Genomic DNA, 62816 nt, shown 5'->3' with positions numbered 1-62816 from the left:
ACATTTACACAGAACGAAAACCACGGACCCTTACAGTGTATATGTTTCAATAGTGAAAAACTCATAATGAACATGCAACGAGCATACCATACACAACATACCTGGAATACTTATATGTTTTGTACAAGACAATGTCTAAATCATACACAAAAATGTGGATAAAAATCTAAAGTAAATGTTAATATGTTAATATATCATTGAACAACACAGAAACTACTTAGAAGCTCTAACCGTGGCGTGGAGGGCCGCGTCCTCTTCAAGTTTTACCGGAAGTGATGTCGTTCTCTGGGGAGGGTGTTGTTAGATTGCCTTCAGTGATATTTTAAATTCATTACAAGATTGAGAAATTTGGTGTGGTTTTTTTTTTTATTTCAAGATTAACGAACATCTACATTTTCTACAAAAATTCAAAATGTATCGATTTCGTATTTGCTCTTTACGACATAAGTCAATTCGAAAGAGTAATCTACCTTTTCCTGTATCCGTGTACCATGATATCACCTGACGTTGACCTATATTCACGAAGGGCATGCTGTTGTTGGCATCCAGTGACGGTAAGATTCCAATGTCAAACCATATTTCCCTGCGCTATTCGGTGCTCAAAATGATGCAAATATGAATAATTGTCGTTATATATAATGATGCAAATGAAAGGAGAAGATAACGAACAGTGATCAATCTCATAACTCCTATAAGCAATACAAAATAGATAGTTGGGCAAACACGGACTGCTGGACACACCAGAGGTGAGATCAGGTGCCTAGGAAGAGAAAGCATCCCCTGTCGACCGGTCACACCCGCCGTGAGCCCTATATCTTGATCAAGTAAACGGAGTTATCCGTAGTCAAATTCACTGTGCCAAGAACGGTCTATCAATCGGTATGAAACACGTCAGACAGCATTTGACCCAATGATAGGTTGTATAGTCGAACTAGATCGTTATAACGACTATAGAATTTGCGAAATGCTTACTTCAATCGAGACTGTTGAAACCCCTTTACCATCAACTTGTTTGTCAGTAGCTTACCTCGTTTAAAAACTGACTATACACAGAACAAGCTCTTGCGTATCGAATCAGTTGAGAGATATAAACACCATATGCAGGTGATAATGGAATATTGCTACATAAATATGGGAAGTTGACGATGGAGAAGCTGAAATCATCCCGTTTGTCATACAGTTGAGTTGTCAGTTTGATTCAATGCGGCGGATGCTGTGATTTGAAGGACAATTAGTGTAATTGTATTTATGAATTGTAGGGCTACGCATATATATTCATTCAATTTTACCTTTGTATTTACATTTGCATCCAATTTGCATTGTTTTAATCTAAATTAAACGAATATCATATCTGTACGTAGCGTGTAGTTACCTGAAACTATTCTTGTGTGCATATGTACACTTTGTTCTTTTTTTTCGCTTGCTCCAGACTTACTGCTTGCACCTTTTATATTGTTTCATATGTGAAGCTAGAATAAAATTTTACTTGATTAGCAACTATCTTAAAACTAAAGCTGTATTTTTTTCATTGAATAAGAACACTGATCCTCGTAAATTATTCTTTCAACATTGTCAGTTGGAGTATGTGCCAGTGCACAGACATCTTGGATTGTTTGTTTCAAGCGATATGGGTTGGTCTCATTATATAAATACAATAACAAATACGGCTTACAAAAACTAGGACTTCTTAAAAAACTAAAATTTACATTAGGAAGAGACATTCTTTTAAAAATGTATACTACTTTCATAAGACCAGCTTTAGATTATGCGTCTGTTGTTTGGGATGGATGTACTTCATCCGATAATGATATGATAGAAAAAGTCCAATTATGTGCAGCGCGAATTTTTACTGGCCTTCCTATACTAGCGTCTAGGGATTCTTTGTATTTAGAGACTGGTTTAGAACCTCTGTCTTTTAGAAGAGCAACCGCTAAACTAGTTACTATGTACAAAATTCATAATAATGAGGTTCCGCAGTATCTAAAAGAAACAATACCTAATAAAACAAACAAAAAGTCTACGTACAATCTCCGTAATGGAGACAACTATACAGTACCAAAATGTAGACTTGAACTTTATAAAAAATCAATCGTTCCAGATGCTGTATCAATGTGGAATTCTCTTAGTATTGAATCGAGACAGGCTTCTTCAATTAAACAATTCCGTAAAAGTATTAGCTCTAATAATATCAATAATTCTAAACCACCTATATACTTTTCCTATGGTTCTCGTTTCCTGAATTTAATTCATACCAAACTAAGACATGCATGTGTTCTGAATTATGATCTGTATAGACGCAATATTGTTGATTCCCCGTTGTGTTCATGTGGCATGTGTGAAGATGCATACCACTTTTTCTTTACTTGTAATAAGTATTCAAATGCTAGATATAAATTAATGGATAGATTGCTAAGGTTAAATGATTTGGTAATAATTGATACACATGTACTACTTTGGGATGATAATGTTTTATCTATTGAACTAAACAAATTTATTTTTTCAAATGTTCAGACGTACATTCAAGAAACCAAAAGATTCAATTAATGCTATATTGTACTACTACTTATAGAATATTCCTATATGTACCATTATTGTATTAACTATTTACTGTATATTAATGACAATTGAGTGCTATTCTATTTTTTATAAGGAGAAAAACTCGTAAGTTGCAAGAACTTGTTTCTAATCCTTTTGTATATAGTATATACAATAAAATATGTTAAAAACAAAAACATCTTAAAATTAATTTAAAACATACTTTGTTTTTCGACAAACTACCCTGAAATAGCAAAAATGAGAGTAAAGTGGCGGATTTGATATGTCATTTTTTTTTTAAATGACAACTTAAGATACATGTAATAAGATATGAAGTAAATCCGTTGTTTATCGATGCTTGATTATGATCTTACAGAAGAAACAAGTTTTGATAATTGTTGAATAAATAGAATATGCCTGCTCGTTTCTTCCATCTGTGATTTTAGTCTTTAATCAGCCTTTGGGAAATTTCCAGAACGACGAGCTTAGGCAACATCACAAATGCTTAGGTTTACAACCAATCGCAAATTCTCGGACCTTTCCCGGAAGCCGAGAAGTTGCGATTTTATTACAACATGATCAGCATTAAAATTGTGTAGGTGTTCAGTGTTAGTTATACTTATGATAGTTTTGACTAGGCCCAAATTTATCATGTTATGAATATGTATTAATAATTATATTATTTATGTACATCTCATTCAACGAAGGACACCCCATCCCGAGACCATCGATAAATTTGTATAGACGATATTTATCTGATATTTTTGATGTTCCGAATTTTTTCCGTGATTATAGAAATCAATGTAAAACGACTTTTTGTAATAATTTATCAACAGTTACTGAGATGTACAAACACATAGAAAAACACAAAAAAGTTTTTATTTTGGTTGAACATGTTTTTGTAATGATACAGATTAATAAGTCCGAAAACTGTCCAATATGTCAAGTATCGAATGGTCCGGGACTGTTCTGGAAGGTTTGCGCCTTATAACTTTAAAAATAAAACATTTTACCGAAATTAGGTTGTACACTATTAGACAATGTCCAAGAAAGGCCACTGTCTACAATATAGCAGTTTTTTCTGTTTGTCATTCCTATAGTGCATTGTGTCTTCAATACGCCGGTCTCGAGATACACCCGAGTTATTTCCCTTTGGAGACCTCTCGTGAGGCGCGAAACAATTTGTTTACACGCGGGAGTGGGACTAATATTCATCACTGCGTAAGTGAATGTACTCTGTGAGTTTTTCATACACTGTTAGATCACCTGAATTCGACAGATACACAAACTAAGTAAGTTATAAGTATTTAGGGAGTAATTAGATACATATAATTCTTATCATATCACGTTATTTCGTTGGTCATAAGTACCATATCAAAGATATGACTGCAAATATGACATTGTTTTTATGTTTCCACTTTAGTAAAACATTCTTTCGATATTATTTTGTATTTCTTATATTTACATATTTAAAGAGAAACCGCTTTTATTACATTTCATCGTCTTCCTCGTTGACTGTAGGTCCACTCTGTCCACTTAGTCATTCAAAGTTACACAAAATGCACCTCCTGCACAGAAGAGTTCGTATCTCGAAACTGGCGTATTATTGCATTTGACGAGAAGAAATCACGTGTATTCATAACTTTGTCCTTAAATTGTCGCATTGGATAAAAACTACCATTATAAGCACATTCGCAATACTGCGTTTCAAATTTTGAAATTATGAACGACCGTTCATTTTGTCTTTAGTCAACTATTCGGCATTCGTAAAATCTACATCTAATTTTCAATTCGGAGGGAGATCATTTATGCTACATAAGGAACATTTAATTTGGAGCTCCAAGTAACTTTCCAATAATCAAGTTTTATTTACTGTATATGATATCAATAGATATAAAATAACTAATGCATGTAATTATTTTTTTAAAAAAGATCTTAAAAATTCATTTCAATTAAAGATATCCTTCATTCAATTCATGTGCGTAACAATTCAAACACGCATTTAAAAAGTCCTTCCTTTATGCAACAATGTTTAATTGTGATTTCCCGCGCTTGCGGTTCACAAGTTAAGTAAATATTCTGAAATTCGACACTTGTTGAAATGTGGGTTAACATTGGTTTTTATGATGTCAGGAGATCAGAGCTATTTCCATAATTTTTATTAAATGCAGCTAAACGTTCAGCGTATTGCACACATTTTCCTACAGAAATGCTAAAATTTAGGCATTGTCATATATATTACAATTTTGATATGCCTTTAATAATTTTACACAATATATGTATGGAAGGTGAAAATAACGAACATTGATCAATCTCATAAGCATCCCCTGTCGACCGGTCACACCTACCGTGAGCCCTATATCTTAATCAGGTAAATGGAATTAGCCGTAGTCAAAATCAGTGTGCCACGAACGGTCTAACAATCGGTATGAAACACACCAGACAGCATTTGACCCAATGATAGGTTGTATTGGCAAACAAGATTTTTATAACGACCATAGAACTTGCGAAATGCTGACTTTAAACGAGACTGTTGAAATTCCTGTACCATCAACTTGTTTGTCAGTAACTTGCCCCGATTTAAAAACTGACCATACGCAGAACAAGCTCTTGCGTATCGAATCAGTTGAGAGATATATATACTACTCAAATTTTGATAAGGATCACTAGGTTATATGTGTGTAATTTACCACTAACATAACAAAAGACATAAATTTGACTCAGAAACGTGTTTACTCAGGTTATGAATGAAAATTCATGAACGGCATGAACTTTTATCAATACGAAATGCTTGAAATCTGAAAACAACACCAAAAGGCATTTCATTACAAAAAGTTAACAGCAAACCAGAGAAAGAATTACACAGTTTTTGTGGATAGTCCATCATTACACTTAGTCGATGAAGTGTCAATACCGGGTATGGCCTCCCCTTGCATCAATGACGGCTTGACAACGTCGAGCCATGCTGTCAATAAGCACCCAGATGTTTCCAATGGGAAGGTTGTTCCACTCTTCCACGAGGGCGTTTCCGAGCTCTGCCAAAGTCGTGAGTTGTGCTCTACGGCGTGAAAGGGCAACCTGCAGCATGTTCCATACATGCTCAATCGGGTTCAAGTCCGGCGAGCGTGCTGGCCAGTCCATACGGACAATTGTCTCCTGCTGAAGGTACTGCTCCACCACCCTGGCGCGATGAGGACGGGCGTTATCATCCATCCGGATGAACTCAGGGCCAACAGCACCAGTGTAGGGTCTGACGTAAACATCGAGGATCTCATCCCGGTACCGCACCCCCGTCATTGTTCCTCTCTCCAGGACATGAAGATCTGTTCTTCCATCCCTGCTGATTCCACCCCAGACCATGATGGAACCACCACCATAACGGTCATGTTCACTGATGTTGGCATCATGGAAACGTTCACGTTGTCGTCGCCACACTCGGTGCCTCCTGTCTGTAAAGTCCAAACAATACCTGGACTCATTGGTGAACAGAACTTGAACCCAATCGTTCTGTGTCCAAGTGACATGATCTTCAGCCCAGTCCAATCGCTCCCGCCGGTGTCGAACAGTCAGAGGGATTCAAACACATGCCCTTCTCGAATTGAGACCTGCATTGTGAAGCCGATTCCGTATCGTCTGAATGGACACATTCACCTCGGAGGCGTTCAGAATGTCGTTACGTAGGCTGGTTGCTGTCCAAAAGGGATGGCGTCGTGCCTGAAGAGCCACAAAATGGTCTTGGCGTTGGGTTGTCGACCTCTGACGACCACCCCATGTCGGTGTGCAGCTGTACCAAAAGTTTGCTGTCGGTTCCAGGCCCTGTTTACAACGCTCTGACTGACGTTTAGTGCATTTGCAACGTCACGTTGTGAATAGCCAACATCAAGCATTCCAATACATCTGCCCAGTTGTTATGTCGTCAGGCGACGCCTTACACGTTGAGAAGGCATTGTGTTGATAAACGTAGTGTAAACACTCAAGTGAGTTTGAAATTTTAGAAAGAATCAGACACCGATGCCTGATTGAAAATCGTGCAATGGAAGCAAAAGCATAGACTGTGATGAGAAACGCATTTCCCATGGCATGAAATGCACGTGAAAGTTTGTTGAAGACGTTTTTGATTTCACTTATTGCCAGTTATGCAGTTATTAATTTTTTAAACAGAAAAATATCTATGATCCTTATCAAATTTTGAGTAGTACCTTATGCAGATGATAATGGAATATTGCTACATAAATATGGGAAGTTGACGATAGAGAAGTTGAAATCATCCCGTTTGTCATAAAGTTGAGTTGTTAGTTTGCCGTTGATACTCAGTATCTACTTTCAATAAAATATCCAAGTACGAAGCAGATGTGGACGACTCTGTGGTGTCTTTTATTTCGAGCTCGCAGGGATATATCGAATCGACATGTGAATATGAATATGTATGCAATAAACACACATTCAGTGATTTATGATACCCATGGTGTACCGGTACGATTCCTAACCTTAGAAAATAATTAAAACCCGGTACGAAATACCGTGGTTTTGCCGAATATTGTAATAAGATATTTCATATTATGTCACTTTTGTAGCATCATTGCTAAATTATGATGTCATAATAAGAGTTAATCTTAATTGTTATAAAACAAAACGTTTTATCAGGTGTGCCTCAAAATTGGATTTTTGTGGGTAAAATCCTTGTTCACGATATACATGTATTTACACTTACCTGCCCCTTTAACTACTATAGTATTTCAATTTCCCTCTACTTTCCCATACAATTCGTCAAGCTAATTTCAGAATATAGTACAGTATTACCTCTCGTTATTTTTTTTAAAAAAAATTCTCGAGACGAAATTAAATTATCAACCTCTTAATTTGCGGGCGGGTGAGGTAGGTGAGTGCAACTATCTCATGAACAAGGATTTTACCCCCAAAAAATCCAAGTTCTATTCGATAGTTTCACTTACTTGCCTCCTTAACTATTCGCAAAAGAATTTGCAGCCCGACCTGGAGGTGGGAGAGGAAAACCAAAATTCTATGATACAAAATCATATTTACCTATCTATGCTTCCCTTTCTTTGATGAATCCAATATTGCTGCTTTGGCAAATACAGACTGATGATCTGGTAAATTTTTCAATTAAAATGACGTAACTGTTGATTCTGACGTCTAGTGTTTGCAAATCTCACCAGCTAGTTAACACACCACAAAACAAGGCCCAAGAAGTTGATAATCGTCTGGTATCATGAACTCTGACAATTTTCAGCCTTTCTGATTCTGCGTTCTCCTAAGCTAAAGGAACCACTCGTTTGATGATTCTTTGTGGTTATTTTGTTGACATGTTACAAAAAAACTATTAGATTTTCGAATAAATCTTCAGGGCACGACAAGGACAGAGTTTCAAGTCTTCTGAATCTGTAGCATGCAAGGTGAAGGTAACGAACAGTGATCAATCTCATAACTCCTATAAGCAATACAAATAGATAGTTGGGCAAACACGGACCCCTGGACACACCAAGGTGGGATCAGGTGCCTAGGAGGAGTAAGCATCCCCTGTTGACCGGTCACACCTGCCGTGAGCCCTATATACTGATCAGGTAAACGGAGTTGTCAGCAGTCAAAATCAGTGTGCCAAGAATGGCTTAACAATCGGTATGAAACACGTCAGACAGCAATTGACCCAGTGATAGGTTGTATTGACAAACTACATGTACAGGTGATAATGGAATATTGCTACTTAAATATGGGAAGTTGACGATGGAGAAGCTGAAATCATCCCGTTTGTCATACAGTTGAGTTGTCAGTTTGCAGTTGATGTCTACTTTCAATAAATTATCTAAGTATGAAGCAGAAGTGGACGACTCTGTGGTGTCCTTTATTTCGAGCTCACAGGGATATATCAAATCGACATAGGAATGAAAGTTATCATTGTTAATAGACAAAACGTCATCGATATATCGAATTGAAGGCCACAGCGAGAGATTTTTTCTTCTCACGTAGAAGTTTTTAAATAAATTCTGCTTCATATGAATATAGAAACAGGTCAGCTAACAAAGGAGCACAATTCGTGCCCATGGGAATTCCAACAGACTATTGGAAGACCTGATCACCAAAGACCACGAAGATATTGTCAATGAGGAACTCTAGCATATTTTCTATTTCAACTTCAGAGTACTTGTGCATGGAATCAGAGTGGTGTTTAACAAAGTAAGTTTTTGAATGACTGATCACTAGATATGAATATTTCCGTTTTCCATTTTTGTTTAAGAGGCAACTGTCTATGATATCAAAAAGTCTAGTCTTTAATTTATCGTGAGGAATGGTCGTGTATAGTGTTGAAAAGTCATAGGTTTTAATGTTATTGATTTGGGAAAAATTCTGCGATTTCAAATTTACTAAAAGTTCTTTAGAATTTTTTAGAATCCACATTTGATTAACACCACTTCTGGCATATGTAGTCGCACAGTAAATGTGAAGTTTCTCCTTCACAGCTGTTAATATTTTCGTGAGGAGCAAAGATAGGGGCTTGGTATAGCACTTACTGGATCCAGCAATGTATCTTTGTATACAAATCAAATGCAGGAATAAACAGAGGTTCTCAAGGTCTATTTAATGCTTGTGTTTTTGCTAAAATATCCACATTTGGTAACATTCTTATTTCTTTCTTCTCTATCCTAAAATGACATTCGTCCAAAGGAATTTCACTGACTCTGGAAGCTGAAGCAATTGCCACCAGGAACGCAATCTTTAAAGTCAAATTTTCTAAATCTGCTTTATCAAGTGGTTCAAATGGTCCCTTAGTCAATGTTAACAAAACCAATGGTAAATTCTAATTTGGCGTTAATTGACTTATGGTAGGATATATATTGCTAGTAAATAATCCTTTTAACAAGGATTAAAGCTCCGAACTTGAACCAATACTGTTTCCAATCTGATGAACTAGTACCTAGCTATATAGTCTGTGGTTTACATTTCCGGAACTAGTACCCAGCTATATAGTCTGTGGTTTACATTTCCGGAACTAGTACCTAGCTATATAGTCTGTGGTTTACATTTCCGGAACAAAACAAAATTCAGCTGTTTCTGGATTAGATGAAACAATGGGATTAACACACAGGCACTTGTTTCTGTAAATGACTTATGACCTCTGTATACTAATAACAACACAAGGTACCTAGCTTCAAATGACACAGAATGGTACCCCCTGAGAATGTCGGCCTGTTGAGCTTCCAGGGAATACGCTATGTAAATGCATATACTACCGTTGTATTGTACAATCATTCAACTTAAAAACCATGTATGACATGACTGCATTCGTTGCCTCTTATCGCCGAAAACTGTAACAAAACATGGATTTTCCGTTTTATACCACGAAGTGCTATGTACTGATACCGCACAGAATGAAAATTGTATATTCGTTGTGTTGAAAAATAAAGTATCATTGTTTTATTATTACAATAAATTGATACGATGTTTATTACCAAAAAATCTTGAAAATATTGCTTTGTTAACAAAATAAAAATTTTGAATTGAAGACGCTGTACGCTATTTGTAGTATACTAAAAAAAACCAAAGCTGTTCGTACGTTTCAGGATTTTACATGTCATCAAAAGATAGAAGCTAAGACTTCCCGAGTGGAGATTTAAAAATATGTTCGTGTCGGAATCATTTCTGATGAAGATAATAATGAAATTATGACTTACTGTAAATACAACTTCGTTAACTAGTATGAGAAATATTTCTGCCAATTGCATGTTTCATGCAGATCTATGGAAAGTCAGAGAAAATACAGATAACATTATTTGGAAGCATGCAAAATAGAGCAAGGAAAGTTTTTTAGTGATGTGTTATTGATTTCGTGGTATGTATTGATGTGACAAGTACATGTTGCATGTTGTTACATTGAAGTTTTATGAAACCCACCATAAGTACCAAGAACGATGCAGGCACATATCAATGTTTTTCGGAGGCGACTGGCCAACCCTTTTAATTGACAATGAACATTAACTGTTATTTCCATGCATGCAAATGAAGATATATTGCGAGAATGGCCCATCCACTATTTTTGATAGTACTACATATGTATGTAGTAGTGAATGAGAAAATATTAATGCATGTAAGCCTGAAAGTTATAAATTGAGGCCCTGGAGCAAAGAATGACCCCCTCCCAGCCTGAGGGGGAAAAATTGAGACAGCAATGACGAACACTATAACCCCCCACCCCCACTTATGCACACACTAATTAAGGTTCTGAAGATCTTTATCATGACTATTATATTTTTATCATTGTCTGTCAGGAAATTTAAACAAGCCATGTGCAACTTCCAACTTCTTCGGCGAACCCGCTCCCCCGCATCCCTAATATTACGGATCTGTGCCGATATGAAAAAATTCACAGGCATCTGAAGTATGGACACCAACCCCCCCCCCCCTTTCTGATTTTTTGGGGCGGCGATTATTTCTCCGAAATGTGTGTCTATTCCATCCTAATTTCGATTTATGTAATCGTAAACATGCTTTGTAAGCCTTATACTTGCCTTATACTGTTTCTAATAAGTATATTTTATTATACCAGTCCAGTAGAAGGCCAATCTCTAAAACTTGTGAAAAGCGTGAAACGACTACATCAATCGAAATTGGGTTGAGAGAGACAAGGAATTCACACATTTTAGAGGAATTGTCACCGCAAAAAAAAAATCAGAAAGGGGGAATTATAGTTATCAGGTGTCTGTGGAAAAAAAAAATATGGGGAGATGGAGTCCCCTTTATTTTTTGTAGCATTTCCCCCCTAATGTTAGTGACTAAATTATATAAAATAAGATCAATTGTGGTTAATGGTCACCATTAAAATCATCCTTTTGCCTGTTATTTTTAATTCATCTTTGATGCTCTATCTTTCTATTAATAACTCTAAAGAATCCCAAACGTAATTTTAGAAGAGCGTGCTAGCCAGTCAAAATCGCCCACGTATTCTGCGCGGTATCAGTACATAGCACTTCGTGGTATAAAACGGAAAATCCATGTTTTGTTGCAATTTTCGGCGATAAGAGGCAACGAATGCAGTCATGTCATACATGGTTTTTAAGTTGAATGGTTGTACAATACAACGGTAGTAAATACATTTGCATCGCATATTCCCTGGAGGCTCAAAAGGCCGACATTCTCAGGGGGTGCCATTCTGTGTCATTTGAAGCTAGGTACTTTGTGTTGTTATTAGTATACAGAGGTCATTTACAGAAACAAGTGCCTGTGGATTAACACCATGTTCTTTACACCAGCCGTTATATAATCGGAGTCTTTCATCATAAATTGTTTGTGTTGAAGACTTTCTGGCATTTGCCATAATTCCTGCATTTTTTTCTGAAAATCCTTTTGATTTGTGATGAAATTTGACAGTTTCCATGCTACAAGATTGAGTGTTCCTGGATTCTGATGAAATATTTGATTTTGAGCTAATATGTCTGGCTACTGTGGTAGTTTTATTAGTAACATCTATGAGGTCTATCATTTGAAGATACCTGGGGCACGTTTTACAAAACAACTTACGACTTACGACCAACTTTACATACTGGAATTTTCCAGTTTAGTGCAAGATGATTCACTCCAAATCAAAATACTTTTTTAAAAAATATTGAAAATTAAGCCTCAGAAAAGTTTTACTCCATTCGCTCAAAGTAAGAACAGTGTAATACAATTTAAGACTTGTGACTTTGTCGTAAGTTGTTGTGTAAAACGGGGCCCAGGACTCTCTTGGACACATTGGAGCAGATCAATGCTCGTTTCTTCTCGAATCTTCTGCAATACTCTCGGAATGAGAATTGGAGGAGGGAATGCATAAACATACACCCCTTTCCAGCTGATTGACAGTTTATCCACTTGGAATGCATTTATATCTGGAAATGGAAGTAGTATATTGGCAACTTTTTTGTTCTGAGCTATTGTAAACAGATCTATGCAGGTATGCAGGGAGTTTAAATTTTTTGAAACAATATTCACTACTGTGTTGTTGAGGGACCATTCCATAATGCGTACTTTTTTCCTCGGGGGAAAATGCATCTGCAGGAAAGTTCATCTTCCCTGTAGTGTATACAGCCCTCTATGAGACTTTGTACTGAATGCATCACTGGAACAACTCCCATGCCTGGTAGCACAGTTCTGCAGATTGCGTCCCATCTTGCTTGTTTATGTAACTTATCACTGTAGTTCTGTCCGATCGTACTGGGATGACTTTCCCCTTTATCAAATGCAATGCTTCATGTAGTGCTAAATGCACAATCTTTAAATCCAAGCAATCTATGTCTCTTGGTGGTGGTGGTGGTGGGTTTACCCCTGAAGTTTCTCAATCCTCCAGACAAGCTTCCCAACCGTATTCTGACGCATCTGTTATCAACGTCAGCTGATATAGTAGGGGTCCTAAAATGGAACTCTTGAATACTCCCTCCTCCCCCCCCCCCCCCCCCCCCCCCCCATTCATCCACCACTCTAGATATGGACTTAAAACTGGACGAATCATTATTATATGGGTAAGCGGATGAATATTTGGCATCCACGTAGCCAGTGGGTATAATAGTATTCGGCACATGTGCAATCTGCCCAGTGGGACATGAAGCCAGCAGACCAAGTCATCCGAATATAACCACAGCTTGGGCATGTTGTTGTTTTAATAAAGTTTGCACAATATCCATTACACTCTGATTGATTGTATCTTGTTTAACATCCCTCGCAGGATTTTTCACTCATATGGAGACGACATTAAGAACGGTGAAGGGTTTCAAATTTAGGCTTTTGCTTGTCGCTTACGGTCATTGAGCAGTGAGGATTCTTTAACGTACCACACCTACTGCGACACAGGACATCCGTTTTTAAGGTCATCTCCGAGGACCCGTGATACTGAGTTACCCAATGCCGAGCGTTTGGCGATGGAACTGTCACTACCTGTTATAACGACTTAGGTCTGTCACGGCCGGGATTCAAACCCCGACCTTCCACATGCAGGGCGAACGCTCTACATCCAGACCACCACGGTGGTTACTCTTGACTTTGATGATCCAGGTAATTATCAGAGTATCTGCAGTCAGCAGAAATTTATTTAATAGTACCGGTATGTAAAATACCAGTGAAGTACTGTTTGACTCATTTGTCATTAATAATATACATATCAGAATACTTCAGTACAAGAGTTCAATGTTTCCAATGATCTCAAACCTTCCCACTAATAATACAACAATGCAATACTAACAATACAAGTGTACAAGCTGACATCTCAGTCATTTCAGAAATAATTGTTGTGTATTGAAATGAGTGCTTTTTACTAAATGATCTCAATGATAATTATTTAATTTTTTCATATCACTCTAACAATGGAGAAGATAAAAAATCTTTCTGTCTTAATTTTAGAAGCCATGATTCTGTAAATTCTTTACAATCACTGGTTTTCTCCAAAACTGAATCTTTCCTATCCAAAATGGTGGATTCCAACCTGAAAGAAAAATATGAGGAATATTGAAAGGTACTGTTCTGTGAGATTTTTTCTTGTGTTGACATTTAAGAAATAATTTTTTTAAATAAATTTTATTTCTAAAAATACATGAAGGTATGAACTGCAATACTTCACACTGACATACTTCAAGAATCAAAGAACAAAAAGTACTCATGGAAGTATTAAAAGAATTTTTTTTTACTGTATTTGTATCAAAGCAATTCTGCTTTTTCAAAAATTAAATACTGTTTGATTTTCATGAAATTTACACATTCAACATTGACTCAATGAATTAATATGAAATATAAATTTATTTACTATATGCAGAGACTTGGGCATGTTGTGGAGTATTTCTTAACCTTAAACCCCTCTAATCAGGAATGAACTCATCCGTAAAGTGCCTAGCGTGTGATGCTCATTTACAAATATTTATAACGGAAAAAAACTCATATTTTCCTATCATTTTGTAACACAAACAATATTTCTTTATTATTATATACTTGCTCATAATTTGAAGTACACTCTCTTTGTTTTTGAATTTCAGCTTTTGAATATAAGATTATATTGTTTGGAGAACTTTTTCAGGGACATAAGTTATTTCAAACAAAATGATCAAGGATGTGAAGAAGCCCATGCAAGATATTCATGAGCACAGTGTGTGAACAAGTTCAACTTCCAAAGCGTATACCTGCGTGAAGAGTCATAGTTCATACCCTCATGTATTTTTAAAAAATGAAATTTATTTTTTAAATTTAAATTCTACTTTCATTTCTGTTGGAATTCCCTGATGTTAAAATAGGCGTACTATATCAAGATTCATACGCATATCATTCAAAACTGCAGCACATTTATGAGGAAATGGCTATCATTACAATTGGTACAGATATAATCCGAGATTCCTCTGACTCTTAACCCCGCTTTTATTTTGTGACTTCTGCGGGGGAGAGTCAGAGCGGACTCCATATTGAAAAGTGGGAATTCAGCGACACCAGCTGGTGTCGCTGCTTTACCTACCTCTTACAACTTTATTTCGCGGACCCATCTTCCAAGACGCGAGGATTCAGTTATCGGAAGATTATTCTACAAATACATCATGATTAATACGATGCTATCGCCGTTTAAACGGCCCTAACACCGACAAATGGAGCATCACTTGAATTAGGTCGCCGCCTCGCCATTTGATTTCTTTGCGCATGACGTCAGCACATGTAAACACAAAATTCCATCGTTTAAACGGCGATAGCATCGTATTAATCATGATGTATTTGTAGAATAATCTTCCGATAACTGAATCCTCGCGTCTTGGAAGATGGGTCCGCGAAATAAAGTTGTAAGAGGTAGGTAAAGCAGCGACACCAGCTGGTGTCGCTGAATTCCCACTTTTCAATATGGAGTCCGCTCTGACTCTCCCCCGCACATGTCAAATATAAAAGCGGGAGTAAGAGTCAGAGGAATCTCGGATTAGTACAGATAAAGTCAAAACTGGAGACCAACACCTTGAGGTTTAATTTGCAGAACATTTTCATGAGCGGATACCACATGGTATTCAATAAGGCCTGGATCCAAAGTATAAACTTAGAGAATTGAAACAGATAACCAACACATGATGTGAATGCTTCGTTTGGGAGAGAATGAGTTCCTATAAGCAATGTTACTACATGTATATATATAGATATATATATACACTGTATAAAGTATCGGCTCAATCCCTGAGAGTCGACTTATCACCCTCTGCCTGATTTTTATGTGGAACCATACTTAATAATAAATGTACTGCATAAAGTAAGCAAATTCACGAGATTGTGATTTCCTGCTTTTATTGGGGGAAAAGTTTATCTTAGTACTGTCAAAAGGAACAAAACTGGCAATTATGAAGTCAGATTTGCATGATGTCCCTGTATTTTTACAGAATGTGAGAGACACTTCTAAGAAGACTTTCCTCTGCGGAATAGATTTACTTACTCTCATAATTTGCCAGGCTGTCTGGATAGACTACTTACTGTTGTATAATCTGCCAGGCAGTCTGGATATGGATAGACTTCTTACTCTTGTATAATTTGCCAGGCTGTCTGGATAGACTACTTACTGTTGTATAATTTGCCAGGCAGTCTGGACTGGAAATTCTCCCTGTCTTACTGTCATTATAACTTCTCTATCTGGACTCCCATCTTCCCTGTAGACATGCAAATCATCTCCAACAGCAATGTCTCTACACAAGAAAGATGGCATTGTGTTGTGAACTAAAACTAGAAACATCCCCCACCCCCACATGGCACATTGGATGGTGAGAACCCTCACCCCAGCATGGCACATTGGATGGTGAGAACCCTCACCCCAGCATGGCACATTGGATGGTGAGAACCCCCACCCCCGCATGGCACATTGGATGGTGAGAACCCTCACCCCAGCATGGCACATTGGATGGTGAGAACCTTCACCCCCGCATGGCACATTGGATGGTGAGAACCCTCACCCCTGCATGGCACATTGGATGGTGAGAAGTAGTGAATTTGTGCTTATTGAAGAATAAATGATTTTTAAGATACACTCTGGACAATGACAACCTATAAAAATTTCTGTTCAAATTTTAGGAATTTCTTTTTCAGTCATTGCTTTTTCCTGTATAAAACTCACCTTGCGTTTTGCAGAAGTCGTACGATAACGTACAACAGTTTACACATCTTCCTGGGCAGTACAGCTATTTCTGGATGTTCTTGGCACCATTTCTGGAGCTGCTTAACTCCTCTGCTTCCTTGGGCATCTCTAAGATACTTGTCAAGACTTTCTCTGTTTAAAACAATGTAAAGAAAATGTTCCTTTGCAAAACATATATGCTGATCAATTCTGTTCCCCCAACACTAATTCAAAAGCTGAAGTTACAATGTGATAAACAAGCAGATTTTCACAGAACAGTTTGCAATGGCTTTATCAGGGAAATGAGATGAATTTGAATCTTCATCTTATAAGAGCTTTCTTTGTCATTTTCTAAATACTCTTTTACTATCTACATGATCTACTTAAAATAGAATAAATGACACATCTGAGTACTGAAATCTGAATTCAAATTTTTTTAAAAGAAAACTCTATTCCCCCCGTCCCAAAATTTTATTTTTGATCAAGTGCAGAGCATTCTATTCAATGACTTACAACAAAGGTACTACATTTCTTATTTGTATTTATAATATAAATAATATTGCACCTTACTTATTTCCCTCTGATCACTTAATCCCCTTCGATATAACAAAGTCATTGTAATACTATTTTACTATCTATGTATAATCAGTTACATGTACCTATTCAGGAAATGATTCTTTCCTGTCTTTAGCTCTTGCCACTCTGGAGAACCTTTGACAACCATGTCCTCGTGTAAAAAGAGCGTCTCCACACACCGAGCATCTCCACTTAAAAGTAGCTCACTGTAGCGGTAGATTTCATGGATGGTATAATCACACTGCTGATTCTCACTGTTCTAAGGAAAATAAAACATGAATAACTCATAACTCCCTTTAATTCAATGGAGTATAAAATTTTCATGGTTTGAGAAAAATAAATATCGTGGGACTTCCTTCATGGTTGAATAATAGCTGTTACTTGTTTGAGGAGGATAAAATTTTAAGTTGCCCACTCCTCTCTATGAAAAATCTTTGACAGCAATTCTTAACTAAATGTCTGTATATGATACATTGCAGTCAATTACAAAAGTCAACTTTAGACTCTCCTTTATCTGGTACAGTAAGTTTTTAATCAAAGAAAAATTTGCAAGTTATATTTTCTTTATTTTCTGTATTGTATTGTTTATTGACCAAGAACCATACAGTTCATAGGTATAAAGTATATACAACAAATTATACAATGAAATAGTAATCTGTAAATGTGGAAATTTTAAAGCCAGCAAATAAATTACAGATCTTATCAAATTACTGGAAGTGCCAAAGAAGTTACCTTTATTGTTTGTTTTGGAGGATTAAAACTTAGTATATCCCTTGTCCTTGCTTGATAGACTATAAACATATCCGTGTCACTTTCAGGCGTGCTAAGGTTGTACCTAAATGTACATGCAATAAACAGTATATATTTAAAAAAGAGTTTTAAAGCTATAAAAATTTTACAAAATGCATATATATTATATTCTTATTTCATCTGTATAAATTTAGTTGCATATATGGTATACAAAATAAATTGTTAAATTCAAATGTTTACATCCAGGATATACCAGTAAATATGAAGGGCTCACACTGGACCAAAATTTTGTGTTGTAACTTGGCATGACAACTTGCACATGTACACATTTACATACATATTCAAACAATCTGCTCCCAAGAAATTTTTTTCACAGAACTTTAATTATGAATCCATAAATGATACTGAAGATATGGTTAATAATACCTCAATACTGGCATGAAAACATCTTGCTTGCAGGCTGAATTAATTTCTTTACCTTTGACTACCAAAGGGGCATGCCAGGATAACTTTTCCAAGGTTTTTTTCCACCTGATTTACAATTGTCCTCCATGTTTCGTCACTGGAAACATTCTCTGCAGATTTGTAAAATGGTGGAGGAATTTGTTCTCTTTCTCTCCTTAACTTCTGCTGTTGTTTTTCTTTGAGTTCTGCATAAAATGTATCTATCAGAGAACACAACTTTGCTCCAACCTCTTTTGGGATTTCTTGCCAATTTCTACTTTTATTAAGAGGTGAATTATTTACCATTATATCTTCAGTTAGTTTTGATGACAAGCATTGTTCCCCAAATTCTTCTGCAAAGTTTTTTAACCATTTGACTTTAAAGTATCTCCACTGGTTCTCTGTGCTTGTATCAGGCTGAGTACGTTCAACGTTTTTTATGTTTTGAGGGGAATCTGCATCTTCAACGATTTCTTCACACGTTTCCACTGCCTCGTTTTGATTGTCAGGAGAAGTCAACATCTCAACATACCCATGCCATCCATGACAATTGTTAACACTAAATATCAGAATCACTTTCCCATTTCGCTTTGCTTTTGATAATATGTCCCGGGGGTGAGGCGGCTCAGTCCTGTCTCTACACGCCCACTTTTCAGAACTAACGCACGTTTTCAGTGAATTGAAATTTGCGCACTTTGCGATGAAATACTGAATAGCCTCATCCATTACTATACATTGTATGTTGACATTATTTGCATAATATCCGAACTATCCAAGTAGACTACAGTCATGTCAATCGGGTGTTGCGATGATGAAATAGTATGAAATTCCGTTGATGTCACTTGCTTTCATTCTTACTTCATCATTTATTTTCTAATGTACTATTCTGTTTATGTAACCATTTTTAAGACAATCGGAATATAATGAATTCTCCAAATAAACATAAAGCGACAATCCAAATACCTTTCATCAACATCCACTACCGGAACTTTATTTCACGTTATAAAATTAAAAAGTGTAATGACAACCTATAAATATCCGGATATGGAAAATCTTTTTTTTACGTGGTATAAAGTGGGTATCGATCCATATATTGTGAATTTATCTGTGCTCTAGATTCAATATTTCTAAACTTTTTTTTTTTTAATTTATGAATTTTTCATTTCACAAATATTGACATAAGACACAAGAACATTTGTCATTTTTTTCCTAACCACTTTCATACTCACACTCATACTTTTGTTGGTAAGTGCTTGCATTTTTAATTTAATTGTAAGAGAAAAATGATAACAATACAGAGCTCGAGTAAATAGATAAAAGTACATGTGGCTTCAAAAGTAGAAAAAAATATTGCTTGAAATAGCAAAATCATGATTTTTTTATGTTGTCAAAAAGTGTTTTCCATACGTACATGCCAGGTATTTTCAAATTTTTGTATTTCTAAATTCTGATACGCGATACATTTTTCAACCTTGTATTTGTTGTATAGATAGGACAATAATTCCAAGAATCTTGGCAATTTGGTTTTTTACAAACAAGAAAAAATATATTGTTTTGTTTATAGGATAAGGAAATTTACAATTCTGTTGCCTTTCGACAATGGAAGTTCACCTAATAAAATATTAAGTACATTAAAACCTATTCTTTTGGAAGTTGTTTTATAAATGTGCATGCTCAGATTGCAATCTGAGCAATATTTCTAAACTTAGGGCATTTATGTTTTGCAACCTCTGTGCTTTATCAAAATATTTCAAATCTTGTATGCATGGTGATCAAACTCCAATTATAAATTTATATCAAATGATTGTATGGTGTGTCCCATTTCCTTTCTCAGTGACTTATATAGTGTGTGACAGCATGGTGCAAATTCCATCATTGTCCAAAACAAAGTTTTTAACATGCCTAGATGGTCACATGTTGCTAGGAAATTTTGTTCGTCATAAATTTAAGTTCTCGAGTTTTATCACAGGTTGGGGTACCTGAGCAGAAGTGCATGGGTATCGGTGTATTGTGAATTTCTCCACGATATATATATATGTGTGTGTGTCTATATATATAACAAATTGATAAATATAGACTCAAGTTAATTTTCATAACATTTGCTTTTCTCCCATTACCTGCTGTATGTAAATCATTCACTTTCAGCGTGTCTTCTCTATGTATACACTCCTGATCAAAATATGTTCTTTCACTCAGACCTTTGAAACAGCACTAACGTTGTCCGAAATAGAGCTTGTAATGGGATAAACTGGTTGTTAGTTAATTCACAAAAGAAACACGGCAAGTCCTGTGTGAATTTTACTAACTTTAATTGTAGTAAAGTGATAAATAACAAGTGTCTTGGAAACTATTATTTTTTTTTTTATTTCGAAACTTCGTTTGAGGACAAAAATTACAGAATCTGTGAAATTACTTTGTTATATTACTTGGGGATATGGGCTTATATGAATAGACTGATGACCGATTTTGAAAGAAAATCCTAATCTGTGTAAAAGAGAGGACATATGTGTTACCTGAGAGTTAGTTGCCTGGTCTTCATCACCCAGTAGTTACCCCATTAGCCAGGGAATGTTAACAATTATTCTAGATTCGACATGAATACAGGACTGTAGTGTATACAGGGTTGTTTTTGCCTAGTGTTATTTTCGGAATTTTTCGCCTTTCTACACTTGCAGACAGTTTCACCCCGTTTTAAATTCACCCAGGCATAGTTGTGTTACAAGAGAAGAAACTATGAATCTGGAATTCACCATCTTAAATTCACATTCTGACATGCGAAAATAAAACGGGGCCGAATATTTCCCTGTATACAGTAGATCGCAGATAATGCAACATTAAAAAAGGCACATTGGAAGTCGTGAAACATACAACAGTAATAGAAAAGTCGTGCACGATTGGAATTGCCTTGATTACAATAAAAATTCCCCATTTTTAGCATTTAAAGTTCTTCATTAAAATCCCTTCCTGTGTGATTAAATCTTATATATATCTGCAGCAAATGCCAACAAGTGTCCAATGAGAGTAAATGTGTATCAATTTCACTGATGCTTCTGTCAGTACTCTGTAGAGACAAGCAATCATAGAAGTTAAATCCCTTGGTCAATCAGAAGTAAAACTAATGTAAACAGGCAGTACCTTGAATGCATACACCTCTGAAAGATGACAAGAAGTGTTTTATTAAAGTATATTCAGTATTTACTTTAATAAATAGTGATCAAAATGAAAAAAAAAAATATATTGCACAGTAAAAGCACTATAAAACAGCAATTATTGTCTGCAAATATGAATCGATCATTCTCATGTGCCTCTCATTCATCCATTGTTGTCTTTCAATAATACTCCATCTCTCAGGGATCACATTCTCCATTAGGGGTTTTGAAGAAGACCTCCTTCAGCTTCTGCATGCGTCTCTCCAGCTGACTTGGAGACAGGGCAGCATGGCTTCTGTGATGAAGTTTAACTAGCTCTGTGTACTCTTGGAATGTATATCGACCTCCCTTCTCTGCTATCATCGTTATCACATCCTACAATATTTACAGCAGTCAACTGCATTAACTAACCAGTGAAAACAAGCTTCTGAGAGAATATTGCGTAACTGAAATAGAAGTGGATCTGCAAACAGGTAGATCCGCGAAACAATTAAGTTGCAAAAAGTAGGAAGAGTAGCAACACCAGCTGGTGTTGCTGAATTCTCCCTTTTCAATATGGAGTCCACTCTGACTTTCCCCTACACATATCACAATATAATTTAATTTTACTTATAACATGCAATTTGATTGGTTCATTTGACTTTTATCAACATTCTTTATATCGTATAAAAAAAGTTGTAGTTTATTCCCGTTACATGACGTTCTAGGAATGACATCACAATACATTTGGCTGTTCTTTGAATTTTGTTGCTTTGGCAATATTGGTCCACGTCATATAAAAATTCACATTTTCTATAGAATTATTCATCAAATAATATCAAATGCCATTCATTGAATTAAATCATAAGGAATGAAAGTAATTTTTACTCATTTTCTACGATATAAAGTAAGCTGGGACAATTTACACTATTTTATAAACCGCTTTGCAATTTATAATGCGTAAACTGTCCCAACTTACTTTATATCGTATAAAATGAGTATTTACTTTCATTCCTTAAATAAAAGCGAGGGTAAGAAAAAAAACAATATTGGACTAGGAATTACCCAATAAATAAACAACAAGGAAGAGGAATCCTCCTACAAAAATTAAAAACAAGTTCTGGAAATCTGAAGAAAAATTAGAAAGATACAAGCACAGGAACACAATCTGAGTTGCATGACAAATCAGTACAGGAGTTCGTAGTGTGGGTGTGTATATTAGGACACACACTTACTTTCACTTACGTCGGTGTTTATGTACAGGAGTTCGTAGTGTGGGTGTACATATGTGTGTCTTTATAAACCCCTTTAGTAGACACACCAACTTTCACTTACGTCGGTGTTTATGTACAGGAGTTCGTACTGTGGGTGTGTATATTAAGACATACACTTGCGTCTGGGTTTACGTACAGGAGTTTGTACTGTGGGTGTGTATATTAGGACACACACTTACATCTGGGTTTACGTACAGGAGTTTGTAGTGTGGGTGTGTATATTAGGACACACACTAACTTTCACTTACGTCTGGGTTTATGTACAGGAGTTTGTAGTGTGGGTGTGTATATTAGGACACACACTTACGTCTGGGTTTACATACAGGAGTTTGTAGTGTGGGTGTGTATATTAGGACACACACTAACATTCACTTACGTCTGGGTTTACGTACAGGAGTTTGTAGTGTGGGTGTGTATATTAGGAGACACACTAACTTTCACTTGCGTCTGGGTTTATGTACAGGAGTTTGTACTGTGGGTGTGTATATTAGGACACACACTTGCGTCTGGGTTTATGTACAGGAGTTTGTACTGTGGGTGTGTATATTAGGACACACACTAACTTTCACTTACGTCTGGGTTTATGTACAGGAGTTCGTAGTATTGTCTGGCATGGTCTAGATCGGCTTCTCTAGACATCGTAATGTTGGTTAGGTTCTGCTGTATGGCAAACAGATTTCGACACCTACACAAAAACAAGAAAAGTAGGAAAATAGACAGAAAATGTCAGCAACGGAGACATTCAGTCTGTTTCTTGTTAGTTATACATGTAATTTTTAACTATCAATAGATTTAAAGTAGAAACAGCTTACTGTGCATTTTAATTTTAAAACATGGTACTTACATTTTTTTGATGCCATTTTCATTAATTTTCTTCATGTATTGAATACTGTTCATTAGTATTGATGCCACTAAAAATCCCAGACTCTCGAATATGTACCTAAACACATAAACATGTACATATACAGTGTAAAGGCAAATAAAAAGTTTTTTACTAAATGCAATATACATGTAAGATACACGTATTTTGAGAAAATATTGACAAAGATTTGCTAGATTGTCTTACCTGAACTTCTTGGGCTGCAGACTCTGTTGTAAAACTTCCTCCATACTAGATAGATCCTTGTTTAGTTTTAAGACGTTAGAATCTGGGTCAAGATCATCAATGGGTCCAGCATAATTGGACTAATAAGATAACAAACTGATGAATAGCTATACATGTGTGGAGTAAATAAACTCCTAGCCTCTTTCTGGATCCAACCATAATCCGATAAAGCAGTACGAATATGTAATGAATCGTGATACATGTATTACAAACCTGCTTAGCAACTGGTAACAGGAAGTAAAAGCAATGAACTCTGACTTCCAGATGAAGAAGCAGAAGACATATTTCGGCTAAATCCTGGAAATCCTTCACTAAATTCTTAAGGGAACTAAATTACAAAAAATAAATAAATTTTAAAAAATGAAAGAAAGAAATTTAATAATATCAAATATTGCAACATACTCAATGAAATGTTATTTCATTTTTAATATCACAAAAGTCACTGATTTTTCAATGGCCTGATATATTATTAAATAGGTATGCAAATCAGGGTGGACTGTATTTCTTGGATATGAGTCAAAAGTCTATGTACCTTAAAGTTTTTTCCGATACAGGTGGATATTCCTGCAAAAGAACAATATATTATGAAACATAGCAAACATTTAAGTACAGACCCTGAAGTGTCCTACTATCCAACAAGAATTGTTCCATTGCCATTCTGTTCTCAGTCTAGAATTGTTCCATTTACCATTCTGTTCTCAAGTCTAGAATTGTCTCATTATCATTCTGTTCTCAGTCTAGAATTGTCTCATTATCATTCTATTCTCAGTCTAGAATTGTCTCATTACCATTCTATTCTCAGTCTAGAATTGTTCCATTATCATTTTGGTCTCAGTCTAGAATTGTCTCATTACCATTCTATTCTCAGTCTAGAATTGTTCCATTACCGGCCGAAAGCATTCCGTTCAAAACATTAATGTGTTCTGTTCTGGTAGAAAACCATTTACTCTCTATAATTCATTTGTATGTGCTAATACTTTGTGCACATTTATTTGGAATTCACTTGGTGTCTGCATCACTACAGATCAGTATGGTGCTAGGGTGGAAGAAGACTATTGCTCAAAACAGGAAATAGAGATGGCTGTTTTGGATTCCCCATAACATTTCTACATATTTACTGATAAAAAGCTTTAACAGTTCCATGCTTAAAATGAAATAAATTTTAATCAATAAAGTAATCAGTTACTTTTTTTAAATTACCATTTTAGCAATGAATGATAAGATACATTTGCACCAAACACTTACTTTAAACTTGACTTCATTGCCAAATCTTTTAATTTTTTTGTGAACTAATCATGGAATTTGGAAAACTATTCATATATATAACGTATCAAGGAAGTATGACAAATCTCTCTCTGTCTACAAAAAAAAAATTTAGTGGTGAAAGAGACCAGTTAAAAGAAATTGAAGCCAAAATATTTGTTCTTCATCTACATTTGTTTCATTTTCTGTAAGAATAGCTCCATTCCTTTGTGTTAGCGGTCAGCTGCGGTCAGTTGTCTTCAGGGTCTGTATTGTCTTCATACAGAAAGATACCATTCATATTTTGATTGAAAGTTTTGTAGTCTATACCATGATTAAAATTTCCCAGTAAAGCATTAAACCCTTGTACAATTGTACTACAAGCATTAAATGAAACACTCCTTCTTCTCTATCAATCTAAAATAAGACTAGATAGAGATTTTTAAAATCACATGTATATCAGATAAAGCTTATTTTCAATTGAAAGATGGAAGACTTACAGATGCTGCAATGTCTGCTGCCGTTGTAGCAGATCTGGCAGACAAACAATTGGAAAAATCCTTCATTCGATTGGAAAACCACTCCTATTTAAAAAGAGGCAATAAAAAAAACCTGCAATATTATGAAATCTTCAGAGGCTACACAACTTTTCCAATGATATTCAATGATTCCTAAATATGTAAAATGTCTTATACATATATGTTTATGACAAAAACTTTAGACTACACACCAAACTTTCATGCACATTGGCAATGGTCCTCATTTGGGTGACATCAGTGATGATTTCTTGCTGAATCATGGCATCTGATGAGGTGAGATTGCTGATGAGTATTTGGGCTTCCTTAGAATTAAGGGCCTTGATTTCTTCCTCTGAGCAGACGTCCTCGCTGGCTAGTTCCTGGCCACTGGCAGACTGAAGGGACCGCCAACTTGGTAAGGATCTGTCAAACAAATAAAACAGACTTGTTGTCAGACATTCATAAACCTTTGCAGATGAGAAACGCCCAACAGATTTTTATAAATTGTTAATTTCTAATGGAAAAAAGTAAACAGCAATGGAGAATGACATTTGCATGTGTAAATGAGGATCTTCGCATGCCAAAGGTGATGTTCCATGGTGTTTCTCTTTTCACACTGTGGGGTGTCACCCATGGCTAGCGAAGATGTGTGTGTACATAAAACATTACTTTGTTAAAACTCTCACAGACCATTTCTGAGTAAATGAACAGTTGCCGGTGCATGATTAAACGAGTGATGTGTTGGGAAATTCTTCAGCAGATTTATAGGGGAATAAGCCTTGGCATCAGATTGACATTTTGTGCACAAACAATAAAACAATCTACCTGACTTCATAACTGAAACTAGTCACACAAAAGTAAAATTTTACATTTCTGCTTCATAAAATCATACAAAACTGTAAATTAGATATAAAGAAAATGCATATGAAAGTAATGTGAACCTTGACAAATCAATGTAAAGATTCTTCAAAAAGCAAATGAAAATACCACATACAATTAAAAAGTCTAGTTAGGACTTATGGTCAATATTAAATGGTACAAAAATAGGGAATAGATGCAGTACAAATACGTATTAAAGGTAGTCAATGTCAAAATTAAAAAGTTGATGTTTGTTTTTTCCCCCATCAAAATTGTTGATTCTTACATAAAACAACTGCTAAGTTGATGTGTATCCTTAAATTTTACATGAAATTTTTGAAGAATTCATACACTGTATGTAAGTATTTGTACGAGCCTTAATATATATACATATATATATATATATATGGCAAAAAAGAAAAGCCTTTCCATTCTTTCGTACCTGAGGAATCGACTTATGTCTTCATCTTTGGCCCACATGGCGCTGATAACGCGTCTCTCATCCGAGTCATACTGTACAATTTCTACAAGAAGGAATATGTTACTACATCCAAATATTCACGTTTAACTAAAAAACTTTTGTTGTGTAATCTGATAATCTGCCATTCTCATCATTCTGGTAATGGTGCAGTTGAGATTTTTTAAGAATGAAGATTTGGAGGGTGTTTTATTTTAGCGAGGGAATAACACATATCTCTAAAGATTCTTGCTGCTGAAATCTAATTGTACATCTATCTGTGACTATCAAGGATTACCTGTCCTGGTTTGTGTAGAGTTACCTACCCCTGTATGCTGAATGACAGGTGTCTCTGTATTCCTTCAGTGTGTTACAAATCATATTCAGGAATTGATCAGCATAGTCAGGCAGATCCTGCATCAGCTCTCTTAGCTCTTGAAGGTTCTTGTCCACTGTCACTGTACTCTGTAAAATATTGAAAAGAATTGGAATGGTAGTTATCAAGAAGTTCAAAATGTTCAATTGTCAATGCATGAGACAACGATGGACACAGACCAATTGCAATAGACAATAAAAATGTTATGCAGATAAACTTATGCATATCAAAATTATCAATGTACATGAATGCCTTTAGGGGCCTTAACTCTGTCAAAAATTATTTGACTACACCCACACATGTACTTGACCTGCACATTCTAATGACATAATTATATCCAAAATTTCAATTCAAAATCTCCATGTGTGACTGATATAATGAGTTGAAACTGTGAAATATTTGAAATTTTTCAAACTCCAAGGGATTCAACTCTTCCAAAATTTATTTGATGGGAATCAAATACAAACTTAACCTGCATATTTTCAGGATGTAACTATATCCAAAATTTCAATTTAACATGTCGACATATGACTGAAATATTGAGCGGGAACTTGAAGTTTTGTTTGAAATTTTCTGAGTTCCACCAAAGATGTTTGGCCTGACCCAAATATAAACTTGGCCTGTGTATTCTTGTGACATACCTATATTCTGAATTTTATTTCAAAATCTCCATGTGTGATAATGAGTAGAATGTATGAATTTGTTTTGAAATTTTTCTTAGTCCAAGGGGCACAACTGTAAAAAATTATCTAACCTGTGTAGTCTCATAATGTATCTACATGTATATACCGAATTTCAGATGAATATGTGATTCCATTGCAGAAATAATATGAATATGTGATTCCATTTCAGAAATAATGAGTGGAAACTGAATTACGGCAGAATGACAGAAAGGTGGAAAAGGGTAGCACTATATGCCTCAACCACGTCACAATCGGGGCATAAAAATCCATAACAATCATGTACATGGTCAAGTATTCCCACAACGTCAAGTATTCCCACAACATCAAATATTCCCATGATGATGAATGACGGTGTATATTGCATAGACTGGTGATCTTTTCTTGTGATATACAGTCAGCCTTAAACTGGTTCACTCTCAGTCATCCAGACAGAAAAGAAACTAATTTGATAGGAGAGTTGCTGGAAAAATATAGTTCACAATGTTTCCATGATCAACATCATCAATAAATTTGAACAAAAGTGCATGAAATAAATCAATGTTAGCGAAGAATTAATGAAAACTTTTTTTTCTAGGAGAAAACTTTAAATCAAATCATCATAGATGTTTCCTGTCTGTCCTTTTAGCTCCATGGAGCATAATGTCCAGAGAGATATTCACACTCCCCTACAGTGATGCTGTTCTTGATGTCTATGAACAACTGTTCTAAGATTTTTAGATTGTTTAATGGTCAATGAAATATTAGAAATTCAAACTTGAGTGCCATTTCATCACTAGAATATACATTTATACAACCATTCATAATTATGCTGCATCTCACCTTGGTTTGTTTTTTTGTTTTTTTTACATGAGCAATTTTAAGCTTTTGCAGTTAAAAGTTTTTTATGAGGTTCAGTATTTACCGCTGCATTAAATTTACAGATCATTTTTTATGGGGGGGGGGGGGGGGGGGGGGGGTATAGTAGGTCCATAACTCAGTAATTGTACTTTCTACATGTATGTGCTTTAAAACATCTAAGGTTACTCACCGCCAGTTATAATTTGGATGATACATCTGACCTACATTTTCTGACTGAATGATCAAGTTAAAGTTTTTTCCAGCAATCCCATTAATTTTAAACACTGTAGCAGAATGTTAAAGATAGTTTGGGGGTCATTAATACCCATAACAATTTCCTTACAGACATACATGTACACGTTAAAATTCAGTATCATATTATGCCTCTCGTCATTACTTTCAGTACTTTGATTTCACTTATAGCCAGCTAATTCAAAAGAATACCACTGCAAAATGTGCAAAGAATAAATTTCTATCACAGAGTAATACCAGTATACTTTTGACAGATGAGGGTGAATTTAGTTTTACTACAAGATGGAATGCACAGGTGTGTTAAACTCATTTTTTGACTTTTGAATACTTTTGAACAATCAATACTGTTTTTGTATTTAAGGTAAGAAGATACATACTGTCAGCAGAGGTTTAATGACCCCGAGCTCCTTTTGAATCTTGTGATCCACCACATGCCGTAAGGCGTCAAAGCCTGCAACACGATCAAAAATTGTATACAGAAACATGTTTGTAATGTGAACTCCAAAAGAATGTCGCACACATCTAAGTAGTCAAATAGAACACAAGGTAATGAGATTTCAGTGTTTTAAATTAAAAAAAAACACAACACAACAACATAAAAATTAGTGTCACTTCACATTAAAACAACACTAACACCTAACTGTTCACAACACATTCATCAAATCAAAAGAAATTATCAAACGCTGCATATTGATCTATCAGAGCAATAACAATTACACACATGATCGTTTTACTTTTCCATTTTAAATGAGCCTGTTAAAGGGGGTAAAGAAAATCAGCGTAAGGACGGCAAGACTCTGGGTGTTTGACATTTTTCTAAGCAATATTTTGTTAGATCTTGTGGAGTTAAGGTCAATTAATATGTATGATCTTGTGGAGTTAAGGTCAATTAATACGTATGATTTGTTAATCTTTTATCTTTATTACTCGTTACACATTAAAGATTAATCACTTTCATTCATCTGAGGGTTTAGTTTTTCAGTTGGAATCTATGCACTTTAGATGATACACAATGTACATGTTTATAATTTTTATATTGTCACATGCAAGTTATTTTGCTTACATGAACTTTATACAGCAAATACTGCCTTATTTCCTGTATATGTTTATATTTTCACATATATACTAAATACTGGTACACATTGAGTGCAATGTACAAAAATATGCAAAGCAATGGACACAAAATAACAAGTTCTATTTCTTTGCATGTTAATTTATGCTACAACCAATAAGAACACAGACATTCACTGAAGAGATAAAAATTGTGCAGATCTGCAGGCATATGGTCACATGACAGTCACATGACATGCTGACACTTACTCTCATCTTCCTCATCCACTGCAGTGGATAGAAACAAGAAAGAAAATTTAGATAATGTAAGAGAATATGGTATCATGCACAGATTTAAAGATATTCACAGCCAAGTTCAGTAGCTTCTACCTCTTAAGAATAATGATCTCATAATGTTATCAATGCAGTGTACTCAAACTTTGAACTTTGAACCCGAGTTACTGAATATGGCTAAGGAACTGTTATGTTTGCATAAAAATGACATAATAAAATCGATTGTATCTTCCATATCAGGTTTATTGCTGATTTTAAATTATTATCAATTCAAGGAGTTTATAAAATAAATGAAGAACAACTGTACACACTACATGAAAATATTTAAAATCACATTGATCTGCATATCATGCTAAGAATTACACAAAAGCCTAAAAAAAAAAAAAAAAAAAGATATCTTATTTCGCAGAAGTAAAATGTGTACATAAAGATTATCTTGTATGAAAATAAACATTAAATTAGCAGCAAGTCTAAAATGATGATTAAGTGCTTTACAGAAGTAAAGAGGTCCTTGATATTATTGCTTCATCGCACATCTGTCACCTTACCAAAAAAAGGACCGTGTACGACAAGAGCTGTTTTTGGCCTCCCCCAAAATGCTTCACTTATCATTATTTTGTTGAAGAATGTTTGCAACTTTGACATTATCAAATCATATAACTTAAAAAGATACATGTACATGTACATTTAGCTTGATAAGATTTTTGATATCCAATTTATAAAGAGTTGTTTCTTGTCCTTCTTTCACATTTCTTTGTGATATATCCTTATATCAATAAAAATATATCCTTACATCAATAACAATCAAATTAAACATGTTCCTTGGTCTGTTCATTGACACAGCAAACACCATACATTAACAATTTCCTTTTATTTTTATTTTCTTCTGTGGAAAAAATTGAAATAGATAGATGTGTAAATATTGATAAAATGGGTCACTTGTATTGTCACAAATATAAATAACGTATAATTCCAAATCTGTCTAAAAATTATTATAAACAAATACGAAGCTTGGTTAAGATAGAACATGTACATGTAAATGAATAAGAATATGAAATTTGAAGTTTTTGAGGGGTTCAATAACATGTACAGCTCTTTAGGTTTTGAGAACACATTCAAAAAGAAATTAAACCTTCAGAGAAATCACGTGATAAACAGATATTTGTGTGACAGACGTATGATTTTATTGTTAGTGAGAGTAAAAACATACATACTCTGCGGGTTTTTGTAGTAGCGGATTAAATCTTAAAAGTGGAAATACACTATTAAGTGAATATTTAAAATAAACACAATTAAAACATATCCTCGTTGATCTACATAATTTTTACAAATAACAATGTTCTTGTGTTTTATTGATGTCTTCATCTGTTGTACGTATTCATGATTACTAATGAACTATGATGTCATATTTTGATCGGTAACTTTATTTCTGAATGAGCTATAAATCAATGACATGAATACAAATATTCCCAATGAACTATATTTTTCATTCTTTTACCTATATTCAATTTTTTTTAACTTTGAAAGTTTCATTTTTACCTTACATAATCCAAAAAGGCATTTCATAACATTTCATTAACACTGTAAATCAGGTTTTGTTCACAGCATAATTGAGAATTTAAACTCGCAAAAGTTTGGTACTTGTGATTTTTTTTTGTTTGGTTTATGTATTTTAATTCAACATTATTTGTGCTCTAAAGTTTCTCCTCATGTATAAATAACAAAAATGAAACTGAAACATTGAACATTAAATTCTACCTTTTGTGGCTGAACCAATGCTGGTAGATACTGTATAGTGAACTTGACCAAGAAAAATATTCTGGACAAAGTCTGTCACGAAAGCCTGGAGACTGGATCTTCTGTATATCAAGACATATATTAAAATAAGGAACATTTTGGCCACAGTCAAGTTCTTACTACAGCCATAGATGTAAAACAGAGGGACGGCCAACTCTCTGTGGTGGGGAAATATGTTTCCAGTTTAGTAGCGCCCTCACCGGGATGTACAGAAAGTGAGAACGAAAACTTCAAGTATTGAATATGTGAAACGAAAAGTTTCTGCATACTTTAAATGAAATGCTTGAACAAACTTGGTATGATTTATAATTCAAATGCAAGTGTTTAAACAGTCTGATTACAACACCCCCCAACACCCCCACCCCACCCCCCACCCCTCACACACACTTTCTCCTAACACTCGTCGGAAGTCGTGTATCAATGTTTAAAGCTTAAGAATTTTACATGACTTACATGTAGATAAAAATGAATTATCCCACATTCTTCAAATTTTATATTTTCATAGATTTATAGAAATCTTTTGCTGCTCTGTGTAGAGTATGAGAGCAATAAAGCAGGTGGAGGCCGGGGGAGATACACACCACATAACAAATAAAAAAAAAAAAGTTTCTCCGTGCGCCATTAATCAAAATGTTGATAAATAATTTTTCACATTGGCATTGTACTGTTTGGACAATTCATTGATCTGCAATACACATGTTAGAGACATAGTGTGATACATCATGAGGGGATCAAATTCAAGCTCTAACATCCGGACACCAAGACCAGCAATACTTACCCCTATCTACTCTCATCTATTTGTCAGTGGGAACTCTCCAAGGCCAGCTCAGAATTTTTTATTCTATTTCTCATAAATCAGTTGCAGTCTTAAAAAAAATATGAAAAATAATAATTCGAAATTCACTGGTTAGATTCCAATACGAACTCTTCTGCTAAGTAAGGCAATAAACCTCGACCTTGTAAGTCCCAAAGTGTATTAATTTCTTTGAAAGGCTGGCATAGCTACATTTTAAATTCCTGCACCTGTGTTTTCCTTGAAATGTACAAAACAACAGTGTTTTCATACAACTGACGTTGCTTTCTATACATCTCATTGAGGGCGCTGAAATCGCGAGGAGATACTTTCAATAGAAATATAAGGATGACATCACCAGTCGGCGGTCCCTTTCTTTAACGTCTATGCTACAGCAAAGCATAATCAGGTTTACTTTCAACTACAGACAAGGCATATTCATTGAAATACAATGCTTGCATCAATATGAATCATACATTAATTAATCACATTGATTTACAATAATATGTTTTACTATATAGCCATCAATGTTTCATTTTTTGATACTGTTGATTTCAGAGTGTGATCCGGTTTTCCGGATCACCACACTGTGGTTTTCTGATTCTGTATCAGTATCCTCTGAAACTGATGACATCACAATGCATCAATGCAATGTTTATTGTAGAAATATCAACAGCGTCACAAACAAATCTGCATACACAAAATACAATTTAACTGCATTTCTGTGTTTTAGATTTATTATCTGCTAAAAGTGGATTTAAAAATATTTAAGGGGGTACGTATATAGAAAATTTATCATTACTACAGTAACTTGATCCGAAGAGTTGGATCACATCTCGTTGACAGGCGTGGATCATCAGATCAAACTTGACGCTTCGTGTCTCGTGTGATCTAATGATCCGCACCTGTCAACTCGACGTGATCCGACTCTTCTTCAGATCAACTCAAGTTACTGTTGTAATAATAGATACATGTATATTGATAGATGGATCTTTTTTGCAAAAATGTTGTTCTAAAAAAACACAAATATCATTACCCATCTGGACAAGCAATGGCATCTTCTATTTCTCTTATGAATAACTCCAGAGGTTTGAATATTGCTGGGGGAAAAAAAAAAACATAATATAAATTTAAAAGCTAACAACATAAAATATCACATTCTATGAACCATATGGCATGATATTCTGTAATATTTAACATATGAAATTGTAGAAATGAGAATTTACATGTATATACCATATTATTTTATATGTTTGTGAATATATGGTAAACCCTGGGTTTACATACCAGCAGAATTTTTTCTGATATTGTAAACATTGGATTTACATTTTACACATCACCTCTATTTTTTCCTGCCAGATTGTATTCATGGGGTTTACACAACATCTGTATTTTTACCTGTTATATTATATACATAGGGGATATTCAATGTTTTGTTGTTGGATACATGAGTGAGACAGGATTTCTTTTATAATTGTCCGTATATCGAGCAAAGCGAGAGGTTTGATTCTAATTGGACTGGAGTGAAAGTATAAAAAAAACCCTCCTGTCTCACTCGTGAAATATAATCTATATCCAACAACAAAAAAACACACACACAAAAAAAAAATTCCAACATTGAATTTTCTGTTTATTACATTTTCCTCACATTTTCCTTATTGAGCACTTTTAACTGTCCCTGTATTGATGTTCAAAACAATATTACGAAGAAAATATAGTAACTTAAGAAATATGCAAAATATATAAAAATAAATACATTTGAACAATAAGACAACTTTAATAAAGATTTTTTGGTATTGTAATAAAATACATGAAAAATTAATTATGTATCACGTAAAATGAAGGGGGATCTTATGTATCGCGGATGAATATTGCAGCAAGTAGTCCCTATTGTTATATTCACTGTAATCCCTATTGTTATATTGACTGTAGTCCCTATTGTTATATTGATTGTAATCCCTATTGTTATACTGACTGTAGTCTCTATTGTTATATTGACTGTAGTCCCTATTGTTATATTAATTGTAGTCCCTATTGTTCTATTGACTGTAGTCCCTATTGTTATACTGACTGTAGTCCCTATTGTTATATTGACTGTAGTCTCTATTGTTATATTGACTGTAGTCCCTATTGTTATATTGACTGTAGTCCCTATTGTTATATTCACTCTGTGAAAGTAAACACAAAGAGAAACAGTGTGAAAATAACAATTTTCAATCAATGGATAAATTTCAGTATCTCACTGTTGAAAATGTAATAAACATGGTTTCACAACGCCTGTATTTTTTTTACCTGTTATATTGTATACACTGGGTTTACACAACACCTGTATTTTTTTTACCTGTGATATTGTATACACTAGGTTTACACAACACCTGTATTTTTTTTACCTGTGATATTGTATACACTAGGTTTACACAACACCTGTATTTTTTTTACCTGTTATATTGTATACACTGGGTTTACACACCATCTGATTTTTCTCCAGGCCCATCTCTGCCAATAATGAACTACTGAACAGATCCCCCTACAATTTTAGAAATAGATGTCAATAAAAGAATTACCACTCATAAATTACCTTCAGTTTTATGTACTGTTGAACATCGGTATTTCATACACTGATATCTAAATACCATGGATATGTTGAAGTGATTCGGAAATCCCAACCACTTCTTCTCTAAGTATTTTACCTGCATAATCTCCAATCCTCCGATATCTAGAAGTTTTTTCTCAGGCCTATCAAGTTCTAGATAACAAGGTTTAACTGTATATAGAAAATTCTGGAAAGACTTACAGTATCAAAAGCCCGACTATCATCCACGTAGCTATTAGTACTGATGGCATGAATCGAAGCATCAAATCGGAACAATGCCATCTACAAAATAAAAAATCTCTGATCATGTATTATGAACAAATATTTCAAAAATTAATTCATTATCATTAAAATCATTTTTCAGATCATTTGGACCTAATATTCAAATTTTAACATATTTTTCAGTTATAAGTTCATGTATTTCATAAATCTGAAGTTTGGAATAACCATTTATCTTATTCATTTCAAATCTCTTTCAGCTTTCACCTACGATATAACATAATTAGCCTGACTGGTTGTTATGGTTTTTCCTTTGTCACTATGGTTACCTTTTTGGGCTTTGCTGGCCTCTTCTTAGCAAAGAAAGAGTTGATATCCGTGCTGGGTTCATCAAAGCTGGAGGGCGCTCGCTGTCTGGAGGAGGAAGTATTCTCCACATCAAGATACTCCCTCAGAAGCAACTCCACCTAATAACATCAAAACATGCGCTGTAATATACCACAAATATCATTTCCCCAAATAATCACATTTTTTGAAAATTTAAATCAAGCAGTTTTTGTCAGAAATAATTAGGTATATAAAATGGTACAGATGAAGATGGATTTCCTGTGGACAATGTATAAAGTTGAGCCTTACTACAGCTTGTAGAAAGTTGAGCCTTACCACAGCTTGTAGAAAGTCGAGCCTTACCACAGCTTGTAGAAAGTCGAGCCTTACCGCAGCTTGTATAAAGTCGAGCCTTACCGCAGCTTGTATAAAGTCGAGCCTTACCACAGCTTGTATAAAGTCGAGCCTTACCACAGCTTGTATAAAGTCGAGCCTTACCACAGCTTGTATAAAGTCGAGACTTACCACAGCTTGTATAAAGTCGAGCCTTACCACAGCTTGTATAAAGTCGAGCCTTACCACAGCTTGTATAAAGTCGAGCCTTACCACAGCTTGTATAAAGTCGAGCCTTACCACAGCTTGTATAAAGTAGAGCCTTACCACAGCTTATATAAAGTAGAGCCTTACCACAGCTTGTATTTTAGACCAAACATCTGTCATGTCATACAGACATTCCTGTCGGACTGGAACCCCAGACACCTGAAACAAAACAGCGCAACAGAATTATCAACCACTCTATCAACAATTGAGATATTCATATGTTTTCTTAAATATTTCAAATGTTCAGAATATGATTAAAAAACCATCTCAAAATCCCCATTTTCTAGCATTCGTACATTAACATTATTATCTACTTGTACCTCGTAAATCAAAGAAAATGGTGGTGGACCATTTAAATTACTTCACTATTAAATGACTAGCACTTTGCAAAGTCCATATTTATTTGACTTGTTTATGGGAAGATACTTCCTCCTTCCCCATTCTCTATAAACCATTAATAACCATGTTGAAACTATCAGAGTGAGCATGACTGTAGCAGCTGATCAAAACACAACTTAAAACTTCCTCTAGCATACACATTTACCCCTACATGACAAGCAATTCTGAAAAAGAATGGGGGAGAATAGAGCATGCTTTCTGCCACCCTATTCGTGGGTGGCATATTCTTATTCTGTAGAGTAACAGTTTCTATACAGTGTCATGTTGATACAAATCAAACAATTTTTTAGTCTGTCAGACTGCATTCTACGTCAGATGTGAAGAAATTTCATGCTCATAACTGCTGTATGTGTTTAGATTGTCTTATGTTGGTAAAATTTTAACTCCAGAGCAAGTAGAATTAAAAAGCTTTTAAAGTGAAAAATAAATAGTTCATCTATGATTTTTGTTCTGCAAATTTGTCAGGCAATCCTAAAAAGTTGTGATTTTATGCTACGATCAGGTTTTAAGGTCATGCTCCAGTGTTTGTAATATGGTTTAACCTCCTATAAAGATCAAGCAATCATAACACAGATTTACGATCATACAGCTGAACTCCATTTCCAAGGCAAAGTACAAAATTTAAACAATTAGATGAAAAGGCATCTGAAAGAATGAAATCAGAAAAAGAAAAGAAAATAAACAAATGAAAATAACAGGGCATTCCAAAACAACTGGGTACACAAGTTACCTCCCTTCTGCTTCCTGTTGTCTTTTGTGAAAATAGAAACAAGGTTTAGTGATAAGTGACCAAAAAAATGAACATTTGGACAATGCAATTGAAATTTTGAAATGGTGTTGACTTGCAATGCAACACTACCAAAGTCACATGGCACTATATCGCTACTCTAACTAAAGGAAAGGTTTCTTACAGTAAAAACACCTGACATCTGAAAAGTTAGTCACATCAGAAATTTCTAAATGTAGCCATCATCAAATTCTGAGGTACTGCAATTGTAGAACTGTTTCATTTTCATTTCATATTCAAATGTATACTACTGACTTCAACAATTTCAGGAATGCATCTCTCCTAAAGAGCTAAAGTACTAATAATTTTCTATATGCTAAATGTGATTTTCACCATAAGACAGATATTGACACTAGACAGGAAGAGACTAGGTGAAATCTAATACAAATACAAATGTATATATATATCTAAAAATGTAACAGTCTTACGATGATTCTGTGAAGATTCCTCAAGACTACTTTATGCATGTGGGCGACAAATCGGAACTGATGGAAGATGTTCTCCAGCAGGTCCAACAGACACTGTGACTGATTAGAGCTGTCCACATGGTTAGACGTGCTACAGACACAAAGACAATAATTCTGATATGAATTTTTTTTCGTCCTACTGGCATGTACAGTTCCAAGAGGCTTGATCCCCCTCCTGATTTGTCAATACACAAAAATTTCCCCATTCTTATGGAATTCAGCTATAAAATACTGAAACTTTAGACCCTTAATAGTATATACACAGTAAGAGCCCCCCCTTGAAAAAAATTACCAGGAATGCCCCCCCCCTCCCCCCTCTCTGGAAAATTTTTTTCTGGATCTGTACATGACATACAGTACTACAATTAACTTGTGCTTATAGAAATAAATTCCTCTAACCTCTCTAGTATATACTAAAATACACCTGTGCTTATAGAACTGAATTCTCTAACCTCTCTAGTATATGCTGTGAAGTCCGAGCTACAATGGCTGACAATTCTGGTTGGATTCTGACTTTCAGGCCCTACCAAAGATAAATTTCTCAAGTACAAACACCAATCCCAGCCTGAAAATGCTCATTCACAAGGAGCAAAGAGTACAAAGTTTTATGTCCATTCATAATTGCTTGTGTTTATTTCAATTTCTGTTATGTTGATAGACTGTTCATAAAATTACGAATCTCCTTGAAATAAATTTTTTTTTACAATGCATAAAATACTTTATTCCAAATACTCTGTAGCATACATGTATGTCTCCATGTTTATTCTGTACAACCAGCTCATGAACCTGGTGTGACGTACAGTACATACCTCTACCACTAATTACGTCATTCTGTGAATGCCGACCTTCATCTTTCTGTATGTACAAGGTAAATACGGTTGTTAAAGAGGTGGGACGAACCATTGGTGCACCGATAATCTACGATTACATGCTAGAGGTGGGACGAACCATTGGTGCACCGATAATCTACGATTACACGCTAGAGGTGGGACGAACCATTGGTGCACCGATAATCTACGATTACACACTAGAGGTGGGACGAACCATTGGTGCACCGATGCATCATGATACTAATCTTGGCAATATACAGATCGATACACATGTCAATATTAAATGACGATACCCATCATAACATTTTCCAAAAATATCCAAATGTCACAAGTCGGGTATTTTTAGTCCGTCTAACAGAAAATGAAAGTAGAACCAAAAAAAAAACAAAAACATGACAGACTACATAACATTAACAAAACCGACTTGGAGCAAGTCAGGGGTATGGGAGAGGTTTGGATTGTCAGTTTATGAAAGGGAAAACGGTGTAAGAAACATCAAATTTGAGAAGTTTTTGGAGCATTGTGATATTCATTTTATTCTAGTCAAGTAACTAGCTCAATCTAGTGATATTTTTTCTGTTTTGTTTTGAACTGAATAAATTTGAAATCCTTTTTTCTACTTTTTATTGATATGCAAAATATCATGATATGTATCGTATCGTGTATCAAGTATCGTGATATTTATAGGATCGGGTAGAAAGGATATCGCCCCACCCCTAGTTGTTTATCATCATTTAAACATCTAACTTTATCAACCTCTTTGGCTATACATGTACCTCAGCTGCCTCTGGTATTTTTCTCAGCATATAAAGGGACTCGACTAAGATGGCCATAAAGTGGGTAGGGTCATCCTCTGGGTTAGAGTTCAAATCCTCCTTGACCTCTTTCCCAAACTCCATTTTTTCTGGAGGCGGAATACCATTTACTCCTTCTACAAATGAAAAATACTTAAATATAAAACATCCAAATCTACACTATTTGAGCAATAAGAATATTTTTTCATCATTGTTTAAAGTACACTAAAGAATTTGGAAAGCAGCATACTTCTTTTCAGATTGTCTTGTTTCTGGGCAGTGCTACTCTTCTTTCCTTGGAGCGAGGAGAAGTTTGGTGATTGTGACTTTATGTAGATTTGTTTGTTCAATTCATCTATCAAGACCTCATGTAATTGCTGCAAGATACGAAACCAACAAATTTCAACACTATTTGAAATAATGAAATTTTTGGAGATCTTACATAGACGTACTCCAAATAAAAAAATAACAAATATCAAAAGAAAAAAAATCTAGCAACAAGAGGCCCATGGGCCACATCACTCACCTGAGTCACCTTGGCCCATATCTGAAGACTTTCCATATATATATTTGCATGTAAAACCTTAGTCCCTATTGTGGCCCAAACCTACCCCTGGAGGCCATGATTTTTACAAACTTGAATCTGCACTATGTCAGAAAGCTTTCATGTAAATGTCAACTTCTTTGGCCCAATGGTTCTTGAGAAGAAGATTTTCAAAGATTTTCTCTATATATTTCTATTTAAAACTTTGATCACCTATTGTGGCCCAAACCTATCCCCTGGAGGCCATTGTTTCAACAAATTTGAATCTGCACTATGTCAGGAAGCTTTTAATGGAAATCTCATCTCTTCTGGCTCAGTGGTTCTTGAGAAGACGATTTTTAAAGATTTTCCCTATATATTTGTAGGTAAAACTTTGATCCCCTATTGTGGCCCCAACCTACCCTGGGGCCATGATTTGAACAAACTTGAATCTGCACTATGTCAGGAAGCTTTCATGTAAATCTCAGCTCTTCTGGCCCATTGGTTCTTGAGAAGAAGATTTTTAAAGATTTTCTCTATCTATTCCCATGTAAAACTTTGATTCCCTATTGTGACCCCAACCTACTTCCCCGGGCCATGATTTGAACAAACTTAAATATGCACTATGTCAAGAAGCTTTTAAGTAGATGTCAGCTCCTCTGGCCCAGTGGTTCTTAAGAAGAAGATTTTTAAATGACTCTACCATAATTTTGCATTTATGTGATTATCTCCCCTTTGAAGGGGGCATGGCCCTTCATTTGAACAAACTTGAAAGCCCTTCACTCAAAGATGCTTTTGGCTAAGTTTGGTTGAAATTGACCTAGTGGTTCTGAAGAAGAAGATAAAAATGTGAAAAGTTTACAATGCCAACGATGACAGACAACAGACAAATTTTTATCAGAAAAGCTCACTTGAGCCTTTGGCTCAGGTGAGCTAATAAGGTCTTGTGTCAGATTAGCTTTTCTACCTCTTTTCTTGTAATCAGTTCTGCTTTTAAATCCCTCAGAGCTTCAACTCCAACCAGCTGATTTTCCAATTTGGCGACTTAAAAATAAAATTTGAGCCTCTATTCATAACAGTAGACTTTGATGTGTAATATAAGATAACAATTTGAACTCAGGCAGCTAATTCAATATTCACATCAGTGTTTCTTTTGTAAGTGTAATTCTTCCAAAGAAGACTTATAAAATATGATTGTCAGAAACCCTGCTTTATTCATTCACATACCAGCATTAACAACTAGTTCTGTTCCATGAAGATAATGCTTCTTTAACAAGAGATTATCTAGCTTTGTAGGAACTTCCTTGATCTGTTCTCTTAAAAAGAAATGTACAGCAATGTTACAACAAGAATTCATTCCCAATAATTCATACATGTAAATAAATCAATTGAAGTCCTGCTGTGGTAGGATAATGGTTATCTAACTTGACCCATCAAAGTAGAACTCAAAACAACCCTGTCCTTCTTTGATTAACCACAACTAAAACATAGAGCCTTTGTCCGTATGACCTAGATCACTCTCTCGTCAAAGGCAACCAATGAGTCTGGTACAAGTATCATTTCCATTACAGAATTCTGACAGGGACACACAGTGGGATAAAAAAAAACTTTCTGCGAGGGATCAGTGAAATGAATCATACTTACATTTGATCCAACATGGCTACCATTGTCTTCTGCTCTACTCCTTCTATCCAAAGTCTTCGTAATTCATCCCTCTTACAATGTAAGAGGGTCTTACAACTGCTGAGGTCATCCTTAATTTTCTTAATCTTTTCTCTTGCTTCTACAATGTACAGAGAGAATATCAAGGGAAGTTCTGTCTCACAAGTGAAATAAATTCCATATCCAAATGTTATTTCCATTGGCCAGTGTTGTGTCAATAATCCTTTCCTCCTTCAATCTTCATGCATCTTCAAAAAGGAACTTATGTTTTACATCTTTTTAAAAGAGGCTCAATTTGTATGGAAAGTTAATTGGAGCATAGTAGTATGAATATCTTCTTTTAATGTACAGAAATATAAGGAATATGTGTCCAGGTTGTTTGTATTGCGAAGGTTGTATAGAATATGGATGTATGGGGTAATTTCCTTTGTATGGTTGATGTTGTCAAAAATATATATTATTACCACATACCTCCATAATTTATATACCCTGATGATACAATTTAACAAGTTATGTCATTCATTTTTTTTTTTAAATAAAGTTGAAATTTTCTGTTTGAAACAAGTACATCCAGTTCTTTTTTCACACACAAATTATATACTTTATGTTAAAACATTATTGTGTGGGAAATAATGTTTGCGAATCACTGCTGAAAGCCAAAATATTTCTCATGCACATACAACAGATCAAATTACCATTATTCATATCCTTACCATGAATGTTAAATGAATAAATAACCTTAAAATTTACCTCTTCTGAATTCTTTTTAATTCAAAGAAACCAACCTAACTTACCATTGACTGATTTACTGATGGTGCTGAAGTCTTGGGTAATCTGGGCAAGATCTTGATAGTTTTCTTTATAAGTGCAAAAGATACAGATGTAAGTTTAAGTTATATGCAACATTCACAAAATAAATCACATACATGTTTGATAAAACAAAATAAGTTATTTAGCTCTCCTAAAAAGGATTAAAACATATATGAAAGTACAATTATGCTACCATTTATTCCCAAAGCAGTTGAGTTTTCCAATATTTAAACATACTAAACGAGAGACATTAGGAGAGAAAATCAATGTCACGTGTTGGGCGTGAATCCTGGAAGACACATAAACATACAGCCAAAGGCCTAAGTTACCATTTAGCCAAAGCAGTTGAGATTTCCAATATTTAAATAAGAGGCATTGTGACATTGCGAGAGAAAACCAATGTCACATGTTGAGTATGAATTCTATGAGACACAGTGACATTGTGAGAGAAAACCAATGTCACATGTTGAGTATGAATTCTATGAGACACAGTGACATTGTGAGAGAAAACCAATGTCACATGTTGAGTATGAATTCTATGAGACACAGTGACATTGTGAGAGAAAACCAATGTCACATGTTGAGTATGAATTCTATGAGACACAGTGACATTGTGAGAGAAAACCAATGTCACGTGTTGAGTGTGAATTCTATGAGACACACAGACATACAACCAAAGGTGAGGCTTAAGTTAATGATTTACAAGTGACAAAAATGGACGGATTTTTTACCAGACACAAGTTCTCCAAGTCTCTTGTCACTCTGTGTGAATGTCTTTTCTATCCTCGCCTTCTCTTTTTCTCTTTGTTCAAAATCCGCACTGCAGAAATGACACATACACAATATCTTATCCACTTTTCTCCTCGAGTTGTAAGTTAACAACCAACATTTTCCTTTAATCATTCTTTAATTTCTCTGCATAATTTTTCTAAATATTAAGCCCCTGGGTGAGCTTTACAGACATAATATATGTTAAAAGAATGCATCTCCCTCATGTGAAGATCCTTACCTTGTAGATAAAGTTCTGACAATGGCCATGAGAAACTCGGACTGAAATCAGAGAAATACACGTATAAGTCTACTACATAATCAGAGATTCAACTATATCATATACCTAGTAGTGTATCAGCCCTGATACACCAATCTTGGCTAAGGTGAGACAGCTGCAAGGAGGGCTGTCTCGCCCTATGGGCCGAGATATCTCTGTCTCGGCCCGTTGTCAAGGGGCTGTCTTGCCCTCAAATTTCAAATGGCCATTTCTTCTTTAATCTTTTGAAATTTAACAAATCTACATGAAAAAATTATGTTATGCAGGTAAAAATAATCATTACAGGCCAAACCTGATGAATTTTACTGAACCAGTTTGTATGAGGGCCTTGTAATAAAGGTATCGAACAGAAAATTGAGACATTGAATCGAGGGTTTATATTGAACAGTATCGATATTTCGGTGAATCGTTTCAGCTCTAAACTCCTCCCATTCTGACATGTCAATGATGTGTCATGATTCAAAGTGCCTGAGCAGCAAGCTTCAGTCATCAGAGAGAGATCAACTGATAGACCTGCTGAAGTCTCTACGCTTATTTGTTTGTGATGTTTGCTGGTTGCTTTCTGTGTTGGCTTAGTTGTCTATATGTTCTGACATTGTAAAAAGGCATGAAAGAGAGCAGATTGAGCGAGTCTAATCAATTTCTACATCTAATAATCTGTTCGTTGTATCATTAACATGATGAATGTTATATTACAGTGTAGTTCTATACTGAATGTCACTACAAAAAAATCAAGTGTTAGAAGAATGCTTCAGTTCAAACCAGTTGATAACAGTAATCAGAAGAAAATTTTGAGATATTCTGTAAGTATAAATTCCCAAAACGATTTATTTTCCATCGTAACCCATACATGATATATTGAGTAAGTTCCTATGAATTGAGTAAATTGCAAACAAAATCATACAGTTTCATTAAAAAAAACTGGTTTATTGATGAAAAAGAGTAAAAATGTCGACTGAAAAAGAAACATTTTAGATAATCCCTTGGAACCATATCTACAGCAATTATATTCGTATTTGATCATGCAGTCTTTACAAAATTACAGGTCTTTAAACATGAAATTATCTTTTCAAAAAATGGACTCAAGCATCAATATATCATTGCTTACATATTCAGTGGTTACAACTAAATGAAAACTTTGAAAAGTTCCCTAATTTCTTCTGATTTCATTTTCCACCTTATACATGCCAAATAGATTATTTTGATAGATTTGGTAAGTTCCTATGAATTCAGGAAGATGCAATCAAAATTATGGGTTTTTGTCTTCAAAATTCTGCCTTAAAGTGTTATATGAGAGCCAAAAATGTTGCAGGGAGGAAACTTTGAGATGGTCCTTTGGATCTTTATAAATGGTAACATTGATTTTATCTCATTTTATGGTCATGTATGTCTAAGACTTTCACAATATTACATTGATTGAAAATGCTAGGGCAAAATATGAAAAAGTTCTTTATTTTTAGGAGAAAATCCCCATTAGGTCCCATAATGGTGTCAATACTTTGAGTTGACCCCTACACAATACTCTATATGCAAAGGCAATTTTTATTTTCTGAATAAAATTTCAAAAGTACAACTCATTAATGATACAAATTGATTAATTTGATAAAAATCACTAGGTAGAAATGATTGTACTCTGCCTCCTTAAGATGTTTTGACAGCTGTTTCCACACACACCTGTTATGGATATAAATACTAATACCAATACTTTTTGTTTTGCCCTCAAACAGGTCATGCTACAAGCAGTACAAGCTATAACTGATGGGAAATAAATTGAAAAATAAAAGAACAAATATTCCACCTAATTATGTGTGATTGAATATATATAAATAGAATCACAGTAAATCTGAAGCAATACATCCGTCAGATCAGCAGAAAATGTCGATTCATGAATCATTGTCATCCTGTCAGTAATTCAAGCTTCTAATCTCCGATGTGCATTGACCTCGGAGGTCACAAGTTCGGAAAAAAAATAAAAGAGAGGCAATCAGCACGTGTCAGAATTGTAAACAATTTTATAGAAAATTCACTATCACAATTTCATTTGAGTGGCATATTTGCATTTAATTTATTTATTACTTTCTAACACTTACAGTACTTTTTGTCGTTCATGAAAATATGATGTAATATATCTTAAAACAAACAGCATGTGCCGTTATTCACGTCAGTTTCCGTCTTATATATGACCTCGGTCTCAGCAACCCAATTATGTTTGACAATCATCGTTTCCATGTCCCTGTATACGACGCAATGGCGGTTAATACGAAACTATCATTGTAGGTATGCTCTCAAACAGTATTCCATTGGGTTTTTTTTGGCTGATTTTTTCTTCAGATCTTGGGGATTATATTAGTTATAGTGATAGGTGTTATTTGCTGCATAATTGAATAGTTGAAAAAAAAAATACCATCAGTTACAACTTGTATTGCTTTAAGTTATAAAATTTATACACAAGAGGAAACTTGGTTACTCTGACAAGCACTAATAATAAATAGGTTATATATTCGTCATATGTGTTAGCATAACACTATCTACATGGACAAAAAGTGATTTCCTTTTGATATTTTTAATTATATAAGCTTCTGCATATGTTTGATACATTTTTCATATGTCAGTATTAGAGACATGTATAACAGAGATAAGCAACTCCTACGGCAGCATGTTAAAAATACGTGTCCACCTATAAATCATTACTTACTATTTCTTGGTTTGATAAATGGATGCTGATTTAAGATTATTTCATTCCTATCATAAATTGGAATCGAACATAACATGTTTTGGAATGATTTGACGATCAACAATTAAACTATTAACAAAAAAAGTAGGCAAATTGTACATTTACATTTCCTGAAATCTCGCCCATTTTTCCAAGTTTGGATCATCTGTCACCTTTTTAAACTGCACTATCATTTTACTTTGAAGTGAAACATCTGATGAAAATATATATCCTGATTGTTCTGGTGATAGGATTTAGAAGGTTTGAACTTGATATCATTCATTCTTAAGTTGATACATATAAATTGAATTCTTGAAAATCAGTTGTGGGCATGTGCATTATTACCACGAGACTTGAGAAAGTTGCTAATTTCTGTAATGTATTGTCTCTGCTATAACATAGTGACTTAGTGTGGCAGGGCTATATATTTATATCTATTTGAAATCCGGATACTTGTGGATATCCATGTAAGCTATACCTGTCCACTTCTCTAGAGAGAATAAGCCTTTACCAGGTTGGGAATACTTCCCCTACGGCGAAATACTCTCGCGAAAACGTGATTATCCTTCTCTAGCGAGAGTAAATATTTCCCGTACAACTGAGAAAAACATCGGCCATGGAGTACATCTCTTTGTGAAGAAAAAGTGCTAAATTGTCTGATACTTCTGCAAATATATTAATCAATGCAAAAACACTCACGACGCATTTGATTTCAGACTGCTTCCCTCTTATGTAGCACCTTTGATATGCAATTTCTTTACTGTGTTGTCAATTTTATAAAAACAATTCGCGTCATGTTGAGTATGTGTCACACTTATTCAGCGTTGCAAGGGATTTGCCATTATTTTCAATAAAGACGCCAAAACACCTGTTTATGGTAATGTTTACTTTCTCGCTAAAGGGGGATAATCGCGTTTTCGTTAAAATATCTCGCAACAGAGGAAGTGTTCCCAACCTGTTTACATCTGTGTACAATACAGATTTCATATTTTAAAGATTTCACATCCTGTAAATGTCTCTTTCTGTAGGACCAAAAGGAAATTATATGTTGATGCAAGTTCATTCATTATTGAACCTCAGTATTGGTTATTGAGAATCATAAGAATAATCAAAATGAAAATATGCTAGCAGGAGAGATCAAGACCGAGGCAATTCGGGTTTTGTTTCTCTGACATTGAACAACCCTAATGCAAACTTATAGTATGGTATAATAGATAGCGTTGTCATTATCCTTACCGTTTCTCTTCCTTTCGCAGCCGGATTAACAATTTTTTCCCCATTTTTCTCCATATTCCACCAGCTGGGAGGAAACCGGATGTTTGGGGGGAAATATGGAATTACGAGTCCGATTTTACCATTAGCCTCGTCGCAAACCACAACCTTGTTCCATTCGTCAGAAGGTCATAGGTCATAGATAGGCTAGGGACATACCTACTCCTACGGGCAAGGACTTTGCAACACTCTACGAGGACCTGGCTATTCCATAGGACGACCCCTACTTCGACTCCGATTATATGAAACAAATCTAATATCCATGATCTCTTGAAAACTAATACTAGAGACATATATATGTATGTCTCTGCTAATATTAATACGAGAAATAGCATTTAACACAGAAAACCCTGTCTGGGCTGTCCCTATCATAACTCCTGAAGAAGTTCTCTTAGCTACGAAGAAGCTTCCTAACAAAAAGACACCAGACAAATTTGGCTCCGTAAGGTGCCCGTTCTCTGACATTGAACACACCTAATGCAAACATACCTAGACGTACCTAGTATGGTACATTAACACACATCGTTGTCATAGAACCCGCAGGTGTCTATTTACAGGACTCTATATACAAAACGTACGAGATGATCTGCTGCGCATTTGCAGAACTTTATACAGCTCAATTTCAACTCGTCTACATGGGTGGAATGGTCTTCAGCTTGGGATTTGTTCTATGATTTATTCCACGTATACAGTGCCCAGATTAAGTACTGTATGGTATGTAAACATTTGTTTTACGACAAAAACAGATAGATGCGTGCCCTTGAATCGTGTCACGTGTCTGTTCTTCGACTTATCCAAAGAATATAACCCGGTGCACTCCAAGGAGGATTACTTTCCTATTATTAGAGCAAAAGCCATTGAAGCAGAAATTCACATCAGGGCTCTAACATTTCTTGGAAATTGCAACATCGATCAACTAACAACCATATCTAGAATACTGTACGCAGACACGAAATATGCAATATACAAAAGCTAGATTCCTCACAGGAACTTATCCCAGATAGCAAGACAACGTCGGCGCAATATTCTTTTTTACAATGTTGCCAGACCACTGTTAGTAGTCCTATGTTGGCCCACGGTCATTTTGCTCATCGGCCCAACGTTGGTCCAACATGTTGGCATACTGTTGGGCCACTGTAGGTATAATTGTAAGCCAACTTACAGCCAATATTGGTAGTTCGTTGTTTAGATGACCCAATGTTGAAATGATGGCATTATTGTTGGGCCAACGTAGATAATATTAAAAGACAACTAACAGTCAACGATAGACAGGTTGATGACGTTGGCCCTTCATTGGTTAGAATGGTAAGTCGGATATTGGCGGTTTATTGGTCTAAAGCTTTTTTTGCTGTTGATCAATTGTTGGCTATACTAGTAACTTACATCTATCAAAGCAAATTGAATGAATTGTTGGAAATACATTTGTAAATCACACTTATATTGACTTTCCCCATGATTGTTTGAAAATGTATTTACACACTTTGTCCTGCATTCATAATGCATACATTTAGAAAGAAAACATTACAAATGATTCCCTATAACATGATTTTTATATGAATTTAATTTTCAAAAGGTACAAAATAAGTTTGAAATAGATGATGGTGGACATTTCTGGAAAATAATTACTAAAAGTTTTTAATCCTGGCTTGCTTCCTCAGTCCTTTTGTTGTCTTTCCAGCTCTTTCTTTTTTCTCTCCCTTTGTCGCCTCCCCCACCTCGATCTTTGACGTACCTCAGCCAGTCCTTGATAAATATTTCGATTTCATTATTACTCCACTACAAGATTTGTTTATCTTGACAGCCTCTGATTGAAAATACAAATAATCTGGTATTGAAAACAAAGCAAATACTGGTACAGAATCCAACATATAGATCATGCAAGGTGAAGATAACGAACAGTGATCAATCTCATAACTCCTACAAGCAATACAAAATAGATAGTTGGGCAAACACGGACCCCTGGACACATCAGAGGTGGGATCACGTGCCTAGGAGGAGTAAGCATCCCCTGTTGACCGGTCAAACCCGCCGTGAGCCCCATATCCTGATCAGGTAAACGGAGTTATCCGCAGTCAAAATCAGTGTGCCAAGAACAGCTCAACAATCGGTATGAAACACGTCAGACAGCATTTGACCCAATGCGAGGTTGTATTGACGAACTAGATCGTTATAACGACCATAGAATTTGCGAAATGCTGACTTCAATCGAGACTGTTGAAATCCCTGTACCATCAACTTGTTTGTCAGTAGCTTACCTCGATTTAAAAACTGACTATACCCAGAACAAGCTCTTGCATATCGAATCAGTTGAGATATATAAACACCATAATTATGCAGGTGATAATGGAATATTGCTACATAAATGTGGGAAGTTGACGATGGAGAAGCTGAAATCATCCCGTTTGTCATACAGTTGAGTTGTTAGTTTGCCGTTAATGTCTACTTTCAATAAAATAACATATAGATCATATAATTAAATCTTTTAAAGACAATAATGTATATTACAAGTGCATATTGATGTAACCTTAAACCAATTCTGTATAAGACCAATTTATACAACTAGAATATGCAATTCAACTCTGTTCTGATTGTAACTTTGCAAGATTCTGAAAAAAATGAGCAAGTGCAATAATAGCTCCGAAAAATTCTTTATTCTTAAAAACAGTTAATGAACCACTTGAAAAAAAGACGCGATCGGTCTAATCTTGTAGCCATGCATAAGATTCACAACAATTTAGTTCCAGTTTAACTAAAGAATATAGTCCCCATTATCAAAAATGCCTCTTGTAATTCAACACATGGAACTCTTCAGATCACAATCTACCTTTTTGCAGATTAGAAATATTTAAACAATCGTCTACACCACAAGCTGTTCGCAGACAGAATTCAATAAGTAGGGAAGTAAGGGAAACAAAGTACATTAGTAGTTAAAAAAACAACCTTACATTTCCATTTATAATAAAGAAAGCACCCTATTACTTTGCTGTGGGGAGGCGACTTCCGAATATGATACGTACAAAATCAATGCATAAATGTATTTTGAAATTTGATTTATATAGATCGATGCAATATATATCATTTCTAGTCCAAACTGTGAATAGGGTCTTCAAAAGGATACCCACCATTTCGTTTTTGTTTGTAATACATGTAGATACACAAATGCAAGATTTTCAATGACGAGATGGATATAATCGATTGATTGTGAACAACTTTCGTTTTATCAATATTCAGTTGGGGTGGCGAATCTCTTTCTGAAGAGGAAAATATTGTAGCGGGCAGTATAAGAGGGAACTTATACTGCCTCGCCAGAGAGCTAGCTTTTCCAATGATGTGGTGGAGCCTCTCTCTTGATCACGAAAGTTAGCAATGGCGAGCGCGATCAGCACTTGGCTGGGTGGCCGTTACACGTTACAAAATGGTGGCAGCTTAGCGACTCTGATATGATGTTTGGTAGGAGACCTTCTTCAGGTAGAGTGTCTTCGAAGTTCTGGATGCGGACGTAGTTTCGTCCGGGGACGACGGGTGGTTGTCGTCGGTAACGGCGGATGCCGTTGGTGAAGAGGTGCCAAACATTCAGAGATAACTCACGCTAAACTTAGGGACGAAGCTTCCCCGAGCGGGAGAAAGTGTAACGGACAGTATAAGGGGGGGGGGGGGGGGGTATTGCCTCGCTAGCTTTTCTAGTGACGTGTAAGAGTCTCTCTTGATCACCAGTGGCGGATTTAGAGGGGGCGCAGCCGGTGTTTTTTCAGCAGGGCATTAAATGATTTTGCTTAAGTCGTTCATCAAACTCAAGAGAAGAATACGTTGAATGAAACACATTGGAATTGATAAGCCATTTTGTTTGACCCATAGACCTTGAACTTTGACCCACACAATACCTATGCCTTGGTTAGTTTTAGAAGTATGAAAAATGAAATGAGGAAATTTCGAATTTATGTTTCTTCTCATCTGCGTACAAATATCGGATATGCTTTTAAACTTGTACAACTTCAGGTAGAGAGGTAGGTAAATTGGTAGTTAGGGTACTTTTGAAATAAGACAATAATAGCTCAAAAAGTTCTTTGTACCAACCACATCTTTTACATCAGTAAAGTATTTGAATGTTTCATTCTGCAAAACTAACTCATTCAAGGTCTTAATGCCTCTGTCAACCCAATTTGTATTCAAATTCCATTTTTTTAATATCAACTAAGTTTCTTATATCTAAATTCAAATAATCTGTAGCAGAAAGGAAGCTTTCTTTAACTCTTGATAGAGCTTTAAACACATCTTTCCAAAACACATTGTCAATATGATTTACAAGTTCATTAAGTTTTTCTTTGGATAGGTGAAAAATGAAATTCACATTTCTAAGATTTAAAATACTATGCAACGTGTTGCCATATACCCTCATTATCAGCAAGGTACCTTTTGACCCATTTCAGCTTAATATAACATATAAAAGATGCCAAATGTACCATATTTAGTCCCCCTTCATCATAATTACCCACAATTGTATTTCTTTTCAACTTTTCTACCTTGTATCCCCAAATGAATTAAAAAAATATTTTATTCAACTCTTCCAGGGAATGCTGAAAATAAGTGTATGCATGAGCTTTGGGATTGCTAAAGTTTTGATAACTGTGATTTTACCTATTGGAGTTAAATCCCGTTTAGTCCACAAACCTGGCAATTTTTTAATGGCATTGATTTTAGACTGATAATTACATAAAGCCATGTCTTCCAGATTTTTTGTAAATACTATTCCGAGGAGCTTAAAATTGCTATTTCCCCATTTCATTTTCAGATCATTACACAAAGTTTCCGCCGAACCTAAGTGATTTTTCACTGCCATCTAACGTTAATAAAGAGTCGCCCGCATACTGGCCTAATTTGTTTTCTTTTCCAGCCACAGTTACACCCTTAATATTTCGATTTTCTTTAAGTGCTTTTGCCAACAATTCTACTGTAATAATAAAGATATATGGTGTCAATGGATCTCCTTGTCTACAGCCTCGTTCAAGACTGAAGAATTTATACAAGTTTCCATTGTTAATTATACAACTGGTACTAGAGGTGTATAGAGTAAGAAACCATTTTACAATAGATTCCCCAGAATTGAAGGACTTGAGTGCCTTTACAATAAAATCCCATTCCAATAAATCAAATGCTTTTTCAAAATCTAATAATAATAACAATCCTGGCTAATTTTGGTTTTTTAGATAGTCAATCAAATCATACAAAAAACGAGTGTTTTCACCAATAAACCGTCCCTTTATAAAACCCTTCGGAGAGTCACTTATGATCTGTTATTACTGATACAGAAGGTGCACATAGTAATTGCAAGTGTGAATGAGCGAGTGTAGATTACAGTTTGAATGTTTGTATGTATAAATGTGTTGAAAATACAAAAATAAAACATTTTTTTTTAAAAAGTAGGTAGGTAGGTAGAGAGGTAGGTAGGTAAGTAATTCCCTGCCCGATAAACTAAAATTTATTTCATACAGATGTAGTTTGCATAGGAGGGGATGAAAGCGGGGGTGTCCCTCTAGAGCGAGACTTCAAGAGGGTGTTATGGCTCTGAATGAGTCTTCCCCCTGGGGGTAAGGTTTATTCTATAGCAAGTCTGCTGGGGGGAGGCTCACTCTAGAGCGAGACTACCGGGGGGAAGGCTCACTCTAGAGCCAGACTTCTGGGGGGAAGGCTCACTCTAGAGCCAGATTTCCGCAGGGGGAAGGCTCACTCTAGAGCCAGACTTCCGGGGGGAATTCTCACTATGGGGGGAAGTCTGGCTTTATAACACCGCCGCCCCCCCCCCCCTAAAATTTAAGGTAAATCGCGGTATCTTGTTTCGGAAAATGCACTAAACGATAAAAGAAGCAATAATTTCTTCCACTCCCAGAGAAATAAATGACAAAATCCTTTAATTTCTTGAATTACTTTATTGGGAGAACTTAATTTTTTCCAAAAACCCCTTAAAATTTGGGTCATTTTATTAATTTCAACTTAGTAAAATGATAGAAAATAGTACAAATGACTTAATAGGAGAAATATTTCAAGCCCCATAAAATCTGTAAAATCCAGGACCCACTGCCTCATAAAGTGCCCCCCCCCCCCCCGTAACCACAATTCCTGGATCCGCCCCTGATCACGCAAGTTATGCTGCGGCGAGCGTGATCAGCACTTGGCTCGATATTGTTGTCCAGAAATATATGCACGATATTGGTACATGTAGCTTTGCTTTAAATTTTACTTAGAATTAATATGCAATCATTAAATTGTAACAATGTAAGCGATAGACTTTCCTCACACTTATGAATATTTATATAGTCACTTAGATTATACATTGTATACAGGTAGCATGTGTGATTGTACATGTAAATCATCTAAAGCAGAGTAGGATCTAAGTTTTGGAACTTGTATCTAATCCTTTTGTCTAATTGGCAATAAAATACGTTCAAATGAAATCAAACAACTTCTTACATCCAACGGGGACCAGACTAACTGGTGTGACCTCGGAAGAGGTTTTGGATGCAAGGTGAAGATAGCGAACAGTGATCAATCTCATAACTCCTATAAGCAATACAAAATAGATAGTTGGGCAAACACGGACCCCTGGACACACCAGAGGTGGGATCAGGTGCCTAGGAGGAGTAAGCATCCCCTGTTGACCGGTCTAACGGCATCAGAAAAAAAATCACTACACCTAGGAGACGCAGTGTGTACACAAATAGAATGTGTCTCAAGACGTTTGTGACGTAGTATTCACTGTGGGAGAACATTTTTACGTGAACAAGTCCAAAGAAGTCGAAAGTAAATCCTCACTAACAGTAGTCTGACCCACAGGCACTTCTTTCTGTATATAACTTATGACCTCTGTATATTATTAATAACTATTATTTACAGAAACAAGTGCCTGTGGTCTGACCCTATCTCTCGAACTACCGAACTGTCGTGCCCGAAACGTCGACACCGAACTCCTGAAGTGTCGGCGCCAAACTCCTCAATTTGATTAAAATCAGATCTTTGATCCGCTCCATTATTGGTATGTCTTGTAGCGACATAACAATAACGGAGCGGATCAAAGATCTGAATTTAATCAGATTGCAAACTCCCAAACCGTCGTATATGCCAAGTCGTGAACTTTCGCGTTCCCCTATTTCTCATCAAACATTTCATAGTCTTTTTAAACTTTATACCTATACGATACCGAACAGGAGAGCAATGCCCTCAACATATATATCTATACTAGGTGACGAAGGTGTACCTTCTCAGAGGTGGAAATTACTAACAATAAGCGACGATGCTGTTACTCGTCCACGCTGTATGGTAACTGTGGAAACACGAAACACACACGCGGTAAGCTTGGTTTGACTTTTCCCCCTGAGTAATACAAGAGACCCAGGGGCCTTATAGGTCACCTGAGTATCATGTAACAACCTTCCAATGTTTGAATTAGGTTTGTGTTTAAATATAAGAATTTTACTTTTGGATGGAAGAAACATTGAATAGCTATGTGGTCAGCCCCGCCTTTGCACCAGAACCCCTGACCCAGGGGCCATAAATTTCAGTTTTGAAAGAAGCATCCTTGATCATCATTATCATACTATTAGTTTGTTTACTTAATACCTAGCAGCAGAGGAGAAGATTTTCAAAGAAATAAAATGCATTTTCACTATATGATCAATAGGGCCCCACCCTAATACCAGAACCCCTGACCCAGGGGCCATGAATTTCACAATTCTGAAAGAGGCATCCTTGCTCATCATAACCATGCTATTGGTTTGTCTACTTAATACCCAAGGACAGAGAAGAAGATTTTCAAAGAAATAATGCATTTTCACTATATGACTTATAGAGTCTCACCCTAGCACCAAAACCCCTGATCCAGGGGCCATGAATTTCACAATTTTTAACAAGAGGTACTGTGAGCAATGCTCACTAAGAATACCCGTTTACCCCAATCTCCCAAAGGGTGTTGGTAATAGGTATAAACTACCTCTTTTCTGAGTGTTGCTACTTCGATGTCCAGTGTGCATGACCTTTGACCTTTTCACCCCAAAATCGATAGGGAACATCTTCATCCCATGAGTAGTCCATATGTATGATATGGTGACTGTAGGTGGAAAGGATAACGCTTTAGAGCCCGGAAACCATATTGCTACTTCAATGTTCAGTGCGCGTGACCTTTGACCTTTTGACCCCAAAATCGATAGGGATCATCTTCATCCCATGGGTAGTCTATATATGTGATATGGTGACTGTAGGTGGAAAGGATAATGCTTTAGAGCCCGGAAACCATATTGCTACTTCAATGTTCAGTGCACTTGACCTTTGACCTTTTGACCCCAAAATCGATAGGGAACATCTTCATCCCATGGGTAGTCCATATGTTTGATATGGTGACTGTAGGTGGAAAGGATAACGCTTTAGAGCCCGGAAACCATATTGCTACTTCAATGTCCAGTGCGCTTGACCTTTGACCTTTTGACTCCAAAATCGATAGGGAACATCTTCATCCTATGGTAGTCCATATGTATGATATGGTGACTGTAGGTGGAAAGGATAACACTTTAGAGCCCGGAAACCATATTGCTACTTCGATGTCCAGTGTGCTTGACCTTTGACCTTTTGACCCCAAAATCGATAGGGAACATCTTCATCCCATGGGTAGTCCATATATATGATATGGTGACGGTAGGTGGAAAGGATAATGCTTTAGAGCCCGGAAACCATTGCGTCTACAGACGGACGGACAGACGGACCACCCGATTCCAGTATACCCCCCCCCCCCCCACACACACACACACAACTTGTTGCGGGGGGTATAAAGAGGCATCCTTGCTCATCATTACCATGCTATTAGTTTGTCTACTTAATACCCAGAGACAGAGAAGAAGATTTTCAAAGAATTTCTACATTTACACTATATGACCAATAGAGCCCCACCCTAACACAAGAACCCCTGCCCCAGGGGCCATAAATTTCACAATTTTGGTAGAGGGCTCAACGCTCATTATAATTATGCCCACAGTTTGGCTTCTTGATGTCCAGGAGTAAAGAAGAAGATTTTTTAAAATTACACTCATTTTGATGGTTTTTGCCCCACCCCTCAGGCCCCAGGGGGGCAGGGACTACGAATTTCACAATTTTTGTTGCCCTCCACCCACAGATGCTATATGCCAAAATTGGTTGAAATTGGTTCAGGGGTTTCAGAGAAGAAGCTGAAAATGTTCAAATGTTAACGCACGACGAACGACGACGGACAAAAACAGATAGCAATAGGTCAACTGAATAATTCAGGTGACCTAAAAAGTCACCGACAGAAAACTGCGATACGTTTAACGGTTAATGGACAAATATCCTTGAATTGCGATGCAAGATAGAATCGTAATAAGACATGTAAATCAGACAACAAATAGAGAATATTTCTGCTGTTTCTGACACGTTTTAAATATAGTCCATTGCATAACTTTTCTTCTCGGTATAAGACCATTACTTAAAGTTTTAGGTGTAATTTACATATTGATTGAATATTGTTTAACGTCTTTCTTGAGAATATTTCACTCATATGGAGACGTCACTCACCATTGCCGGTGAAGGGCTGCAAAATTTAGGCCTATGCTCGGCGCTTACGGCCTTTGAGCAGGAAGGGATCTCTATCGTGCCACACCTGCTGTGACACGGGGTCTCGGTTTTTGTGGTCTCATCCGAAGGACCGTTCCATTTAGTCGCCTCTTACGACAAGCAAGGGGTACTGAGGACCTATTCTAACCCGCATCCCCACGGGACAACTTACATATTAAATCATTTCAAATCCAATATACTTTTTAGTCAGAGGTATACCTTCATGTCTTTTATTCGTCGTTCATTTTCGAATAATACTGTACACACATTTTACCAGTACCGTCGCCATTAAACTTTGTATGATGTTTTGATTTGAGTAAGACAATACAAAATAGCCGGGTGCAAATAAAAATCACGTGTGTTATGAAATAGACAGTTTGTACGAATTCGACATCGGCTATCAATCAGTTGAGGCCATTCATGCAGACTGAATGTCTATTATACAGCTAAGACAACAAGATGTGTTTCTGAAACACTGATTTTTACAACATTTAAGTGAATAATATTCAACGTACTAAGGTCAGAGATCAATCACAAGGACAACAAATTTGGTACCAATGAAAAGGTCTTCTCATAAGAAATGTATATGCTAAATATGAAAGCAATGTCTTACGGTTTTTAAAGCTATGGCTAATATTAGAATGTTCTAAAAGTAGGTCAAAAGTCAATGTAAATGTCACCAGGTCCTAGATTTTGGTACCAATGGAAGGTCTTGCCACAAAGAATACACAAATATCAAAGCTGTACATCTTATATTGTAAAATATATGACCAAGGTTGAATTTTTTTTCTAGATTTTCAAAACCTAGGTCAATGGTCAATTTCTAGGCCACAAGGTCAACAAATCTGGTATGTTTGAAAAGATCTTTTCACAAAAAATACACACGCTTAATATGACAACAGTACCTCTTACAGTTTGAAAGATATATTATAATTTTCGAAACCGCCGCGGTAGTCTTGAGGTTAGAGCGTTCGCCCCGCATGCGGAAGACCGGGGTTAAAATTCCGGTCGCGACAGACATAAGTCGTACAGTTAGTGACAGTTCCATCGTCAAACGCTCGGCATCGGATGTGAATGTCGAGGGTCCTCGGAGATGACCTTAAAATAGGATGTCCCGTGTCACAGTAGGTGTGACACGCTAAAGAATTCTCACTGCTCATTGGCCGTAAGTGCCTAGCAAAGGCCTAAATTTGAAAACAAGATACAATCCTACAATAATAATTTTCGAAAAGTAGGTCAAAGGTCACCAGGTCAACGATATTGGTACTAATGTAAAGGCCTTGCCACAAGGAATACGCTTTCCAAATATCAAAGACGTACCGTTTATATTGTATAATATATGACCAAGGTCACAAAGTCAACAAATCTGGTATCTTTGGAGAGGTCTGCTCACAAAAAATGCACATGTTTGATTTAAAAACAGTATCTCTTACGATTTGAAAGATATATTATAATTTTATAAAAGTAGGTCAATGTAACCAGGTCAAATATTACCATTGGAAAGATCTTGACAGAAGGGAAACACATGCCAATTTCAAAGTTATACCTATCATATTGTAAAATACATGAATGTGACCAAGGTTAAAGTTTTATTTTAAGATATCCAAAAATAGGTCAAAGCATGTGGTCAATGTCAAGGCCACAAGGTCGACAAATCTGGTATCGTTAGCAAGGTCTTCTCACAAAAAATGAACATGCTTAATATAAAAACAGTACTTCTTACGATTTGATGGTTATTTGTTTGTTTGTTTCACGCCCCGTAGATAATTTTTCAATCATATTGAGACGTCACCAGTTGTAGGTGAAGTACCACGAATTCATACCTATACTTAGCGTTTACGGCTGTAGCAGTGAGGGTTCTTTAACGTGCGAAAGCGTACCGTGACTGACACGGGACCTCCATTTTAAGGTCATATCCGAAAGACCCGTGATTCGTGATCACTTCTAAATGCCAATTTGAAATATATGACTGATATTAAAATTTTCTAAATGTAGGTCAAAGGTCAATATGTAAGGTCAAAAGGTAAAAGATTTCGGTGTGAATGGAAATGTCACAAGAAATACACATACCAAATATGAACGGTATATCTCTTGTGGTGTAAAATTTATGACCAAGGTTAAAGTTTTTTCCACAGACAGACAGACGGACAGGCCAAAAACTAGATTCCCCCATAGTAACCATGTATCTCTGAGGCATTTTCTGTCATCAAAAGAACAAATGTAAAAATTCAGCATGCGTATCCCTCGCCAACATTCGTAGAATCTCCGTGTACTTCGTCGCTTTTCTCGCCTTTTTTTTGTATGACCATTATACCTCATACATTTATTTAACTTGAACCAGATGAACCCTTAGAAGATGCCTTCATATTTAGTTCATATTGAGAGCATGATTATAATAATAACCAGACAGAAATTTGTTGCGAGCAACGAAAATGTCTGTAATTATGTAATGCAATATAAAAACCAACCGTCTACTTCTCAAATGGTCCTCTACAAAATGTTCTTCGATAAAGAGATTTAAATTAAAAAGCACAAAAATATCAAATATAACGTCCCTAAAGCTACATTGGTAAACAAAATATTCTTTATTTTTGAGATAAGTGCGATATGATTTAGATATGCTCTAGAAATCCTTTTTAGTTTTTGAGACATTTAAAATACCTTTAGCCTCTCTCAGCTCCCCATTTCTTGTCTTGTCCCATAAACTTCACATCGTCGAATAAGTTGTCATTATTTACGAAAATGATTTAAAACTTATAATATTTTTTTTTTTTTTTAATTTCGAGATAAATTTGAAATTCAACTTCAGGAGCTTAGCTGGACAATAACTTCCACGGAACCGTACTACAACTTTCAAACTATGAACATAGAGAACAACAATTTTGTAACATTAATCAATGATGAAAACGTACGAAATGCAAGATATAAATAATTTATATTTACAGCACTTTCTTTCGTTTGTATGGAATTTATTGTACAGAGGGGTGTTGGTAAATTTCAAATACCTTCAATGACTTCTTCTGACAGTCTGTGGCATACATGTAGGTCATGAATTCGCTAAATCTTTTGAAGATTTATTCCCGAAAATTGAAAAGCTAACTATGCCCAAAGGCTCTTTCACAATTCCAAATACCTTTATAGAATTGTTGAAGACAGAAATTGAAAACATGTCAATTTCCAAAAGCTAATAAGATTAGATGAAATTTCTGAAAGTGAGTATTGATGTCAAGGCCGATATTTTGTGTTTTATCATGAACTTTTCTATACAGGAGGGTGGCATACGTTGTAAGTGAATGGAACAAAGCTAGAGTTACCCCGCTTTTCAAATCTGGTGATCTTTCCATATTAAGGAGGTATACTACATTGTCATAATGGCTGACTTCCTTTCAAACGTGACTGAAAATATCAGCAATACATATATATTCCTTTTAGATTCAATCGCCTAGCCGATTAGCTCATTAGATTAGCGCGTCGATTATTAAACTGTAGATCGCGGGTTCGATTCCAATAGAAATTTTTTATCAATTTTTTCAGATTACTTTCTACGAAAACTGCTTTTTTGGACTAAATAAAGTGAATTTGAAAGTTTTCAATTTCAAAATATTGTTGCACGCAGCCTCCACCTTTCATCCATATTTGGTGTAGTATTCCTCCTGAACAATTACAGACCTGTTTTTGTTTTACCTATCATGAGCAAAATTATGGAAAGACATATTTTTAACGCTTGTTACGAGTATTTGAATGCCAATAATTAAGTCAATTAACAGAACATCAATCAGGCTGTAGACCAAACCATTCACACGAAACTGCTTTACATAATATCACTGACAAATAGCTTTAAAAAATTATGATGAAAGGAAATTTGTAAGTGTACTTTTTACTGATCTTAACAAAGCCTTTCACACGGTGTATTGATGCACAAACGTTACCTTTACGTATATGTGAAGATACTCTTAAATGATTTCTTGTTTATCTACACGGAAGATCACAATGTGTCAAATGGAAAAGGGATACATGGAAAAAAGTTACATCATAAAAACACTTACAAACTAGAGCAAAACTCGTTGCAAAGCAACGAGAGGTCTTCTGTCGGAGCTGTGTGACATAAAAACCTTGAACTTGACTATATGTCCTTGGGTCAGGTCCTAATGCAGCCTCAGTTAACATGAAAATCTGTTGTAAGTATGAAATCTAAATGTTTCTTCATTACTTGATATGACCAGGACGGGGTTTGTATTTTCTAAAAAGTGAACTTGACAATGTGACCATGGGTCAAGGCCAGGACATATTCTTTGATCATATGGAAACTTTTTATCAATATTAATTAAAACACACAGTGCGCACAGAAGTCGCGTATGAATTTCACGCCAGGGGCACGTACCGAAGTTACATAATTTGGACCAGGAGTTCTGAATCAATGTTTAATCAAAGTCATTGTTTTTAAACAATACAACAAATCATTTGAAATGAGACTGGCCGGCCATGGGTTTCTGAATATTCTATACGCATGTTTAGATTTGCATGGTTTAATCATGATTATAAACTATTGATTTCAAAACGTGTTCAGAAATAATTCGTTATGATTGTAAAATGTATCCATTTTCTTTTTCACAACGAAGAATTTGAGTAAAGCTTGTGTGTTCAGTTAAAGTAGTGTGAAATCACAGATCGCTATTCCAGCAGTGATGAATCTCCGATATTAAACACACATTCAATTAGTACGGCGGCGTAGAAAGGCCAAGTAAAAAAAAATTATTATTCGTTCGGACGAATTAGTAATTCGTTTGGACGAATTATCAATTTGTTCGGACGAATTAGCTATTCGTTCGGACGAATTACCAATTTGTTCGGACAAATAAGTTATTTGTTCGGACGAATTAGCAATTCGTTCGGACGAATTAGCTATTTGTTCGGACAAATTAGTAATTCGTTCGGACGAATTAGCAATTTGTTCGGACGAAGTAGAAATTCGTTCGAACGAATAAGTAAATTTGTTCGGGCAAATAAGTAATTTGTTCGGACGAGTTAGTAAGTTTTTCGCACGAATTTGTAATTAGCTATAAGGCAACGCCAATGCCGTAGTAAAACATCATAAA

General features: G+C 35.6%; 2 protein-coding genes and 1 long non-coding RNA gene across 12 annotated transcripts; 1 reads left to right on the top strand and 2 right to left on the bottom strand.

Annotated features, from left to right (window-relative positions):
• Positions 1-13589: 13589 nt before the first annotated feature.
• Positions 13590-19402, bottom strand: LOC125657992 (uncharacterized). Its single transcript, XM_056148941.1, has 6 exons — positions 18438-19402; positions 17942-18044; positions 17293-17468; positions 16634-16786; positions 16086-16208; positions 13590-13999 (listed from the first exon to the last, which is right to left on the bottom strand). The coding sequence occupies exons 1-6, from the start codon at positions 19127-19129 to the stop codon at positions 13870-13872; spliced, it is 1377 nt and encodes a 458-aa protein (XP_056004916.1). The 5' UTR covers positions 19130-19402; the 3' UTR covers positions 13590-13869.
• Positions 13922-14771, top strand: LOC130050107 (uncharacterized). The gene is made up of 2 exons (XR_008798505.1): positions 13922-14029; positions 14585-14771. It is a non-coding gene; the product is annotated as an uncharacterized LOC130050107 (long non-coding RNA).
• A 2173-nt stretch (positions 19403-21575) lies between the features above and the next one.
• LOC125657993 (exocyst complex component 4-like) lies at positions 21576-48369 on the bottom strand. 10 transcript variants are annotated; one of them, XM_056148931.1, is made up of 32 exons: positions 48076-48369; positions 44088-44128; positions 43810-43898; positions 43063-43125; positions 42251-42389; positions 41834-41922; positions 41574-41650; positions 40334-40460; positions 40066-40220; positions 38912-38982; positions 38421-38550; positions 37936-37956; positions 36894-36965; positions 36209-36346; positions 35862-35942; positions 35507-35594; positions 34104-34167; positions 32236-32336; positions 31692-31721; positions 30454-30471; positions 29511-29584; positions 27312-27450; positions 26971-27052; positions 26496-26513; positions 25883-26093; positions 25653-25736; positions 24443-24474; positions 24124-24238; positions 23872-23990; positions 23650-23745; positions 23379-23490; positions 21576-21927 (listed from the first exon to the last, which is right to left on the bottom strand). In XM_056148931.1, the coding sequence occupies exons 1-32, from the start codon at positions 48127-48129 to the stop codon at positions 21751-21753; spliced, it is 2907 nt and encodes a 968-aa protein (XP_056004906.1). In that variant the 5' UTR covers positions 48130-48369; the 3' UTR covers positions 21576-21750. The 10 variants fall into 10 exon arrangements, with proteins under 10 accessions (XP_056004906.1, XP_056004907.1, XP_056004908.1 ...); XM_056148932.1 differs by lacking the exon at positions 26496-26513 and having other exon boundaries at positions 48076-48226; XM_056148933.1 differs by lacking the exon at positions 30454-30471 and having other exon boundaries at positions 48076-48226.
• Between the last annotated feature and the right edge of the window lie 14447 nt (positions 48370-62816).

This window comes from Ostrea edulis, chromosome 9, assembly GCF_947568905.1.
Source record: "Ostrea edulis chromosome 9, xbOstEdul1.1, whole genome shotgun sequence".
NCBI lineage: Eukaryota > Metazoa > Mollusca > Bivalvia > Ostreida > Ostreidae > Ostrea > Ostrea edulis.
Note: the sequence above shows the minus strand (reverse complement) of the source record. Positions and strands in the feature narration are given on the sequence as shown.

Coding starts and splice junctions, on each gene's coding strand:
- LOC125657992 (XM_056148941.1), bottom strand. CDS start 19,129: ATGGATGAGGCTATTCAGTATTTCATCGCAAAGTGCGCAAATTTCAAT. Junction 16,787..17,292: donor AAGAATCATTTCCTGAATAG/GTACATGTAACT, acceptor TGTTTTAAACAG/AGAAAGTCTTGACAAGTATC. Junction 16,209..16,633: donor CGACTTCTGCAAAACGCAAG/GTGAGTTTTATA, acceptor TTTCTTGTGTAG/AGACATTGCTGTTGGAGATG.
- LOC125657993 (XM_056148931.1), bottom strand. CDS start 48,129: ATGGAGAAAAATGGGGAAAAAATTGTTAATCCGGCTGCGAAAGGAAGA. Junction 40,461..41,573: donor AACTGATTACAAGAAAAGAG/GTAGAAAAGCTA, acceptor CGTATCTTGCAG/CAATTACATGAGGTCTTGAT. Junction 35,943..36,208: donor GGCCAGCAAAGCCCAAAAAG/GTAACCATAGTG, acceptor TTTATTTTGTAG/ATGGCATTGTTCCGATTTGA.